We start from the raw sequence: 72,089 nt of genomic DNA, 5'->3' as shown, positions 1-72,089 counted from the left end.
CTACGCGTCTCATAATTGTGCAAATAGCCAATTGTACCGGAATGTTGGTAAAGAGGGATGTTACATCGAACGATATTAGCATTTCGTCATCTTCCACCGTCACATCTCTAAGGTTGTTCTTTAGTTGTAGAGAATTACTTATGTTTAAGGTATCACTAATTATATTTTTCATTATTATTCCTATGTGTCTTGAGAGTTTATAGCATGGCACACCTACGGAAGATGATATTGGTCTCAGAGGGTTGTTCTCTTTATGGATCTTTGGAAGTCCATATAGCCTTGCTGCAAGTGAGCTGTTTTTTAATTTTAAGAATGATATTTTTCTGTTTGTAGATGTTGTTTATTATATTATTGTTTTTCCTTAACAACTGTTGCGCTGGATCATTTGTTATTGTTTTGTATGTGTTGTCATTGAGTAATTGTTCCATTTTTTGTTCATAATCCATTTTTTACATCATTACGGTTTTGATTCCTTTGTCTGCGTTTGTAACGATTATTGTATCTTTATGTTTTTTAACAAAGTTTCTGGTGTTTTCAAATATTTTTAAAATAAATTTCTCTTTTTGATTGTTGGGTATTTTGTTTTCATATGTGTTTATTTTCGTTGCTAGATTACATCTCAGTATATCTTTTTGTCTCTCATCTTCTATTGCTTGATTGCCTTGTTCTAAGTCTGCAATCAAATGAATGGGTGAAAAGGTTTTCTTCGAAACTGGTAACGCAAATTTTTCCCCATTGATAGTAGCCAACGGTTCTCTGGTGATACTGGTATAGTACTGGTAAGTTGTATCAATAAATGCAAATTAGTACGGTTATATTATAAAGAGAAGAAATAGCAGCAAGAAATAATTAATATAAAGAAACTTAGAAATAAAGAGAATTAATACAAATATGTTAAATTAGACGGCTTAGTTTGAATTTTACAAATACCATTATCTATGCGCTCCAATAAGAGCATTAACCTCAGCTTTACTGCTTACCAGCTTTTGCTCTTCGCCTTGCTTGAGACGGACAAACACTTTACCGCGAATGGAGAAGGCTGACGCTAGCTGTTTCTTATGCCTAAAGCCCCCATTACTGATACTTAGCATAGACTTGACTTGACTTGGCGTAAACTTGGCAACTTAGCCACGATTATACTCCACTTGGCGCATAAAATCTGGCATCATAATCAGCGTTGAAATTTATTTTTAAATAAATGTCAATTTGTATGACAAAATGTCAAAATGAAATGGAAACAAACAAATGGCATCTCAAAATGTAAACGTCACTTAGAACTTAAATAGAAAATCAAAATTCAACAAACTTCTAAGTCAAGTTAAGTTTTGAGTAATCAGTAACATGCAATGTTCATTTAACAGAACTGTAAGTGACAGTTCACAAGCCAAGTCAAGTCTATGCTAAGTATCAGTAATGGAGCCTTAAGCTCTGATGCATATGTTATCACCTCTCGCAATTGTGCCGTCAGACTTTCATGTAGAAAAATGGATCCATAACCAGGCATATCAATATCTGAAAGCGCGAGTGACTTTTTTCTCGATTTGCAAAACAAAGCAACAGACTTTAATAGTTGGTTACGATCAGTTGCAGAGAACAGCTTAATAATAAAGGGACAGGCATTGTTGGGCTGCTTTTGCTTATTATTGTTTATTTTGTTCTTCACTCGAAAAGCTTCGCGCAACGGTGGTGCTTTGTGCTCAGCCGCTCTGCATATTTTATTAAAAATCTCAGGCAGGATCTCATTCGATGTGTGTGGGATGCCAGTGATAATGAGATCAGTGGCAACAGCGCTGTTTTCAAACGTATTCAGCTTGGCCTGAGCTGCAACGAGCTCATTACGTAAACTGAGCACATCAGAGCACACATTTTCAACGAAAACCACTCTCTTCTCTATTGCCGCGCTCGCAGACTTTAAGTTGGATATTTCAGCAGTCAACTCACCGATTTTCTGAATTACACGTTCTTCTAATTTACCCATTATTGCGGTCAACTGTTCAACTGTTTGCCCTCTATATTCTTCCAACTGTTTAATCATTAACTCTCTGCTCATCCAATCTCTTCAAATTTTTTTTCAAGTCTGCCTATTATAGACGCTGGTGTGAGGGGGGGAAACTGCTAATCTTGCTGGATTTCTTCGCGCCCTTGTTGTTTATATTTATATTTCAGCTAGTGTTATTATTCGTAACTTTCTTACATACAGCTGAAGCGGCTGCCGACACGAAATAAATTGATACCAAAAACAATTCGCGACACAAGCGTACACTATCAAAGCAAAAAGTTAGGAAAATTTCAACTAGTGTCCGAAGATAAACGCTATTATCTTAGAGCGCAAAAAAAACACGTCCTATTTAGTCATAGGTATGCAATTAATTAGCTGTGTTTTTTTGTACAACTATATACGTTTACGCTTAAATATTATATGGACTGCTGAACATTAAGCGTTTTTTACGCGCACACGTAAACGTATACGCCATTGTTGATGACAAATGTGAAAACTTCTGCACAAACGTCAAAATTACAATTAGATTGGATCACGCTATGCGCCGTCATATTGAACACCCTGTCAAAACGCTTAAAAGCAGCCATATTGAACATCCTGTCAGGCATTTGACGGATAAGATATCACACTTGTTTTATCCACAATGGTGTATGCGTGTAAACCACCGTGGTGGGATGGTAGCGTGCTCCGCCTACCACACCGTATGCCCTGGGTTCACACCCCGGGCAAAGCAACATCAAAATTTTAGAAATAAGGTTTTTCAATTAGAAGAAAATTTTCCTAAGCGGGGTTGCCCCTCGGCAGTGTTTGACAAGCGCTCCGGGTGTATTCCTGCCATGAAAAGCTCTCAGTGAAATCTCATCTGCCTTGCAGATGCCGTTCGGAGTCGGCATAAAATATGTAGGTCCCGTCCGGCCAATTTGTAGAGAAAATCAAGAGGAGCACGACGCAAATTGGAAGAGAAGCTCAGCCTAAAATCTCTTCGGAGGTTATCGCGCCTTACATTTATTTTATTTATTTATTAGTATTGGTTCATATTTTACCATTAAATAACACACACTTTGGCTTTGAATTAAAGTCTTTTAAGCCATTCAGGAATGAAGGTTTATAATATGCAGCCAATAAATCACAATTTTTTAAGGAATGCTGAGAGAATGCACACTCAATTAATTCAATCTTTTTAAAGCTTTGATTGTTGCGGCCATCCATCTTTACTGGATAGCAATTCCATGAACGCTTCTATGGCCAGTATGAAGCTTAGTATTCTCATGTTTAGAAAGTTACAATGTTTAGAAAGCTACAATTATGGTGTGAAATTCATTTCAGCCGTTTTCTACTTCTGGCTAGTTCCAGTACATAATAGCCGTGTTTTTTTTTTTCACGCCTTTACGTTTACGTTTGCGCGTAAAGAAAGCGCCTATCCTCGCTTAGATAATGCTCCGGAGACCCATCTAGCGGCAGTGGTTAAACAACTAGCTACAGCACAGGGTGTACCGAAAAGCGGAGACACAAACCTTTTAACAAGTGATACATAGAATTAGTGTAGAGGTGAAACAGACACATATTTCAGTTACATCTGTGTATAATGTGTATTGAAGTTTAGTAGTACTAATTTTATGCGCAGCAATTTCAAAGGTGTATTTAAAATTTGACGCTTAGCAGTACATATAAAGTTTAAGCGTAAATGTCTATAGATGTAAAAAAAACACATCTAAAAAATAATTTTGCTTTTATTTTATTTAACAGCCGATGGGAATGTGCTTTTCTGAACGGTTGAATTTATCGAACAATGACACTAGTCATGAATGAAAATTCGTTCAATCAGCTCTTTCCACAAATAAGTATCACAAGATTGCGCATTGCGCATGTAAACAAAAGATCAGGTAATTTTTATGGGCAATTTTTACGTCATTTTCCTTTAGCTCTTGTTTTTTTCTCTTTCTTTCATTCGCTCAAGCAGTGTGACGTAGATGCGCAGAATGAAGCAATTTTGAACTTGTGAATGCGCAATCTTCTGTGTATGATTTGTGTATGATTCTGTGGTCGAAACAGTCGAAGATCGAATTTGTCCCATAATTGCGGTCATCGCGACCATTGTACAGGTCTACAAGTAGGATATGTAGCAGCACGCACATACACAGCCACGCTCACCTGATAAAATGCTTGTTCTTGTTCGTTTTTTTTGTGGATGCTATTTGGCACTGTTGTACTTCTTAGGACCAAACAAAGTTTAGTAGCTGCTATCGAAAACTGCTTAAAATTTTTTTTTCTTATATTACTTTCAAACGAACACTTAATTACATCTCTCTTTAATAACCATATATTTTGGACAATTTTAATTAACAAATTGTGATACTTTTTTACGGGGACGATTGCTAAAACACGACCAAAACCGTCGGGGGAGGTATTAATAGACGCGTTTTTGCCTCGCTTCCAATAATTCGAATACTTTTTCTCTTCGGACTATTGACAACAGGACAAAACGCGTCTATTCATTTTTCTTTCCGCTTTTTTGGACGGGTTATTGCAGTCGACCTCGGTTTCAAACTGTTTTTCGCGGAGAACTTTTGAACGGGTAGAAAAACTTAACTCCCGTGTTTGTATTCTTAATACTGAAATAACTACGCGTCCTCGGATACCCCAATTAAAGACTTTTTTATAATTTTCTGAAGGACCCACATGGGTGCACTTAAAATTTCCTACTAAATTCGTTAAAAGAAATTTACCATCACAGCAACCCATATCTGATATTCCGATCCCTTTTTTGCTTCCCTGTGTCGCTTTCGACGAAGCAACCCCGGTAATTTTGACACTTCGTTCAGTGTCAAAACTCATGTTCCACGCAGGTTCCACTGGGTTCCACGCTAGTTTGACACTGACCGAAGTGTCAAACTGCCGTGTGTTAGAAAGGGAAAGAAATTGTTTCCCTCTCATACATATCATACTTGTAAACCTGTACAATGATCGCGACATCGGTCCAATGCAGTTCATGCCTTGGCCCATGCCACCTTCATAGATACTCTGCGCTTAGAAATGGCAACCGTCCGACCGGTGCATTCAATGCACCGTGCTGCCAAAACACAAGTACACAGCAAAAATCTAGTGACCAAAAATGGCGACCAATAACAAAAAATCCCCCATTGTTCCACAATTGGTAGTATGAAAAAATGAGTCGGCCTAACTGCAATGTCCCATTCATATATACTTGCCTTCAAATACGGCAAAACAATTTTCTGCGAATCCACCATTTCTAATTTAGCGTTCCATTTCGGCGGTGCAAAATTTGTGTTAACAGATATAATTTAATTTATATTGTGCGATTATGATACAATTACAAATTATTGCGCTACTAAATTGCTTGTAATGAATTCTAAAGTGGTTGGGGCATTCATTAGCTAAACTTTGAGTGTATATTGTGTACATTCCCTGGCCTTAAACTTTTTCCGCGAATTTAGCTGCAGACCTGTGATAGTTTTGGAGCATTAAATATTGTGGAATATATATATTTTTTGCAGGTAAATATAAAACGTTCATGCAAATCTGAATAGGTGTAATAATTGCACATATTTTTCGCAAATCCATTTAGAAGCCTCGAGCCAATGCGCCAACTTCCATGTATTCGCCAGCGCCTCCAGCAATGACACCGCCAGGACAATCTGTACCTGGTGGTCCCGATCAGATGACTATAAATAGCATAATTATACCTGGCTTACCTCATATGCCACCACCAAAACAAGCAGTATACGCAAACATATATTTTTAAATAATTTTCTGTCTAATAAATTTTGTTATTTTTCTAGACTGGTCCTCCTCAAACTGGTCAGCTACACCATCAACATCAATTGCAGGCGGTGTTACATCTCCATACCAGCAAACAGGTGAACAGCAAATGCCACCGCACTGGGTCCAATGACAAGAAAGTCTGGTATAATGCAGTCACAATCCGGTCCACCTCAACACCCTATGCACCAGCCACTTGGTGGCCATGAGCAACATAGTCCTCCAGGTATGTCGCCCGCATCTACTGGACCAGGTGGGGCAATGACACCACATCCACTTATGCCAAGGATATACCACAACAGCAACCGGGTTATGCAATGCCACGACAAAATATCTGGTACAAGATCAGGTAACTCCTCGCCACATTACGTTAGGTATTGATATTCGAAATTAATGTTTTGTTTGGCAATTACATTGATCTTTTTCGTTTTCAGGTCCTCTTTGTATTGCATATCTGCAACAGCTGATTTACTAAAAACAACAGCTTTTTCCCTTACACTTACCATCTCATCAATGGCACGCACGGTTGAGGGTGAATATGAGCCACCCATTGTAAATTTTGGTGAATTGGGTCCAATTAGATGTAATCGTTGCAAGGCTAATATGCAATTTGTAAATGCTAGTCGTTATTTCCAATGTCTTTTGTGTAAAATAACAACACTTTTCCACACACAATCACTTTTACTTGTGTTCATTGATCCATATTTTTTCTCAACATTGCCAACTGAATATTTCCAACATTTGGGCCACACCGGACAGCGTGTCGATAAATATGAACGTCCTGAACTTGTATTGGGTACATAAGTTTTGTGTAAAAAATTTTTGGGTTCCGATAGATCTCAAGGTAAACCTCAACTCATATCCAACATCAATGCCTCGCATTCAATTGTGGACGCTGTCCGCACTACATTGGGTCCACGCAGTATGGAAAAGCATATTGTTGATTCCAGTAGTAAGGCCACAATTTCAAATGATGGTGCAAACATTATGAAACTATCGGATATTGTGCATCCAGCCGTAAAACTCTAGTCGACATCGCCAAATCTCAAGATGCTGGGGTAAGTTTTTTGTTATATTAGAATGTGTAGAACAAAAATATTTATCTGATCAGTCGGCGATGGCATTACTTCAGTAGTACTTTAAGCAGGTGAAATCTTAAAACAAGTTAAGCCATATGCTGAGTGAGGAAGGCGTGTATGCACGTATCATCATTAAAGCTATACATAAAGTATAACAATTATGCATGACCAAAATATGACATGGAACAACAACGTGCTTTATTGGAAAAAAGCGCTGCCACAGCAATGTCCCCCAAACTTATTCATCAACAAAAAGATTTCTTTTCTAAAATGGTTGTGGACGCTGTACTTTCCTTTGATGGACCCAAAGTCATACAAAAAATATAAAATCGCATTATTAAATATAGAATTGGAATTGAAGGCTGAGCGTGTACCAGAAGAAGATTGGAACGTACAATGAAAGCTTGTTGTGGTGCTGTTATGACTACAGCTAATGATATTACTTCAAGTGTTTTGGGTCAATGTGATTACTTTGAAGAACGTCAAGTTGGTGGTGAAGGTTTCAACATTTTCCAAGGTTTGATAGTGGGTTTGATTTTCACATTGATTTTACGTGGCGGTGCCGAACAATTTTTGGAAGGAACTGATGCTATAATGATTGTGCGGCGTACAATTAAACATGATTCTGTTGTTGCTGGTAAGTCAAAATACAAATTGAAAAAAGGCCTATCTTAAATTGTTAAGTAATATTATGAAAAGATTGTGTCCAACTCCGGAAGAAAAAACTATAAAATTTGTGTCAATGAAATGATAATTATTGCTTTTGGTTGGTAGTTTTGAGGCATCGTTTTCGAGTGCCTTCTGATCGTTCATGCCGTTTCTTTTGCCAACTACCTGTAAGGCGTTAAACTGATCAGTAACATCGACGTGGACTCGTTCAGTGTAATGTAGCTCAGCCCTATCACAAAACAATCAAAACATGTTTGTACACCAAAGTACACGAGGGACTGAAGGGGTTGATAAGCGACAAAGCTCTATAGCTTCAGAGCTTCCGCAACCCAATAGTCAACCTCGTCTACGCGAGAGGAATCCTGTTACAAATATGAATGTATCACACACATATTTAGCAGGCGAGGCTCTGGCGACGCCAAGTTCCTCGTGAAACTAGGGGGTGGGGCGGGATGGGATAGATAGTTTAATGTGATCATATTAATCGTTCCGAGTTGGTCGGGCTAATACCTTAATGGTGCATTGTCACCAAAACGTATCGGATCTATATCCGGCAAAGGACCGTCACCATCGATAACACTCCCCAAAACCTTCTGAGAGTAGTATTTTGGCAGGCCTGTAGCTTCTTCCAGTGAGTAGTTTTTAGGCTTGGCGACCATATCGGGGCCGCGTAGCATACAATCGGCTTGTCAATTGCTCTATAAGTGGTTATGGGCGTTTATTTATCTTTACCCCAAGTACTGCCAGCAAGGGATTTGAGGATTTTATTACAGCTCTGGATTTTCGGTACAATTGCGGCTGCATGCTCACCAAAATATAGATCCTGATCGAACGTCACACCCAAGACAGGGGTGTAAGACAGTCGGTAGCGTAGTGCCAATGGTCGACATTTGGGACGTCCATGTTGTAAATAAGGTCGCGGAGGATTTGGTCGGTGACAATTTCAGGTTTCGCGAGGCGACAAAACCGGAGAGATCAGGGAGATAGCTGTTTATTTTATTACAAAGCTCATCGATGTAAGAAACAATAGTATAGGCGTAGGAAACAATAGTGACTCCTTCTGGCGGTGAAGATAGCTATTGATATGTAGAAGTTAAACAGAAGTAGGGATAGGACACTGGTTTGAATATGAATTTTTTTGAAGTTATTGCAAAAAAAGCGTTGAGGATTTTTAATATCTTACGAGGTACATTCGTTCATGTTTCTGAGAATGAAGAGTGAGAACTTTTCAAACTCAATTTTCACCAGGACAAGGCCGCTGAGACTTTGCTATACTTTAACATACAATACTTTACCCCTTTTTAGCATAACTATCATTTTTGATTTTATTAAATTTTATAAAATGTTTCTTCCTCTACAGTTCAGCATATCTTTTTCCAACACAGTCAATTCCCACCAATGGATTTTGCGGCGCGCGATTGACCAACAAGACGATTCCACGACATCTTTGAGTATTCTTGATCTGAAAATTAATAATGCAACGAATTTGTACAACAAACGAAAAACACACTGAAATAATCTTGATTAAAAAATATCTAAGAATCTAATAATTCTAAGCCTTTTCCCACGTTCCTATTCTCAGCTTTTTATGATCTATTTAAAAAATATTCAACAATCGCATAAAGTTTATAAAGATTTTTAAGGCAATTCAATTGCAACGAATTAGTCAATAATTTTTAAGAAAACCTTATAAACTAGATGTATAACAAAAAAATATTTTGAATATAAATATTAGCTGATGAATTTAACTAACAATACCAATACCATCAACTAAATGGCCCTTGTAAATATTGTAGTCACATAATTTAAAACAAAAATTACTATGAGTACCTACCTTTTTATTACAACAAAATCACGAAAAAAGGAAAATTGCATAAAGTACACTCAATGTAAAATTATTCCACTGAATGTATATATCGCATTCTAAAAATGTCAAATCGGAAAAAAATTGTAAATCGGTATTTAAATGTAAATCGATCCATGAAAGCATCGTGAAATAACTTATGTTTTTTTTTTGTAGTTAACGTTATCGTTTAGCCTGGTTTTGTTATGAATTTTGTGGTATAAATCAACATTCAACACAAAGTTACTCTGATTATCAGTTGCAACACATTTTGGTTTAGGTTGCGATATGTAAAATTACATATTTTTGTACACAGTTCTAAAATATATAGGAAAAAAATCTATATTTGTCTATTAATTAAATTATTGAAAAGATATTGTTATATTAATAATATAGAGAAGCGCCAACATGAATGCAAGTAGTTTCACACCACTGGCAGGCAATTCACCACTTTAACTGTCAGAAAAAATGTTAAATTGTTCATTGTATGTAAAAAAATTTTGAAAGTTGCAATTGAAGTTCTGAAATCTCGGGAATTTCAATTGAAGTTCAAAAAATTACAATTGAAGCTCAGAATTTTCAATAGAAGTTCATTAAATTATAATTGAAGCTCAGAAATTTTAACTGCAGTTAAGAAAATTACAACTGAAGTTCAGAAAATTACAATTTAATTTCAATTATAATTTTCTGAACTACAAACAGAAATTCTGAACTTCAATTTTAATTTTCTGAACTACAAATAGAAATTCTGAGCTTCAATTTAAATTTTCTGAACTTGAATTTAAATTTTTGAACTTCAATTGTAACTTTCGAACCTCAATAGCAGCTTTCTGAACTAAAATAAAAAACGGTATAGCATTAAAATTGGCAAATTACAAGTCAACTTACTCAAATTCTGAATTGCCTACTCGAGATTTGATAATTTACTGCAAACAATAGTTCTGTTAGTTCTTCTCTTTTGTTTTCTATATCATTAATTAATTTATTTAAGTTTCCCTTAACTTTGTATGCATACAATCGCATACAAAAAAATTTGTATTTATGGCTCACCAACAAGACTGAAAAAATAATCCTTTCTTATGACTTATAGTTTATAATTTACAACTATTATAAATAATCTAATATATTATAAAAATGTTGAATAAAAGAAATGTTAATGGAATTCAATTAAAGAAATCGTTTTATTTATATAGCAATTTCAGATATAATCCAAGTAAAAAAACGATCGTAATACTAGTCAAAAGGCGATCATATTAACGTAAAAATACTGCAAAAATACTCGTAAAGTTACAGGTACATAACTTAAAAAATGACTGCCATTTGACAGCTAACGTGAAGAAGAACAGCAGAGCACTATAGTTTGTGCGCATTTCGATAACCTAATACCGTATATGTGTGAGCAGTATGGACAATCACATAAATGGTACGACGGCATGGACTGGTCACAAAAGTTACCGCCGCCCTGTACTAATGCTACTGAACGATTTACGTGTTCCATTGACACAGATTTTAGTCATTTTACTAACAAACTAGAAGACCCGGCAGACGTTGTCCTGCCCTAAATTTGGCCTATCTGCATACATTTTAATAAGCTTTTTCCGTCTGACTCTGCCCTCCCCCCTCTTCATCTATCTCCATCTTCGTCTCATTCTATCTCTTTCTCAATCTCCTTCCCTCTTTTCTCTTCTCTCAATTTCTTCTCATTCTTCTGCATCCCTTATTGCCTGTCCCAGAAGGTGGTTTGTATTTTATTCCAGTCCCAGTCCCACTCTGGGTCTCAGTCCCAGTCCTAGTCCTAATCCCAGTCCCAGTCCGTCTCTGGATAATATATTACTCTGTACAAAAGCACTCATCAACAGCTTTCATTTGATATCCATATTGTATAAGCACTGTCTAGACATTCACTGGCCCACGTTTCAGTCTATATCTCGAGACCCTGTACGTCGATCGCAACCAAGCCTTGTAGTAACCACCGCGTGAGGTTTACGCAACTTGTGTGAAAGTTTGAACAAAATCGAGCGACGCATCTCTTCAAACACCGGCGACCAACTAACACACATTTAATAAATAAATAAATGTAAGGCGCGATAACCTCCGAAGAGATCTAAGGCCGAGCTTCTCTTCCAATTTGCCTCGTGCTCCTCTTGATTTTTCCCTACAAATTGGCCGGACGGGACCTACATGTTTTATGCCGACTCCGAACGGCATCTGCAAGGCAGATGAGTTTTTACTGAGAGCTTTTCATGGCAGAAATACAATCGCAGCGCTTGCCAGACACTGCCGAGGGGCGACCCCGCTTAGAAAAATTTTCTTCTAATTGAAAAATCTTATTTCTAAAATTTTGATGTTGCTTTGCCCGGGAGTTGAACCCAGGGCATACGGTGTGATAGGCGGAGCACGCTACCATCACACCACGGTGGCCGCCACACACATTTTAGCCTTACTTTTTATATATATATATTTATTTTTCACACTTCACTATAATATTAAAACGAAATGCAGATTTTCGTTGCTTTTGAAAATCAGGGTAAAAATTGCACATGGAACAACTAAAGTGTCATAGTACCTCTAAATTGCGGGCCCCCTCAGAAACCCCACCCAGCTTCCACAATTGAATGCGAGGCATTGATGTTGGATATGAGTTGAGGTTTACCTTGAGAGCTATCGGAACCCAAACATTTTTTACACAAAAAATCATGTACCCAATACAAGTTCAGGACGTTCATATTTATCGACACGCTGTCCGGTGTGACCCAAATGTTGGAAATATTCAGTTGGCAATGTTGAGAAAAAATATGGATCAATGAACACAAGTAAAAGTGATTGTGTGTGGAAAAGTGTTGCTACTTTACACATAAGACATTGGAAACGACGACTAGCATCTACACATTGCATATTAGCCTTGCAACGATTACATCTAATTGGACCCAATTCACCAAAATTCACAATGGGTGGCTCATATTCACCCTCAACCGTGCGTGCCATTGGTGAGATGGTAAGTGTAAGGGACAAAGCTGTTGTTTTTAATAAATCAGCTGTTACAGGTATGCAATACAAAGAGGACCCGAAAACGAGAAAGATCAATGTAATTGCCAAACAAAAAATTAATTTCGAATATCAATACCTAACGTAATGTGGCGAGGAGTTACCCTTATCTTGTTCTACATATTTTGTCGTGGCATTGCATAACCCGGTTGTGGTTGTGGTATATACCTTGGCATAACTGGGTGTGGTGTCATTGCCCCACCTGGCCCAGTAGATGCGGGCGACATACCTGGAGGACCATGTTGCTCATGGTCAAGAGGCAAAAAGGTTTGTTCAAGAGGCAAAACGGTTTGATGAGGTGTTCGACTGTGAGCGTGTGAGCGATGAGTTGTCATCCAAAGGCGTAGAGTGGGTTTTCAATTGTCCCCACAATCCATCAGAAGGCGGTATATGGGAATGTTGGTACGATGCGTCAAGCGAGTGTTAAGCAATACATTAAAGGAAGTTGCTCCGCGAGAGTATATGTACGTTGCAAAGCGTTATCATAGAAGCGGAAAATATTGTTAATTCGAGGCATTTCACGCATATACCAATCTAAATCGAGCAGGAGGAGCCATTAACGCCGAACCATTTTTTGTTGGGGTCAGCTAACGCGATGCAGACGCCTTGCATAGGGCAGTAGGAAGAGAGGACGTGCACTTTGCGTAAACAATGGCGAATCGCAAGGCAGTTGCGCGACAGATTCGGGAAGCGTTGGGTGATTGAGTACTTGCCTACGTTGACAAGGCGGGCTAAAAGGTGTACACCGTCGAAGGAAGTAAGTGTGGGTGATCTTGTTTTCATCTGCGATCCGAGCATGCCGAGGCGACAGTGGTACCGTGGTGTGGTTGAGCGGTGTATAGGGGTGTGGATGGCGAGATCAGAAGAGCTGATGTCAGAACCAACACAGGAGTACTTCGGCGTCTAATATCAACGCTGGCCCTTTTGAACATAGAGTTTGGTGAATCCTATGGATCCACGGGGGTGGGGATGTGACAAAACTGCCATCTCTAATCGGATCGATTCCTGTATATGTATTTGCCTCATCGTTATTTGTTACTTCCTCTTTTCCTTATTCGTTGTTCTTTAATGTCAGAACCAGGAGTGTCGTGAATAGGTAAAGAGAAAGGCGCAAAACCGCGGTGAGTATTAAAATTGTTCTTAAATTAATATATGAAATTGCAATTCAATGTTTTTAATTTTATGTACATTTTGTTTGATAGAAATAAATATTTGGTGTCCAGAATTCCTTTGAATCATCGACAATATTCTATTTCATCGCCATCTCACGACATTATAGATATTTCAAGCGTAGGATGTAAGGGATCTTCTGGAAAATATAAAGGAGAAATACGATTAATAGCAGTACCCACTGATTCATCCACAAATATCAGGTCAAGAATCTTGTTTTTACAATTTAAAACATTGTTAATCTGTAGGAGTGATGTATCTAAAATATTGTTAAAGAAATCATGCTGACAGGTGGGAGTCAAAGTGTTTGAGTAGCTCAAACTAATCCAATTTACCGAGGGCAAATTGAAATCAGCAAGAACCACCAAGCGATTTTTGTCTCGCAACTGATGATACAAGTTGCGAATAGCTAAATTATGGCAATTGTAAACATACATATCCGACCGGGGCGGAATATATGAGAAACATATGTAAGCTAAAATATCTGAAGTCTTTACTGCTATAAACTCAATATCAAATGCGTTGTCCGACAACAACAACTCGGATGAAAGGCTTGAGTCCACAGCAATGAGAACACCGCCTGCTCTAGATATACGATCACGCCAGTAAACGACATAGTTGCTTGAAAAAAGCTCAGCGTTAAAATTGTCAGGTTTTAACATGGTCTCGGTGAAAGAAACAACCTGCGCTGTAAAAGCGAAACTATTAAGAAAAAAGGTATTTAATTTAGATCGCAAACCACGAACATTTTGGTAATGAACGACTATAGAGATTAAGTAGGTGACTACTTTTTTGCTGTACCCGCGGTGGAGGTCATAGAGTTTTTTGGCACTATATTGGTGTTTTTCTTGTACAAATGCACCACAGAATGCTCCAGCCAAAAAGAATACTATCAACATAAAGGAGTTGCATAGTTATTTTGAAAGATGAAATTTCTCTTTCATATTTAAAGTTAAATTTGAAAACTTCTACACTTGAATTATTAAGATTAAGTTTAGAGCATAAATAATTTGAAATATCATCAACGGTCAATGAAGCGTCCAACCGAGAAACAAAAATTGCTCTGCGAGGCGGAACGGCAGTTACCTCCCTAGGACCAACAGGTTGCACCACAGAAACTGTCGAAGCAGAAATCGATGTTGAAGTTGATGTAGATGCAGAAGTTGTCGAAGATGCAGCTGACGAGCCCACTGTCCTCGACTTCTTACGACATTTTCTAATACCTGTAGGTTTGCCTTTATTACCCTCATCAACATACTGTGACCCAACAGCATAATTTGTGTTATTGGTCTTTGATGTTGTAGTATTGTTTGTAGTTTTGTTGTCCGTGTCATTGTTATTAACTAAACAAGAAGCATAGGTATTGGCGCCACCAACGCTTTAGACACAGACGCAGATTTTATCTCATTATTATGCTAATCGAAGGGTAGAGCGAAGGGTGTAAGGGGAAACTGTATCTGAACAACTTCTTGACTTGTGGGAGGAGAAATTAAAAAAACACGAAGAAAATATAATAAAACAACTCAACGAGCCTATGAAGAATTTAGAGGAGAGAGTGATGCAGAAAATAAGCGAGATTGCTGGTGAGTTAGCCAATACTAAAGAAAGAATAGCAAGAATTGAAGATATGGTGACAGGTGTAGAAAATCTCTATACAGAATTGGAATTATTGAAACGCAACGCGAATGATATGCGCAGTGAGATTGAGAAATACGAAGAAAGTGCGGTTTCAATTGATGTTGTTATTGTGGGAATACCCCCCGCCAGGGATGAAAACATCAGTGAAATATTTTTCATTTTTATTTCATTTCATTTTTTATTCATTTTCTTTCAAAACAGCATATATGTTACAATAGCGACTTAAATTAAATTAACCATAATTACAGAAAGAAAAGTAAGGCATTCTGTAAAAATATATGTATTTTAGTATCGAATGCCATCTCCGAATAAAATTGAATTCAAAAACGTGTAAAATAGTGCGTGGGGTGAAGTTTGATTAAAAATAATAAGTAATAAAAAATGTATTAATACAATATGTACATATCTTTTTTTAAGTGCTATGGTTCAGCAAAATTTTGATGTCTTCGTGTGATTTCTCTAGTAGAAAAGATTTAACCTTTCCCAAAAACTCATTCAGATTTCTAGTGACACGTATGCATGCAGGCAACGCATTAAAAGCTTTACAAGAAACGATAGTAAAAAAGTTGTTGAAGTTGGTTGTTCGAGAGGTCGGGACATACACAAGTCCATATGAGTTTTGCCTCAAGTTATATCTATCCGATACCAGGCTATGTAAATACTATGTAGGACTTCAAACGAGAAATATCCGTAGACCAACTCAAGTTTTGGTCAACAATAACACCAAGATATTGGAAGTCGCTTACTTTTTCAATAGTGAAGCACTTATCGGAACAATTTACTTCAGCTTTAAACGATGCACAGAACAGAAAATTATTTAGTACAAAACGTTTGCAGTCAGTAGCATGGAATACAATGGCTATGTCAGGTGAGGATTTTGGATGCAAATTGAAATACATCAACTTCGTTTTCTTGCTGACACAGAGCTTATGTGCTGCAAACCACACTCTTAGCAAATGCACATCGTTATTGATTCCTGCTACTAAATCCAGATAGGTCGATGAACCATAGGCGATAGCAAGGTCGTCAGCGAAGGCTGTTACTTTTCCATACAATGGCAGCGAGAATATTGAATTAAGGTAAATCAAAAATAGAATAGGACCTAAGACAGATCCTTGAGGTACACCTAAGCTAATTGTAACTGGGTTACTTATACTACTTCCAACTTTTACTTTTTGAATTCTTCCTGACAAATAAGATTTAAACCAATTATATATAAACCCACGGATCCCGCAAAATACAATTTGTCTAATAAAATTTGGTGATCAACCATGTCAAATGCTTTAGTGATATCAACGAAGAGTCCAGCACAGTTCTTTTTATTGTCTAGTTCCTTATATATGTGAGAACAAAAGTCCAGCAGGGCATCTTCTGTTGACCGCCCATATCTGAACCCGAATTGCATTGAGCTGAAATAGTTATTATTGTCAAGAAATGATAGGATTCGACCTTTAACCAGTTTTACAAAAATTTTTGAAATTGAAGACAGTAATGAAATAGGCCTGTAGTTATTTATATCCGTTTTGTCACCCTTTTTAAATAAAGGAATGGCAATAGCGCATTTTAAGTCTAAAGGAAATGATCCACCTAAAATACTCATATTAAACAAATGCGTTAGGATATCAACTAAATTTAGTGCCACATATTTAAGAGTCTGATTCGAAACTCCATCACAACCACATGATCTAGAGTTATTCAGAGAATTAATTGTTTTTAAAACTTCAATGCCAGTAAATGGCTCGAAAAAAAAACTATTTCCCGAATTCGAGTACTCAGGTATCAGAGCGGAGGATTCGAAAACAGGTGATTGCCCTATTGATAGAAAGTGATCATTGAAAAGGTTTGCCACTGTTAGAGGATCAGAAAAGCTCACGCTACCATCGCATAAAACAATTGATGTATTATTAGCTTTACAACTGCGATTCAGAAGACCGTTAATGATATTCCATTCCTTCTTTGGATTGCCATAGGAAGACCTAAACTCATTTCGATAGAAATTATCACGCTCCACGTGTACTTCTTTTTTGAGTTCTCTACATAATTTCATATACCTGCTGCGAAGATTTGCGTTTGATGGGTGGTTTTTACACTTTTTTCCAAGCTTGTTTTTTAGATGAATTTTTTTGAGCAACTTTTTGCTAATCCATGGTTTTAACTTATAATCAGATCTGCGAGGGATAAAAGAAAAGCTAGCAGACTTAATGTGTCTGTTAAAAATGTTCAGAAAAATATTAAATGCCTTGGATACGTCTTTTTCAGAGTAACATTCATCCCATGACTCAAATCGCAATAGTTCATTTAGAGCATCAAAATTTATTTGCGTTAAACAAGAAATAACCTTTTTATTATTGTTTTTTGCACAGGCCTTGCTTAGTAGTACACCAGTCATAGTGTGATCTGTTATTCCGACATCAAGATTTAGGCTACGCAAACTACTGAGAATATGATTACTAACACGACAGAAAACGTAATCCAAGCAGCTTCCAGACATACTACGAGTTGGTTCATTTAAATACGATGTTAGACCATGACCAGCCATTAGATTTAGGAAACTATCTATGGTAGGATTAGCGTTAAGAATATCTAAATTAAAGTCACCTAAGATGACAATATTGGCTGAATTTTCACTACGGAGAAGATTTGAGAACTCTTCCACAAATATCTGAACAGGTATCGCATGTAGCCTGTAAACACATATAAAAGTAAAGACTGCACCGGAAATACTTATTGAAACCTTTAGGATGTCAGCACTTGTGAGATTGCATTCAAAATAATCACACTCATACATATCCCGAACAAAAACTCCAACACCACCTGCAGAATAACTGTCATTGGTGTTCGCGAAAAAATTATAACCAGGTATAGTGAAATCATGAATTTCGTGGGAGTATGTCCAGATTTCAGACAAAAGTATTACGTCGGGATAGTTTTTAAACATCTCTAGATTGCATAACAATAAATCAAAATTTTGCCGAAGACTACGTATGTTTTGATGAATAGCAACAAACGAATCCGTAGAATTATACATCAAATCAAGATCATTAATAGGGCTGATTATAGCGAGGTTGTTTATATATAAAATATTTGAGAAAGCCATTTAAAATATGCAAGTATTAAATAATAATTAGAAAACTACGTTACTTTTGACAAATCGTCAAAAGTACTAAGAATAGCAACGTCGCTATTATCAGTCTTTTTCATCATTATTCTACCATGATTTATCCACAGGTACTTATAATTTTGTGCTTTTTTTGTTTTCTTCGCTACTGTAAGCAGCGCTCTGTTGTAGCTAGTGAGACTATCGTTTATGTAAATATTGGTGCTTTTCGGTCCATCACCAAAAAGCTGAGAAGTTAATTTCCCCTTTTCTCTCCGTTTTTGGGACATAACTTTACTCTTCAATTCAGTAGAGGCAAAATGAATACGGAGCACGTTTGTTTGGTTGAATTTTTTGATGTAGCACTTGCTTATCTCTTCTGGAGAAACAGATAAGTTCAAAGCAGCGCCTAAAATTTGCTTTGTGCATTCATTCGCATTATCACTTGTTAGCGCTGGTACACCAATAATATCGACTGCACTGCTTAGTAGTTGTTGTTCACGCCAATTTAATACACTTTCAAGCCTCGATACTCTCTAGCTTAGTTTGTGATTTTCCTCTTTCAGTTGTTTCACCGTGCTTAGAAACTCGGTATTCACTTTCTTTAGACTCACAATTTCGTCATAAAGCAACTGCAAAGTTATTTCCTTTGTATTTATGTCGCCATCAATATGTATTTGCTGTGACGATGGATTGATTCCGTTTCGTATGCGTTTGTGTTGTTGTTATTTACGACATTGCTTTGTTCAATTGCACTTGCACGTATATTGTCACGGTTATTGCTGGGTATCTTGTGTGTTTGCTATTTTTTGCTGCTGTTGGTGGTTATTTTTGGTTTGCTAAGTGCTGTTGTTGCCGATTTTGTGGTCGCACCGCTCGATCCGGACGCAGCAGATGCGTCCGCTATATCACCCGAACAGAGCCCAAAGGCAGCACCAGGTAATGGGTGTTGATGTAGCGATTTACGGCGCAGAACAATGCACGGCTCACATCTATGCTTTATATTGTTCAATTTCATAAAATCGAGATCAGCGGCTGTGACTTTGGCACAAGAAGCATGAAAAAAGCCACCACAATCTACACACGCGACTTTAGCCACCTTCGTGCGATCGATTTTGGTGTTACAAGCTGAACATTGCATTTTGTTAGTGTTCAATAAGAAAGTAAACGATATAAAACGTATAAACAAATGCGCGCACCCCACGACACAGTGTAAACACGTCCACTCACATCAAACGATCTTTACAAAGCTGTGTCGTGCTATTAATATTTAAACTCCCTGATATCGTCAACTTTTTCGTATGCGCGCAAAGAACAGCAACAACAACAACAGCCAACGACCTAATTCTGCTCCCATCTTAGTAAAACTAAATACGGCGCACGACAGAATTCAGCTGCTTAAAGCTATCGCTGCTTTCTGCAGATGAAAAAAGAGATCTCTAATACTCTCAGATGTTGACGAAGTTGCCTACAGCAAAATAAATGTGCATGAAAGTTTAACGTTGAGAAACAGAACAACAATGACCTACGCTACACTGCTGAGATGGCAAGGTTTGATAACATCTGCTTTTAGCGTAAGAGGAAAGGTATACGTGAGAGTGCAACGAAGCAAAAATCCGATACAGGTGAACAGCAAAAATGATGTCGATGCACTTTTCAGCGAAGCAAAGAAAGCAAAAGAAGCGCGGCAAAATCTTTATAGAGCGCAATGTTGTTACAAATTTACAACTTAATTTATATATTTCTACTTTTTATACTTACTTTATTTTTCCCTCATTCGCTACCGCACATGTATGTATGTATAAACATGTATGACTTTTTCCAACCCTTTTTATTTGTTGTTGATTTTAATAATCTTAATATTGAAAGCCAATTACACTGTGGTACTTGCGTTTATGATTATGGTTAGCTGTTATGTGTGTTTGAGTATTGACAGTGGATGTTTGAATTTTCTAGTTAATACTGTAAGCAACAGACATCCAGGTCTTCAGCTCTGTGACATCAATGCCCGTAGTTTTAATGTTCCAAAAGTTGATTATATGAACTTCATCTTGGGCAACTCAAAAATAGATATCGTATGCGTGACAGAGACCTGGTTCAAAGAAGATGCTGGAGATAATTTGTATGAATTGCATGGTTACAAGTTGACTATATTGCAAAACGAAAATTCCCCAAAAAATAATTTTTAAATGAAGTTTGAATGATCCAGTGGAGTACAATATTATGGAAGTTGGTAGTAATTATAATAAATGTTTAATCATATGTGCGTACAACCCTAGCAAATTATTTGAGATGGATGATTTGTCCTCGCAACTGGCCCAGCTTTCATGTGAATATGAGCATATTTTACTCTGCGGGGACTTAAATGTAGACATTCTTAATAACGACTCCCGATCGCTAAAATAATTAATAACTTAAAGTCAATTGGCTTAGATGTCATTTATAAATTTCCCACACGGTTTTCACCTAATTGTATACCTAGCTTGCTAGATTTAACAAGCACATCTAATAGCTCCGAGGTAGTTCATTGTGACCAATTCTCACTTGCTGGTGTATCTGATCATGATATGCCTTTCATATCGTACAACATTGACCTTAGTTGTAAAACCACAACACATTTTTATTACAGAGATTTTAAATCAGTTAATCTATCTGAGCTTTTGTATGAGGCTAGTATTTTGCATTGGAATAGTTCTTGGTTCATTTCTGATATAGATCTAAATCTTAATTTCCTAATTACACAAATTTTATACTTTTTTGATAAATATGTTCCACTCAAGGAAGTGAAAATAAATAACAAGAAACAACCATGGTTTACTAATGAAGTAATGTCGGTTATCAAAGCGCGTAATAAGTGGTACAACTGTTGGAAGCAAGATAATAGAGAGACGGTTTGGGAGTTGTATCGCCAAGCCAGAAATCATGCCACGTTATTAGTCAGAAATTCCAAGAGACGATTTTTCCAGGCTAAGCTTGATACTGGTTTGCCAGTAAAAAGTCTGTGGAAAAATCTAAACATTCTGGGCATTGGGGGAAAAATTAAATTAGAATGTGACTTGGACCCTGATAATATGAATGATTACTTCTTGCAGTCGTACAAGTTCCAGAATAATGGGGACTTTAAAATAAATGAAACATTGGTTTATAAACAAGTAAATTTATTTCAGTTTAGTGCAGTTACAGAAGACGATGTATTAAGTTCTATTAACCCTAGAACACACACCCAGAAAATACCACGTAAACACACACCCGGGATACGTTTGTACCCGGGACTTTAATTTGGGGTTTTTTAATGCTTATTCAACCGATTTCTCTGATTTTTTTTGAAAGGTATATTTTAATATATAACAAGTATTTTGTCTTTTGTTTCATTCGAATATTCCTACTGGTTCCAGAGATATGGGCAAATAAAGTCAGGACATGCAACAGTGGATTTATGTTTTTGTTTTTGTCCTGATAAATGCAAAAACAAAATAATATAATTTATAATAATACACTTGTAGAGTAACAACGAATACACATTTTGGTTTTTATTTCATTGAAATATTCTACCTATTTCAAAAGATATGTGCAAAAAGGTCGCGCAAGGTATGGGTACGTAGGTAGCAAATACACTGGTATAACTGGTTTTTGTATTTTATATGCAGCTGCAAGGGTTGTTTTCACACGAGGTGTTGTTATAAATGCTGCCTGTTGATATATTCATTATTGTTTTGGTGCTCAAAAGTGTAAGAAGTGAAAATATAAGTGAAAATAAATATAACTGAAACTATAAATAACTGGATACGAAATGACTTCAAGAAGAAACGAATATTTATCAAAAGCAGCATATAGAAGGTAAAAAATGTAAAATAAGCAACAATGTAAACATATACTAATTTTTTTTATTATGCAGACTAACTGAGGAACAGCGAGAATCATATATACAATCTTTATTTGATGAAATTTGTGACGATGACGCTCCCTATGACTTTGACTCAGTAGATGAAGAAGAAATTCAATTCAATGACATTGAAATTGCTGATGACGATGCTGAAGTGCCGCAGAAGTATTACCTGATTATGCGGACTATGAGGATGATGAAGAAGAAGTAGAAGAAAATAATTAATTATCTGCTAGTGGCGAAAAATTTGTTGCACGTGATGGTACTGAGTGGATGAAAGAACCAAATGTAAGTCGTCAGGTACTCGGACAAAATATTATAAGAGAACGTTCTGGACTAGCTAGATGCACTGAAATGTTTTCAATAGAGCAAACATTCAAATGTTTCATGAACGTTGAAATGGCTGATATTATTATGCGCCACACAAATAAGTTAGCAAAAGGAACTTATAATGCTTACAACAATGCGCACCCAAACACAACTCCTAAGTCATGGACGCCTGTGTCAATAACAGAGCTGTATGCATTTTTTGGCATACTTATTATGACTGGTGACAACCATAGCAATGGAGAACATGTTCGAGATTTATGGATCGTCAAAAACTATCCTTTATATCGCGCCACAATGGGAGTCAACCGTTTCTGTTCGATATTGCGGTTCCTAAGATTTGACGATAAAAACACTCGTGCAAGACGCTTACTATCTGATAAAGCAGCACCGATCAGTGAGTTGTGGACGATGATGAACAATAATCTTGCTGCACATTACAAGCCCAGCTCATGCTTGACGACTGATGAACAATTATTTCCTTACCGTGGACGCACACGGTTTACGCAGTACATACCGTCAAAACCTGCTAAATATGGTGTCAAGGTTTGGTGGATTTGCGATGCCACAAATGCATATCCACTGCATGGACAAATATATACTGGCCAAGCAGAAACTGGTAGGAAAACGAACCAAGGCGAACGAGTGGTGAAGGATTTGTCTACCAAATACCAAGGAAGTGGCCGAAACATTACAATGGACAATTTTTTTACGACCTTGCCAGTTGCAGAACTGCTTCTCACCTGGAAACTCACGATCGTTGGAACTTTGCGAAAAAACAAATCATATATTCCTCAAGAAATGAAGCAGAACAAAAACAGGACAATTGATTCAACGACATTTGGCTTCAAAAATAATGTGACAATGTGCTCTTATGTTCCCAAAAAAAATAAAGAAGTAATTTTGCTTTCGACCATGCATAATGATGCTGAAATAGCTGACAGTGGGAAACCTGAAATAACTGAATATTACAATCGTACCAAAGGTGGTGTTGATCGAATGGACCAAATGTTTGCGGAATATCCAACACAAAGACAACCAAAACGATGGCTACTAGCGATGTTCTTCAACATGTTGGACATTACAGCTCTTGCAGCCTACATTGTCTACGATTTGAATAACCCTATGTTGCCTTGGAGAACAAACAACAAGCGTAAGCAGATCCTGCGCAGCTTGGCTGAAGCATTGTGTATGACCATTATTGAAGCCAGAGCCATAAATCGTCAAGTGACGCGAAATTTTTCGACTAAAATTGCTATTGAAGCATATTTCCACCGACCGCTGGAATCAATGGTGTCAACAGCAGCATCAACATCTGCCGCAGCGCGTACGCCAAAACCTGTGTCCCAATCTTGCTATTTATGTTACGCACAAGAGGAAAAACGCCGTAGAAAAACCAGAAAGCTGTGCGCCAAATGTAAGAAGCCAATGTGTCTTGTACATTCGGTCACATCAACAAATTGCTCTATTTGCCATGATTTTCCTTAGATATAAGATGCATTTTTATAATTTTTATAATAAAAGTCAATAATATAATGTGTGAAATGAATATTTTTAATTCTTCAAATAAAAAATGTTTTTTTTTGATTATTATGAGGATTTTTACTATTGGGGTACAAACGTATCCCGGGTGTGTGCTTACGTATATAATGTGTTTGGAAAGCTGTAGCTCCTGAACCAATGATCCATTAATTTGAACTCAAAACTAAATAATATTCCTAGATCCGAAGTTACAATACTCTAGGTATAGCGGTTCAAAAGTTACAACACTTCAAAGTTGATACTGGATACATTTGTACCCGGGTGTGTGTTCTAGGGTTAAATCTTATGCAGTTGGAAATGATGGTATCAGTCTAAAGTAGGTGGAAGGTAGCGAAAGTCATTCCAGTTGCTAAGAAACCGTCGGCTACATTGTTGACAGATTTTCGCCCGATCAGCATATTGCCAGTATTGTCACAAATCACAGAGTACCTTAATGCCAATGGACTCCTAAGTGAAAATCAGTCTGGTTACAGAGCATTCCATAGTTGCAATACCGCCTTGCTTAAAATTATTGAAGACATTCGTCCAGCGTATGACCGAGGTGATTTAACTGTTCTGGCGCTTTTAGATTTTTCCAAAGCTTTCGATACAATGGATCATTCCATTCTTTTAATAAGACTAAGTAAATATTTCGGTTTCTCATGTAGTGCTGTGAGGTTGCTAGAAAATTATCTACGTAATCGGTGCCAGAAAGTAGTGGTCGGCAACAGTTGATCGGAAATGAAGCGTCTTGATTCGGGGGTGCCACAGGGATCAATACTTGGTCCGATCTTGTTTACGATGTTTATTAATGATATGACTTATTGCTGCAGGAGTGTATCGATACACTTATATGCTGATGACGCTCAGGTATATTTATTTCGCCCGATTGGTTTATCAGAGGAACATGTTTTACATATTTCTGGCAATTGGTTGAAACATTGCCATCACTTTCCTTTCAAGGCACGTCAATCAGTTATGAGCCTGTTGTTACTAGCCTTGGGTTTAAATTAAATTCTTATCTTGGGTGCAAGGACCATATAAACTATATTTTGAGCAAAATATACTTTATATTAAGAAAGTTGTGGTACACTGCGAACTTTATGCCTATCAATGTTAAATTAAAGCTGGTGAAAACTCTTATAGTTCCACTGATATCATTTGGGTGAGTCACAGAGAAACTTGCAACTTGCTTTAAATAACTGTGCTAGATATATTTTTTCCAAACGCAAATTTGACCATATATCGGAGTTCTCCATCAAAATCCTTAATTGCTGCCTTGTAAATTTGTTAAATTACCGCAATTTAGTCTTCTCAAATGAACTAATTCATAGAATGCAGCCTGATTATCTTTTTAGAAATCTAGGTTTCTCTCGATCAGGCAGAACTTTCAATCTTATTGTTTCATGATATAGATATCTCACATCATCTAGAATATTCTTTGTTAGTGCTGTAAAACTTTGGAAAAAAAACTTGTATAGTTAAGTAATTTATTATTGTTATTATTATTATTTTGTAATCGTGTTTTAACATATATATATACGTATTAGTTTTATTTCCAAATGTTGATGTACTTTAAGAGACAATAGTCTTACTTGTACAAATTATTAAATAAATTGAAATGAATTATTTAATGATGTACTATGAATGGTAGAAAGTGTTGATAAAGCGCCATGGATATGAGTGTCAGACAAAGAGCGAAAACGAAAGCTGGCCAAAGGCATTGGCTGTTTAACATGAAACTTCGCGAAATCTTCTCTCAAAACTTTCACGTCATCAGCTGTTAAAAGGTTACCGATACGGTTACCGATAAAGCACCAATGTCTTCAGCTTAAGGTCGTAACCGTATCGTAGCCAACCAATTGGTTTTTGGTTTACCGTCGTAACGATAAACAGCTGATTACGTTAGGGATACGACTACAGCGATACGACAAACGGCACCAATGACTCCGCTTTAAAACACTATTTGCCAAACGTTTTGTGATTTGCGTCCACTAAAGTTACGTTCCAATGACGTGTGAACCAGATACGGATAGAAATTTAAAATGCAAATGCAACAACGTCGTTGTGCTCCTGATATTTATCTGGTTCAATTTCTGATCCGCATAGCAGGTTCGTTTCGTTTTCTGTAGTAGATTTTTTGCAGCTAACCACTTTTGAGTTGGTAGCACTCATGTATCATCCATATCATATATAATCAAATATGAATACTTTTGATGATCAAAAACTGAAAAGCATTTTTCAATCACTTTTTGGAATCATTTTTGAAGTCCTTTAATGATTAAATTTTAATAACTCATAAAATCCAACAAAATGAATAATCAAATATGCTTACACTTGATGATCAAAAACTGAATATAGTTTTTCATTCACATTTGGAATCATACTTGACTCAGATATGTTTACTTTAGGTGATGCAAAATTTATAATCATTTTTAATTCAGCTTTCTGAATTTTTTCTGACTATATTTGTTGACTGAAGAATGAATTATATACTTGTTAAAATTTTACTTTTCATTGAAAATCTTATTTTTTTCACATACACATATTTTTTCAATCATGAAGTTCAGAAAAAATCTATAAATCTTATAAGAAGTCGCTAAATGTCATTGTACGCACATCACTTCACAGAGATCATCACTTCAAACCGGTTTTTTGCATTTGAAAGCTTAGCTAAGTGAGATTGATATTTTCAATATAATTTGAAGGTATATTTTATAGGGGCGTGGCAAATTTCCAAAATGTAGTAAAAAATCATAAAAGTTTTGTTTACACAGCTAAACTCATAAACGAATGGATGGATTTGAAAAATTCCACTTTGAAGTAAAACTTTGAAAAGTTTCATTGTGCATCAAAATACTTGATCCCTTACTTATATCAGCCAAATTTTTTAAACAAAAGTAACATTTTTACTAAAAAAATGCGTGCGTGTGGTTGTTCGCTGTCAACTGTGCGCGAAAATTGGTTATGAGTGAGACATGAGGCGTCACATATGTACATACATAGCATTCGCTGCGTTATTTTACTTCGGACGTAGGTTTATAGGTATGTATGGATGTATGTATTTTCATTTCCTATCAGCTTGACATATGTATGTTTGTACATATTTATGCGTGTTGCCAAGTTAACGCAACATAAATGGTTAGGAATGCATACATCTCTTGAAAAATATTCATTCATTGAAAATATTGAACATATCCTTAAAATTCTTAAACAAAAGTTTTTTTTTGGTATGTTTGCATGTATATGCTAATATTTGTGCACTAGAGAGATTTAATTCTTCAATATATTTTCTATGCTAATTTGTATGCTGATCGTAAAGACAAATTAAATGAGTATCCATTATTAATACTTTTTATGGTAGCCCTAAAGGAATTATTATAGGGCGGCCACCGTGGTGTGATGGTAGCGTGCTCCGCCTATCACACCGTATGCCCTGGGTTCAACTCCTGAGCAGAGCAACATCAAAAATTTTAGAAATAAGATTTTTCAATTAGAAGAAAATTTTTCTAAGCGGGGTCGCCCCTCGGCAGAGTTTGGCAAGCACTCCGGGTGTATTTCTGCCATGAAAAGCTCTCAGTGAAAACTCATCTGCTTTGCAGATGCCGTTCGGAGTCGGCATAAAATATGTAGGTCCCGTCCGGCAAATTTGTAGGGAAAATCAAGAGGAGCACGACGCAAATTGGAAGAGAAGCTCGGCCTTAGATCTCTTCGGAGGTTATCGCGCCTTACATTTATTTATTTTTTTTAAAGGAATTATTTTAGAGAGAACAGTTAGTTTTCATTAATTTTCTTATTAGAATTTCTACGGAAGTTGTTTAAGCTGTGCTAATAAATTATTTTATTTTATTTAAAATCAATATTATTGCAAAGGTAAGTGCAATACAGTGCGATTTTCTATATTATTGAGTATAATTTTTCGAAAGGATAAATAAAAGAAAAGAAAGGGAAGTATAGGAGAGGAATGGAACGAAAAGGAAAGGCAAAGAAAGGAAATAAAAGAAGAGGACATTAAAGAAAAGGAAAGGAAACGAAAGAAAAGAAAAAGAAAGAATAGGAGAAAAGAGGACAAGGATACGAAAGGAAAGCATAGGAAAGGAAATGAAAAGAAAGGAAGGAAGGAAAGGAAGGGAAGGGAAGGAAAAGGAAGGTAAGGGAAAGAACTTGAAAATAAAGGAAGAAAGGGAAAGAGAAAGCAAATTAAATGAAAAAAGGGGAGGAAATTAAAACATTTAATTAAGATAATTTTTCCTTAACTTTCATCCATGCAGTTTAATATTTTATTAATAATCTATTGTTACGATTTAAGTAAGTTTTTAAGCCGAGCTTTTCATAATAAGGAAAGAAAAGGAGAGGAAATTACATGGGAGGGGGGAGCCGAAGGAAGAGAGAAGGCAGAACCGGACAGCGAACGAAAGGACAGGAAATGAAAGAAAAGGAAAGGAAACGAAATGATAGGAGAAAAGCGGACAAGAAACGATAAGAAAGGAAAGCATAGGAAAGGAACTGAAAAGATAGGAAAGAAGGAAAGGAAGGGAACGGAAAGAAAAGGCAATGAAAGGAAAAAAGAAAGGGAAAAGAAAGAAAAGTAAAGGAAAGGAAAGGAAAGGAGAGGAAATGAAAACAATTAATTAAGATAATTTGCCCTAACCTTTAATCCACGAAGTTTAATATTTTAATAATAATTTTTTGTTGCTATTTAAATAAGTTTTTGAGCCGAGCTTTACATAATAAGCAAATAAAAAGAGAGAAAATTACGGGGTAGGAAAGGAAGGCAGAGGACAGGACCGGACAGCGAACGAAAGGACAGGAAATGAAAGAAAATTAAAGGAAACGAAAGAAAAGGAAAGGATAAGTTAAAAGAGGACAAGAAGGGAGGAGAATTAAAAGGTTAGGAAAGGAAATCAAAAGAAAGGAAGGGAAAGAAGGATAGAAAAGAAAAGGAAAGGAAAGGAAAGGAAAGGAAAGGAAGGGAAAGGAAAAAAGAAAAAGAGAAAAGGAAAAGAAAGAAAAGGATATGAATTATCTTTATTTTTTAATTGAACCATTAAATCAAAATGCAACAACTAATTATCATTTTTAAACATTGCAACCTGTGTGAAATATGGTGCGGGTTGCTCGTATGTATATAAATATTTTATTATTAAGATATTCTTCAAGACAGTATAATGCAAGTACTGCTCGTGACCGAAGATTTTCCCAACCATTTATCCACCTTCGGTTTCCCAGAAAATACATAATAGTTGGACAATACAAAGGTTGTGAGCTATTTGAACCCCAGGTAAGTGAAATTCTCGGCGGCCACAGTGGTGTGATGGTAGCGTGCTCCACCTATCAAACCGTATGCCCTGGGTTCGCACCCCGGGCAAAGCAACTTCAAAATTTTGGGAATAAGGGTTTTCAATTAGAAGAAAATTTTTCTAAGTGGGGTCGCCCCTCGGCAGTGTTTGACAAGCGCTCCTGGTGTATTTCTGCCATGAAAAGCTCTCAGTGGAAACTCATCTGCTTGCAGATGCCGTTCGTAGTCGGCATAAAACATGTAGGTCCCGTCCGGCTAATTTGTAGGGAAAATCAAGAGGAGCACGACGCAAATTGGAAGAGAAGCTCGGCCTTAGATATCTTCGGAGGTTATCGCGCCTTACATTTATTTTTTTTAAGTGAAATTCTCTTGACATATGTACCTGGATATGTCTTCAACATCCCGTACCGTATCGTATTTTAAGATATTGACGATCATAGCTGATGCTGGATGTTTTAGAAGTATATCGGTCAAGTTTGTTTGCGAGTGATGTGTGGTTCAAATAGCTCACTTCCGCATGCTTTCTTCCCTGATGAAATAAGATTATATAAGACAATATGTTCACGAACATGAGCAGAAAATGTCTGCGAAAAGCAGTTAAATATTACTCTAAAAAATTAAAGCTCAATTTTACAATAATATCAAATATGAATAAAAAGCGCTTCGATATAGGAATCATAAATGATTATTCTAGAATAATCACATTTAAGTAACATTTTTCTCCCGACGATACATTAATTTTCGAACAGAAAATGCTTTTAAATTTGAATGTTTTTAATCATCTTGGGGTATGATATTTAAATATTGTTTGATCAAAATTTTCAAAAAATGCTGGCTGGGGAATGAAATGAAAACAAAAAACTTAGCAGCTTTTGTGTGTAGTAAGAAAATGTTGTCAATGCTTGAGTTTGCCATCTCCTTATGACAATCCCTACTCCAGTGAAATGAAAAAAATAAAATCAGCAGATGAGATGAGCCAACCATATAGTTGAGCCATGGTAGCACTAAAATAAATATGTGTACATATGTGTATTAGACTGAGCCGATTTATTAACCCATATCGCGCCATCGATTTTTCGATAGGATTTGGGCTCAGGAAAAAAAGTTCCACTACGCATATCCAAAAAAATAATTTTTGAGCTTGCAAAATTTCAACGATTTTTTCGATTTTTTATGCATTTTTTCATTTTCAAGGCTCCAAATAATTTTTTAAGTATTTTTTTTCGTGTCAATTGGCAAATGCAAAATTGGTAAATGCAGTTGTTCCAGCATGACCTGACGTACTAATGGGTTTCATAACTAAAATAATTTTCAAATTCATTCTGTATTAATAGTCATAACCACCACTGTAAAAATGTTTCAGTATATACCTATATACATAATTCTACTTATTGGTTCTCTTGCATTCTACTTTGAAATTTGTACATGAATATATATATGACCATCATCTGCACATACCTACGTTTATTATAGATATTGCTATTTACATATGTACCTATTTTTAAACGTTTTATTTTTTATTATATTTTGGGATCACATCACCTGATATTACGGTTACTCCCTTTTGAAGCAAGAGTTATAAATAGGCAAGTGAATCAAAAAATAGTTTAGTTGTTTTGTATATGAATAAATCGGCAGATGCCTGCTTAAAAAATCAACTAATAAAAGTTTTGTGTAAAACATTTTTTGGCGCCCGTGCAGGGACTTTGTAAAGTTCGCGTAATATTAAATTAATAAATTATCGTGTAACGTAGCGTTACAATAACATCACCCCCCTGTATTTCCTTATTCACTTAAACCTGAACCCCCTTTACTTATTTTTTCTATAGCATAGCCAACAACCACTATGGTAAATAACGACACGCTACCAACGACTGATAGCAAACCAATGGCCAATGGTGTGCAAAAGCAATTCCCAGGTACAGGGAACAAACCGTAGCCATAAAACACACAAAAATAAACGCGCAAGGTCAACAAGAGCACACCAAAAGCAAAAAGGCGAAGATCACTGACTTCAACCTGCCACAACCTACCGCACCAGGCACCAAAGCATAAAAACAGGTACATACAAAGCAATCCTAATGTAGGTATAACCACACAGGAACGCTACACAAAACAACCCCATTTAGTAGCATCTACGCCAATACCTGAATGTAATATAAATACTGCACAACTGATAACAAATCAGAACGATCAACGACACTTAAGATGGCAGCAAAACAATCATCAACTATTCACCCTGTCGGAAAATCAACAACACAAAGCAGTTTAGTTATAACCGTACCAAGAACGGAGTTTTTGACATTTGGGTTCAATATTCGAAGGAAACCAGATATAAAGAATTATTGAGTTTTGTTGTACGTAAGTACGATTTAAGCGAAGCAGCCGAGTATTCGATAAAAAGTTTAAGCTTACAAATATCGGCATGTTCGTCGAAGCTGGATCAAAAGTGGAACACTTCTGGAAGACATAAGGAGCGATTTTTGAATAAAAACTCGGAGTGGCTTTCGGGTCCAGACTTCACATTTACAATAACGGTGGATTCAAAGTTGCCATCAGACCAACCAACCACTTCTTCAGGTAACCCCGGCCCGTAAGACGAAAGAAGGACTTTGTTAGCTGCAGTAAAAAACCAAACAGCGTCGAGTGGATGACCTCTTGCAATCTAGAAGTCCTGGTGAGTTACTTTATGCGGCAGAAGTATCAACGCATATGTCCGGCAGCAGAAATGTAAAAAAATTACAGGAAACCACTCAAATATCCGGCAAAAAGATGACATGTGAGCCAGATGCAAGATGCTTGAGCAATGTAGAAGCTTTAGCATACTACGTAGATAGCAAGTCGACGACTCATGGGTACAAAACGACTCGGAAGTGGAGCATCAAGGCAGGCCATAAGGTTTATCCATCATTTTATAGTCTAAGAAAAGCTAAGGCAAAATGCTATCCAAATAAAAGTGATTATAGCGAATAATAACATAATTATAAAAGATACCTACCCTATAACTTTTTGTTGGATCAGGTTTTATTTAATTTAAATCTATTGTCTTTTCTACTTTGTATGATACTTTACTTTTAAGTTTTTGTAATAAGTAATCTTCACATAATTAATTTAATTATTTACATTGTTATTATTATTATTGTAATTCACTTTTACATTCCTGACTGGTACTGTAAAATAATTTTGTAAAAATTGTAGTGCCAGGATAAATACTCAAATAAATACAAAATATGTATGTACATATGTACAGTCACCCACATAAGTAAATAGACACCCCTTTTTGTACAATACTTACAATTTTCGCTTTCGCAAATTTATTTTAACTAATTTCCCATAAGAAAATTTGTCACGATCTATAACAAAAACTAAATTATATTTAAAAAATGTTTGAAAAATTCGACGAATTTTCATACAAAATTTTAATTTGTTTTCCGAATTTTTTGAATTTTTTAGAGCATTGAGATTTGTAGTCCAATCAATTTAAGTACAATAAAGTAATATTCTTAAGTCCTTTAAATTTTTTTGGATCTATGTCACTTATTCACATGAGTTACTGTATATGAAATAAGCAAATGTATGCATATGTAGTAAAATTTTGGAAAATAATAAAAAAAAAAGAACATATGGCTGAAAAAAATGATGTAGTTGTAATAAGTGACTGCATATGAAACGGAAAAACTCATAAAATAATTTTATCCAGCTATCTTGTTCTACACGACACACTGTGCAATGGTATGTTCCGTCAACACAAGAAAATCACAATAATGGTGCATTAGTTTCTCAACCAGTTTGCGGCACCACCCATATAAACAGCGAATTTGCATTTTTGCAATTCAGTCCTCACAGGTGATGCGGCAGTTACTCACGAACGCACGTACCAAAAACGTGTCAGCTGACACGACCTATCTTATGAGTGTGCATTGTAAACGAAAACTCACCGACGTGCAACGCCCGTACGTACGTAGCCCGGAACGTAGAAATCAAAACAATTTTGATTTTTTCCGTAAGAACGTGTCAGCTGATCGCTCTCTCACTAGACAGAGTTGCCTAGTAAACTTTTGTGCGCTAATATTTGACCGTTTGCAGTTTTATGCAAAAACACGCTGTTGCCCGCATAACATCTCCAGCCGTGTGTGCGTGTGTTCGTAACACATACAAATTTTGTATTTATTCAGTAGGAGTTTGTGGGACCTTTACTCGACTCTGGATTGACTGAGCGTTACCCCAGCCTTAGACAAAACCCACCTCATAAATGGCGCCCGAGCAGGGACCCTCCTCCGCAGATTACCGTGGAAAACAAATACAACAACCACCAACACTGTCCGGGCGGGTTCCGAAGTTACGATGCTGAATACCGACTCGCTCAATTGGATATACTTACTGAAACGGGAAAGGCTGATAGAGGAGTGCAAGAAGCATACGATTCACGTGGAGGGCCAAACCGTAGCCGATCTGCGCCGCGCACTGAGCACGTACGTACAAACAAAACGCACGAGGAAATCATACGAAGACCTACTGAAGGAGTTGGAGAAGGAAGTAGAAGAAGACGAAGGAAAACCATTTAAACTAGAAACATCGACATTAAACATCTCCCCCACACCACCGACCAAGTCAATCCCCACCATCCCGATTCACAGTCCCCAACCGCATGCGCATGAGAAAGAACGCGCACCACCGAAACGAGACGAAATGAGCACCGGTGTGCTAATGAATACCGTCCGCCACTGGGATCTGCATTTTTCAGGAGAGGAGTCGCTTCGCGAATTTCTGGAGAGGATAGAGGAGCTCGCCGAATGTTATCGCATCCCCGTCGACCGGCTCCCCCTAACGCTGCAGAACTGCTACGTGGCAAAGCACTCCAATGGTACCGCACTCGTAAACAACAAATCAACGACTGGAGCTCTTTTCGAAGGGAGGTAAAAAAATTTTTTCCTGCCTAAGCGTCATCTTCAAAATATAGAAGAGGCCATCCAAAAACGCAGGCAACAAGGCCGAGAAAAAGCCAAGGACCACGTCCTCGCATTGGAAACGCTGGTTCACCAGCATCCGACAATGTGCAAGGAGCTAATATACGATGGCCTACGCGTGGCGGCCACCGTGGTGTGATGGTAGCGTGCTCCGCCTATCACACCGTATGCCCTGGGTTCAACTCCCGGGCAAAGCAACATCAAAATTTTATAAATAAGATTTTTCAATTAGAAGAAAATTTTTCTAAGCGGGGTCGCCCCTCGGCAGTGTTTGGCAAGCACTCCGGGTGTATTTCTGCCATGAAAAGCTCTCAGTGAAAACTCATCTGCTTTGCAGATGCCGTTCGGAGTCGGCATAAAACATGTAGGTCCCGTCCGGCCAATTTGTAGGGAAAATCAAGAGGAGCACGACGCAAATTGGAAGAGAAGCTCGGCCTTAGATCTCTTCGGAGGTTATCGCGCCTTACATTTATTTTTTTTTTATTCTACGCGTTGAATACCGCCTCTTCGTCAAGCGCAGCGAGTTAAGATGATCGATGAGCTCCTGGAAATAACAGAGGAATATAAGCTGTTAAAAGCGAAACAGGGCAAAGTGGCGATCCACAGCCTGTATCATCTCCAAACGGAGTATGATAGCAAGGAGTGCTGCTGGCGCTGCAAAGAACGCGGACATACCGCTTCCAATGCAGGGGCCGCTGGAGAATGTTCTGCTCCAGGTGTGGACAAGGCAACACCCTCTCCAGGGACTGCCTATGCTCTTCGACCAACCAATCCACCGGCAACAACAAATCCAGGATGCCGTCAAACTATGTGAGAGGAAGCCACCAAGCATTATTTGTTCGGCCACAGAAGTCAATGGAACCACCAAGCTGCGAGCCCGCTACCGAAATGCAAGTAAATGACCGTTTCTATATACCGATAACCATCGAGGGCACGAGCGTGCGCGCGCTAGTGGACACCGGCGTCACCCTATCGTACGTCGATGAATCAATACGAAGCCACCTGGAGAGGAACAACATCAAACCACATCTTCGAAGGCGGAGCGTCCAATTGGCAGACCAGACGTGTGTCTATAGTTCGACTTCCTACCCAGCAAAGATTACGTACCAAGGACGAACGACTAACGCAATGATGTCCGTCATCCCGAACCTGGCAGAACGGATGATCTTAGGAATGGACTTTTCACGGGAAAGGGGAATCACCCTCACGCTAGATGGCCAGCCATTAGAAGTCACCTTGACCAGGAGATCGGCCGAGCTAGACACACTATGTGCAATGACCTACCGGGAACACGTGAACAATGGTCAAAATCCGGAGCACCACCGGAAGCGATTGAGCAAAACCGTTAGCCCAATTACCGCAGCCGAACATTCGATCATCCGTAAACAAAACCGACCGCTGAAGCAACGCTTCTACCTCCGTTACCCGACTATACAAAAACACATCTTCAATAAAGAGTACCGAAAAAGAGCACCGAGCGCGATATGCAATGCGCTCTCCCGCCACCTGTTACAAAACACAGAACCAGACATATTTTACACAATAAAAAACGACAGAGAAGAGCCCGGTGAGATTATTGGCAACCATGCAATATCCGCAGCCATGGGAAATAGTAACCGCAGACTTCGTGCCACCACTACCAATTCCAAGCAAAGGAGCACTTACCTCCTCGCCATGATCTACAAATTCTACAAGTGGGTGGAGTTAATCCCGGCGCGCCAAGCAAAAACGGCAAGTGTGCTCAAAGCGCTACAAGAAAAGGTCATATACCGACTTGGCTGTCCGAAAACCTTCCTCACCGACAATGGGAAGCAGTTCGGCGGAAAAGCGTTAGCATCGTTCCTGAGCGACCACCGCGCATGGGATTAGGAGATTCCACAAATGGCACTTGCAGTAAATATAGTCAGCAAAGAGTGTACAGGAGCGTCTGCAGCAGACATAAACTTCGGCGAAATAAAACGACGTCGGAGCGGGTGCACACGGAGGGAGCAGTACCAGTGGCCAGCCAACCGAGCAAAAATGCAAACGGGACCAATTTTTTTTCGGGCCACATTTTTTTTAGTTTTAAGAACAATGAAATGTAATTATTCTTACGTTATACAAATGAATTAAAAACATAAACTCTGTTAGATATAAGTGGAATGGCGCCGTATATTTTTGAGAGAAAAGAAAAAAAATAAATTAATAAAGTGCTTCGCCCACATGCACACCGGCATAAGACCTAGGCCATGCCTGGAGATCCATCTTTCCCCACCGCAGCTTTCCGTCAACCGAAGTGGGATGGGGACTGTAACGTAGCGTTACAATAACATCACCCCCCTGTATTTCCTTATTAACTTAAACCTGAACCTCCCTGTACTTATTTTTTCTATATCATAGCCAACAACCACTATGGTAAATAACCACACGCTACCAACGACTGACAGCAAACCAATGGTGTGTTCCGTCAACACAAGAAAATCACAATAATTGTGTATTGGTTTCTCAACCATTTTGCGGCACCACCCATATAAACAGCGAATTTGCATTTTTGCAATTCAGTCCTCACAGGAGAGCCAGCGGGAGTGGTTGTCTTTTTAAAGACATACTTTTCCCTCCTGCTAGCTAGCTGAGTGGAAGGGGCGCTGTCATGGCACGGGTCACCCTTCACCCAGGTATGGACCAGCGGGTCGGATGCCTTTGTGCTATTGCCACCCATCGCTCCCTGAGTGTTGAACGGCCCGACGCCTTAATGACTATATCACCCCTCCCTCTCAGCTCTGGCTTCGGCTAGTTGAGTGGAAGGGGCGCCGTCATGGCACGGGTCATCCTTCACCCAGGTAAGGACGAGCGGGGCGGATGCCTTTGTGCTATTGCCACCCGTCGCACCCCTGGGTGTTGAGCGGCCCGACACCTTAATGGCTATATCACCCCTCCCCCTCAGATCTGGCTTCGGCTAGTTGAGTGGAAGGGGCGCCTTCATGGCACGGGTCACCCTTCACCCAGGTAAGGACGAGCGGGGCGGATGCCTTTGTGCTATTGTCACCCGTCGCCCCTCTGGGTGTTGAGCGGCCCGATGCCTTAATGACTATATCACCCCTTCCCTCAGCTCTGGCTTCGGCCGTGGACCGATGCGTGCGCATAAGGGGCTACCGCTGTGCTGTTAAGGTGCACTTCCCCTCCGCTCACGGATCGATCCGCGGTGTCCCAGCTGGTACAGCCCCGCCCCCCTTAAGCACCTTCTATCTAGCGTGCAAGTAGGGCGGCGGGGGTGTCCAGCGGTGAAGCCGGCACTAACGAGTCCTCACAGTCTCTTCTCCAGGTGAGCTACCCCGCGGACTACCGATCCGGCCGAAAAATACCGATCAATCCGTTGTCCGTCCGCAATACTACCGCCGTGCCCATCCCGCCTTGCTGGTGCCACCGCTGCCATACCAGCCACTGCCGTTCGCCGTCCTATCGCCATTCAGCCGCCGCTGCTACGACGACCGTTGGCCGTCCGCCATCGTACAGCCGCTAAGGCGCTGCTACGACCACCGTTGGCCGCTTGCCATCCTACCACCGTTAAACCGCTGCGTACGTCACGCCGCTGCTACGACGACCATTGGCCGCTTACCATCCTACCACCGTTAAGCCACTGCGTCCATCACGCCGCTGTTACGACGACCGTTGGCCGTCTACCATCCTACCGCCGCTAAGCCACTCCTACGACGACCGCAGGTCGCTTGCCATTCTAAACCGCTGCGTCCGTGACGCCGCTGCTACGACGACCGTTGGCAGTCTGCCATCCTACCACCGTTAAGCCGCTGCTACGACGACCGCTGGCCGCTTGCCATCCTACCACCGTTAAGCCACTGCGTCCATCACGCCGCTGTTACGACGACCGTTGGCCGTCTACCATCCTACCGCCGCTAAGCCACTCCTACGACGACCGCAGGTCGCTTGCCATTCTAAACCGCTGCGTCCGTGACGCCGCTGCTACGACGATCGTTGGCAGTCTGCCATCCTACCGCCGTTAAGCCGCTGCTACGACGACCGCTGACCGCTGGCCGCTTGCCATCCTACCACCGTTAAGCCGCTGCATCCGTCACCCGCTGCTACGACGACCCTTGGCCGTCTACATTCCTACCGCCGTTAAGCCGCTGCTTCTTTCCCGCCGCTGCTTCCGTACCGCCGTACCAATCCGCCCGTTCAACTGTCCTACCGAACCTCCTCTACCCCAGCGACCGTTAGTCGCCGCTCCGCCCCCTCGCCATCTTGCGACGGAAAGCTGCCTCCCGCATAATATCTCCAGCCGTGTGTGAGTGTGTTCGTAACACATAAATATTGTGTATTTATTCAGTAGGGGTTTGTGGGACCTTTACTCGACTCTGGATTGACTGAGCGTTACCCCAGCCTTAGACAGAACCCACCTCATAATCGAAAATCGTTGTAAAGTTCGCGTAATATTAAATTAATAAATTATCGCACATTTTTGTAAAGTTCGCGTACTATTAAAACAATAAGTTATTGCAAATTAACCATGGCGGAAGCTTTGAACGACGTACTGAGACTGGTGCCGGAGCAGCAGGAGCTTCAGCTACAGCTTGAAAAATTTGTGAGTAAAGCGGAGAATTCAAGTGTGCTACAGCTGACAAATGGGTATGTTACAGTGCTGTTGGAAAAGGCTGAAGGTATGTACTCCACCTTTTTGGCAAACCATACCAACATTTATAAGTGCATTAAAGACAATAATTTAACGTGCAATGAAATCGAGTATTGTACTGATGATCACTGTTCTTTGTTTGAGGACAAATATCTGACATACAAAGCATTTCTCTACGATTCCATGCCAGCTAGTAGCATGTCACCAAGTGTGTTTCAAAGCACATTCGCCCGCACTCAACGACAAGACATCACAACCAAAAGTGATTTCAAGTTGCCAAAAATTTCCATACCAAACTTTTCTGGTCAATATCTTGAATGGGTTCCCTTTCGAGATTTATATTTATCACTTGTACATCAAAGCACGCCGTATACCAAAATACAAAAAATGTGCTATCCCTAATACCCTGTTAAAGGCGAGGCTGAACGTTTGAATAAACATATTTCTCCAACTGAAGCTAATTACGATCTCGCATGGAAAACATTAGAAAATAGGTATCACAATAAACGTGCTATAGTTGATGTAATTTTGCGAAAACCTTGCGCAATTCCCAAATGCACAAAAGCATCTTCTTCTGCGATCAGAGGAATTCTCGACACAACAAAAGAATGTATCTCTTCCTTAACTAATCTAGAGGTACAAACTGAGAACTGGGATCCCATAATTCTCCATATTACGACTAACAAACTGGATTCCGAAACACGAAAAGATTGGGAACATACGCTTAAAGCCACAAGGGAGATTCCTAAACTATCCGATCTTTTCATATTTCTAGAAACCGCATTCCGTACACTGGAAACTCTTGGCGACCATGTCGCAGTGAAACTGAAACCACAAACGGTTCAACATCGTCCAGGGCTGAAAGCTTTCAATATTAGTAAAGCAAACACCTGCCCTTGTTGCAAGAAAAATCACATTCTCTTTAAGTGCTGGGTTTTCCGTGCATATACACTTGGAGAGCGGAAAAAATTTGTCGAGCGTAATGCTATTTGCGAAAATTGCTTCACTGGTGGCCATACACCCAAGGATTGTAAATCACAATATACTTGTCACCTTTGCAAACAAAAGCACCACACTCTTATGCACGACGCCTTAAGCCGGAGTCATTGGTGCCGTATTTCGTATCGCTGTATCCGTATCCCTAACTTAATCAGCTGTTTATCGTTACGACGGTAACCAAAACCCAATTGGTTGGCTACGATACGGTTACGACCTTAGCGGCACCAATAATCGATTGCATTGATTCTCATAAGGTTGGTCGAATCAGCTGTTATAAGGTTACCGATACGGTTACCGATAAAGCACCAATGTCTCCAGTTTTATGTAGCACAAAATCTACTAGTGTAAAGCCAATCGAACATAATTAAATTTCGAGCCATCATATATCGGCGCCTTTGCCAAAATCTGTTCTTCTCGCCATATTACTTTTGTATATCGATACACCAAATGGCAAGGTGACAGCAAGGGCATTGCTTGACCAGGGCTCTTTTGTAACAGAGCGTTTCATACAACTTTACCGAGTAATCTGCCACCCCACCCATATTCAAATTCATGGAATTACTCCAAATCAATTTAACTGTGCTAAGAAATTTACCTTCTTACAATTGAGTTCCCGTAATTACTCAGATTTTTCTATTACCATAGAAGCATTTGTATTGCCCAATTTATCTACTTGCTTACCACAGTCGTGTGAAACTCCACAGCAATTACCATCAGGTGCACGTTTTACCCTAGCTTATCCAGACTATTACAAATCACGACCTATTGATTTAATACAGGGTGCTGACGTATACGGCTCAATTTTAAAGAAGGGTCAGCATACGACAAACTTCGGGCTGTTGTTACAAGATACGTACTTCGGTTGGGTAATCTCTGGGCCGCTATCAAGTTCTAATGAGGTCGCATCAATATACACGCACTTTTGCCATATTGACGATAGGCTTAAACTTTTTTGGGAGCAAGAAGAGATAAGCAAAAAACCTATATGGCCTCTGGAAGATGCTAAATGCGAAAGTCATTTCGCCGCCACACATCAAAGACTCGAAAACGGTCGGTATTGTGTATTTCTGCCATTTAAAGCAGAATTGCATGGTAAGCCTATTCCATTATTCGAAAATACGCATCTAGGAGCTATGACAAGGTTACGCAATATGGAAGGATTCTTCGAAAAGAAGCCAAAATCCTATGAAGAATATTCAAAATTCATGGAGGAATATATAGAGCTCGGTCATATGTGTGAAGTTGGGGAATATCCACATAACCCTGAACCCTATTCTTATTTTCTGCCACAACATGGCGTAGAGAAACTAAGCAGTACAACAACAAAACTACTTGTTGTTTTCGAAGGCTCGTCCAAATACCGCAATCATCGTTTATTTAATGAAGAGATGACTACAGGGTTATTACTACAAAATGATTTATCACAAATTATTTTGGAGTGGCGCACTCACTACATTGCGCTGTGCTCTGACATCGAGAAAATGTTTAGACAAATTATTGTCAGTGCAGAACACCAAAATTGTCAACAGATTTTATGGAGGAAATCTCCATCTGACCCAGTAAAAATTTATAAACTTTTAACCGTAACTTATGGTACAGCTCCTGCACCTTATTTGTCAGTACGAACGTTGCAGCAACTCGCTAGAAATTAATCAAATTCCTGCCCTATCGCATCTAATATAATTCTTCACGATATTTATGTGGATGATATACTCACTGGAGCTGATGATATAGCAGAAGGCTTATATATACAAAATCAGCCTTGCGCATTATTACAATCTGGTGGATTCAAGTTGCTAAAATGGTCGTCTAATTCTTCCGAATTATTAAAATCTATCCCAACAGAGCTGCAGGAATTATCAAGCAGAATTGAGTTGAGCACTAATAATTACATAAAGGCATCGGGATTACATTGGAAACCTTTCTCCGATTGTTTCTCGTTCTTAGTTGCTTTCGATTCACATACAAATTTAACCAAACGACATTTGCTTTCTGACGCATCCAAGCTTTTTGATCCACAGGGATGGCTGGCACCTACAACAATAATTGCTAAGATCTTATTTCAACAATTGTGGCTTGCAGGCATCGATTGGGGTGATCAGCTGCCTGACTACATATCCAAAGAATGGATAGAATATCGAGATACGCTAAAATGTCTTAAATCAATCAAAATAGAAAGATTTATTGGAACATCGAAGGCTCGTAAATGTGACCTGCATGGATTTTGTGATGCATCACAGGTTGGTTTCGCTGCCGTGGTATATTCCAGGCCCGTGTTGGATAATGCTGAAATTATAATAAGAAATATACAGGCGAAAACAAAAGTTGCACCACTGAAAACTATATCTATTCCGAAACTTGAGCTATGTGATGCACAACTACTGGCCGAACTAATGAACAATGTGAAGAAAAATTTGAAGAAATGTGTGCAGCAAGCATTTTACTGGTGTGATAGTTCCACTCTTTTGGCTTGGATCCGTGCCCAACCTATAAAATGGACCGTATATGTGGCGAATCGTGTTGCGGAAATACAAGGCTTGTCAGCGGTAAGTCAGTGGAGGTATGTGCCTACACTGGAAAATCCGGCAGATTGTGCATCAAAAGGTGTAATGCCCCGAAATTTACCTGATCATGCTCTTTAGTGGTGCGGACCATCTTGGCATAAACATAGCTCAAACATTATATTATAGCTGCGTCTACCAGCGAAGGAAGCATATATCAATACGCTTTCTTATCCTGAATTCGTAGGAAAATAATCCAGTTTAAAATAAACGATAAACGTGACTGCGTATATACTTCGTTTTTTACACAACCGTACTCACAAAGAAGCTCGCCGGTCTGGGTACCTAACCAATCATGTGTTACAACTAGCATGAAAACGACTGATTCTTGCATCCCAAACCGTCGATTTCAGCGATGAATTAAAGAAACTTTCAAGGGGAATACCAATTGAAGACCGTTCTGTTAAAATGCTAACTCCATTCATAGATGGTGACGGGTGCTTACGCGTAGGTGGACGCCTGCATTTTGCAAATATATCATCTTATATGAAACATCCTATTTTGTTATCGAGAAAAAATCCACTAACATTTCTTATACTTTCAGTGGAGTTGCGCTTATGCTAAACTAAATCCGCAGAAAATATTGGGTACCTGGCGCTGGTAGACTTGCTCAAACCATCATAAGACGCTGTCTAACTTGCTGTAAATACCTCGCCAAATCAGCGGAGCAATTGATGGGCAACTTACGTCCGGTGAGACTTACACCCGCTCGACCTTTCCTTCATAGTGGTATTGACTATGCTGGGCCTATCGATATACGTCAGTCATCCCTAAGAAATGCAAAAATCATGAAGGACTATATATGCATATTTGTGTGTATGGTAACTAAAGCCATACATCTGGAGGCCGTCACCAATCTCACTTCCGATGCACTTATTGCGGCTTTCCGTCGGTTTACTTCTAGAAGAGGAAGGTGTACGCAGATTTACTCAGATCATGGCACAAACTTTGTTGGTACAAACAAAGTCTTGCAAGTCATGCACCAGCGTAGCATTTCATCGTTGCCAGAAGACCTTAAAGAAATTCTTGCTAGCGAAGGCACTACTTGGAACCTCATTCCACCTTCATCTCCACACCTCGGTGGATTGTGGGAAGCTGGAGTCAAGTCAACTAAGCACCACTTTAAGCGAATTGCACAGGTCGCGCTTTAAACTTCGGGGAGCTCTGCACACTGCTTTATCAGATTGTGGCATGTTTGAGCTCACGGCTATTGTGCCCACTAAATGAAGACGTCGAAAGTTACGATGCCCTAACACCCGCACATTTTTTGATTGGGGAACCAACGATCAATATTCCGGATGAAGATCTACTCGAATTTAAAACGGTTGGAGTTAATCGCTGGCGTATGGTGGAACAGATGAAGCAAAATTTTTGGCGTCGATGGTATTCCGAATACCTTAGTAGACTCCAAAGTCGCCCTAAGTGGATGACGGTACGCGCCAATGTCAAAGTGGGCGATCGTGTACTGCTGTACGATGAAAGGACGCCTCCTGGTAAATGGCCAATGGCACGCATCACGGGCGTACACGCTGGTCGAGACGGGTTAATTCGTGTCGTTAGTGGAGCCCCGCGAGCATTTTCCATATTCGGATATAGCAGATACTTCCAACTCAGACATTGAGGCTGCGAGTCGAGGCGCAGCCATTCAACATGGCGATAAAACAATTACCTCCAACGATGGCTCGAGCTAAAGCTATTCTGAACCTCTAAGATAATTGAACAACTATCGTCCTTGGGGCCGGGTATGTTCCAGCATGACCTGACGTACTAATGGGTTTCATCACTAAAATAATTTTCAAATTCATTCTATATTAATAGTCATAACCACCACTGTAAAAAATGTTTCAGTATATACCTATATACATAATTTTACTTATTGGTTCTCTTGCATTCTACTTTGAAATTTGTACATGAATAGATATATGCACATCATCTGCACATACCTACGTTTATTATAGACATTGCTATTTACATCTGTACCTATTTTTTTTAACGGTTTTATTTTTTATTATATTTTGGGATCACATCTCCTGATATTACGGTTACTCCCTTTTGGAGCAAGAGTTATAAATCGGCAGATACCTGCTTAAAAAATCAACTAATAAAAGTTTTGTCCAAAACAGCAGTTTTTGAAAAACAAAAATTTCTTTTATGGAGATTTAGAAGAATTTTGGTCGAAAAATCGATTTTTTTGCAGGCTCAAAAATTATTTTTTTGGGTATGCGTAGTGGAACTTTTTTTCCTGAGCCCAAATCCTATCGAAAAATCGATGGCGCGATATAGGTTAACTTTCGTCCATACAAATCGACCCAGGTTAATGTGTATACATAAAAGACTTCGCCATATTTAAGGGCGAATTAATGGTGACTTATAACCATAAAGCCATAACCAGATAAAACAGCTGATCGAACCTGCCTTAAGGAAATCAATGTAAGCGAGTTAGCGTTATGGTATGGCACCATTAATCGATTACATTGATTTCCATAAGGCAGGTTCGATCAGCTGTTTTATCTGGTTATGGCTTTATGGTTATAAGTCACCATTAATTCGCCCTTTAAAAGAAAAAACACGGAAAGAGTAAACAACTTGAAGAAAATGTAAGGAAAATAAATAGTTTGTTTACGTGCGAAACTATTTAAATGTTAATAATTCGGCAAAAGTCTAGTTGAGGGGTCGACTGGTACTACGCTACCAAAAATATCGAGAGGTGCCAAACGATGCATCTTGACATCAGTATTAATAATCCGAAGGCGGAGAATAAAAATTTTAACTCGTTCAAAAGATGTTAACGAAAAAACGAAAAATAACCCGCGGGTCCCTCCGAAACCAGGGATGGTATCCAAAGCATTTTTGCGCAGAACACCTTTCTGCGTTGGAGGCCTTGTTGTTGTTGTTGTAGCAATGCTTCGCCCCACCTAACAGCTGCGACCGATCACAAATTGTCATCAATATCCTCTAACGGGAGTCCGAGGAAACTTGCTGTTTCAACAGGGGTGGACCATAATGAAAGGGGTGTTAGAGGCGTTGGTTCCACATTACAATTAAAGAGATGGTTGGTGTCATGTGGGGACAAATTGCAAGCGGGGCATACATTTTGTATGTCGGGGTTGATTCTGGATAGGTAAGAGTTTAACCTGTTACAGTATCCAGAACGAAGTTGAGCTAGAGTGACTCGCGTTTCCCTGGGGAGTATGCGTTCCTCTTCCGCAAGTTTTGGGTACTGTTCTTTGAGCACTGGATTCACCGGGAAATTACTGGCATAAAGGTCTAACGCCTGTTTGTGGAGTTCACCAAAGACCTGCTTGTGTTTTTTGCTTCATACGGCTGTTCTCAGGTGCCGTATTTCCTCAAAATGCTTACGGAGATGACTCCTTAAGCCCCTAGGCGGTGTTGGCTCATAAATCAGATGTCTGTTGGTATGCTCAGGTTTCTGGGTATTCTACAGAAACTGTTTGGTTAGCATCCCATTTCTCTCCCTAATGGGGAGTATTCTCGCCTCATTATGTAGATGGTGTTCTGGGGACATAAGAAGACAGCCCGTGGTGATTCTGAGAGCAGTATTTTGGCAGACCTCTAGCTTCTTCCAGTGGGTAATTTTTAGGCTGGGCGACCATATAGGGGACGCGTAGCACGCAATCGGCTGTCCAATTGCTTTGTATGTGGTAATGAGCGTTCCTTTGCCTTTTCCCCAAGTACTGCCAGCAAGGGATTTGAGGATTTTATTACGGCTCACACCCAAGATTTTGGGGTGTAGGACAGTCGGTAGCGTAGTGCCATCGACGTGGATGTTCAAAATGGTCGACATTTGGGACGTCCATGTTGTAAATAAGGTCGCGGAAGATTTAGTCGGTGATAATGCCAGGTTTCGCGAGGCGAAAAAACTGGAGAGATCGGGGAGGTAGCCGTTTATTCTGTTGCAAAGCTCATCGATCTGTGGGCCTTGGCCTGTGGCCATTATTGTGCAGTAATCTGCGTAGGAAACGATAGTAACTACTTCTGGTGGCAAAGGTAGCTTAGATATGTAGAAATTAAACAAAAGTGGGGATAGGATACCACCCTATGGCACCCCTTGTTTAATTCTGCTTGGTTTTGATGTTTCATTTCTAAATTGCACCGATGCCTGCCGACCACCCAGGTAATTTGGGGTCCACCTTTTAAGACATGGGGGAAGGGTAGACCCTTCCAAGTCTTGCAGTAACGTGCCATGGTTGACCGTATCAAAAGCTTTTGATAGGTCTAGCGCAACGAGTACTGCTCTATGGTCGGGGTTTTGATTTAAACCTCAATTTATCTGGGTGCTGATGGCATTTAGCGCGGTGTTGGTGCTATGGATTTCTCTAAAGCCATGCTGATTACAGGCTAGCTGCAAATTTGCTTTGAAGTAGGGAAGCAAAATGGCTTCAAGCGTCTTTGCTACTGGCGATAGGAGAGATATCGGGCGATACGACTCTCCTATGTTAGCTGGTTTCCCAGGCTTTAGTACCGGGACCACCTTGGCCATTTTCCATTTTTCGGGTATGACAAAGGTGGAAAGAGCCAGGTTGAAGACATGTGCTAAATATTTGAAACCCTCTTTCCCTAGGCTTTTAAGCATCGGCATGCCTATGCCGTCTGGCCCACTGATTTGGATGGTTTAGTATGACCGATGGCATCCTCAACCTCTTTGGCGGTGATGGTAATTGGTGACGCGCTGAATTTATGTTTGTGTGCGTGTCTGCTGGCCCTCCGTCTATCTTTTTCGACCGTAGAATGCATTATATATTGTCGGCAGAAGGCGCTCGCGCATTTTTTCGCACCCGACAGCACTTTATCGCCAAAGGCGATGGAAACTTTGTCATTGTGCCTAGACGGATTCGATAGGGACTTTACGGTGGACCACAGTTTACCTACACCGGCAGAGAGGTTACAACCGCATAGGTGCTCCTCACATTTCGCCCGCTTGTGTTCATCCACAAGCAATCTGATGCGTTGGTTTATATCCCTTATTTGGGGGTCGCCGGAATCGAGCTGTCTTATAAGGTCACGTTCTCTCGCTAAATTTGCGGCCCCCGCCGGGAAGTGGGGCCGAATTTCGGGAATTCTACCGGTGGGAATGAAACGTGCCGAGGCGGATTCAATGACCTTGCGGAAAGCAGGCTCCCCTTGGCTGGAATCAATCGGGATAGGGAGGGCAGCAAAGCGATTGTCTGTAAAGGATTTGTATTCGTCCCACTTTCCTTTTTTGAAGTTTATGAAAGTGCGTTTTTCTGTGACGATGAAGTCGGCGGTATGCTCGAGCGAAATAAGTATGGGCAGGGGGTCGGATGCCAATGTTACCATCGGCTGTCAGTTGACGCTGTTTACGAGTTCTGCGTTCACGATTGAAATATCCGGCGTACTGTGACAGCTTCCTACCATACGTGTGGGGGCGTCTCCGTTTATTGTGCAGAACGCCGTTTCTTCTATTTGATCCGCCAACTTCTCACCCCTGCTGTCCGCCCGCAAGTTTGAATGCCATAGATCGTGATGGGCATTGAAATCGCCTAAGATAATGCGATTATTGCCAGTGAGTAAGGCGCTGGGGCAACAGGTAGCAGGAGGGATGTAGATGCTTATGATTTCTAGGTTTGAATCGCCTGACCGGACAGATAAGCCTTGACGTTGTAAGACACTGTCCCTGCGGTCGATGCCGGGATCAAATACATATATGATATTACACAGAGTGGTGTATGATAAACGCGAGGCCGCCTCCATTTCCGCTCTCGCGATCTTTTCTGTGGACAATATACCCACAACAGGTCTGCAGTGCAGATCTTGTTGTCAGTTTAGTCTCTTGAATCACAGCAATGCGGATGTTGTGCCGCTTCATGAAATCGACTATCTCCGCGATCTTCCCAGTTAATCCATTACAGTTTACCTGCAGAATTCTGAAGTGCATAGGGGGAGACGTGGCCACTCTGGGAGTAAGTGACGGGTGACTACGCCTGGGTTGTTGAAGGCTAGGACGTAACTGCTGTTGTGGTCCTGGGACTGAACGTCCTTGGGTAAGCATTGGGGTACCCGGTGTATTTGGGTATGCGGCTGGCAACATGGCGCAATGAACCCCGTCGAGGGGTTGCCGTCACGGAGACCAGAACATCTAGGAAAGTGGCACCGTCCATGGCAGGAGCTGCATTGGGCGGATGTCGCAAACATATATATTCTGTGCTGGCAAACGGTGCAAAGGGAGGTAGGGACTAAGAGTATATTTCCCTGACCTACACAATTGCTGGTGGAAAAGACGGAGGGGGGGGGGGGGGGGGGGGGGGGGGGGGGGGGGGAAGACGGGGGCAGGGGCTGATGCTCGGCATTGTTCCCGACTCTGCTACGGAGATTGTAAGTATGAGTGGGAGCAGCCGTAAGAGTTGGTGGCGCCTTGGGGCGCGAGCAGCAGCGGGTAGTTGTTGTGGCTTGCTGAGCAGCGGGGCTGCTGGAAGGTAGTGGGGGCGTTAAGGCACAGACTACGGGACGTCCTAGGGCGTGAACAGCAAGGAGCCACAATAGATTTACAGAAGTTACGTGGACGTCTGGTTTTGGGATCTAGCCCAGAACAACCTGTCCGATGCAACCATCCCTTACACGAGACACACTGACAAGAGTATGACCGTCCTAAGAGGATTCTTTTCCGGCAGATGCAGCAAAACTATTTCTCAGGACCTGGGTCAGGAGACGGACCCGGATTAGGTTCGATACCTTCCCGGAGCAAGAGAATATGGAGCATTCCCGCTGCAAGGAGCTGCTGGGAGGATGAAAATTTGTGGGAGGGACGCAAAAATTAAATGGGGTTACACGAAAATGGCAGTCCTTGGTCGGGAAAAATCCCGAGGCGCTCCGATACATAGAACCGACGGCCTTGGGAAGCAGTTGAAGGCCTTCGGCCGCGTTTATAAAAAATTACCCTGGGTGGGTCCAACACTGGTTTGGACCCCAAAACTATATCCGCGCAAAACACTTATGTTCACAATTTTTTTGTGGGTACAACAACATTACAACAACCACATGAAAATCGCCAAATTTAACTGCAAATATATCCGGACAGAGATAAAATTTTTCTTTTCCGCCTTCGAGTTATTGCTCTCGAGGTCAATACGCGTCTTTTGACACCTCTCTCAAGCGTATTAGCAGTCGACCCTTCAACTAGACTTTTACCAATAATTCTATCAGTATTTTCAATTATTGTGTAGGTTTCTTCTTCTTATTTTCAACAAAGCAGATGTTTTATATTAGTACTACCAGGGGCCCTATTTGCTAACTGTGAGCTTTAAAGTGTACACAAGGAATTGTGTAAACTTTGAAATTCTGATTCTGTAAAGCAAAACACTTAAAAAACTTCGCGAGTTTCCTTGACAGGCAGTGTACACTATTGTGACAGTCAAAACTCATACGCACTGTTGCAGAATGACTTTTTTGTTTTCATGGCGTTTGATAAATATTTTCTCACTGACATAAGACTTTTACATTCAGCGCTCATTCAGCAAAACAATGTCCACAATACTTTAAGGAATCGCATGAAAATTTAAAGTGTAAATTGTGTGTGCAAATGAGCATTGTACAGGTCTACAAGTAGGATATGTAGCAGCACGCACATACACAGCCACGCTCACCTGATAAAATGCTTGTTCTTGTTCGTTTTTTTTGTACTGTTGTACTTCTTAGGGCCAAACAAAGTTTAGTAGCTGCTATCGAAAACTGCTTAAAATTTTTTTTCTTATATTACAAAGAAATATACTTATTTACTTTCAAACGAGCACTTAATTACATCTGTCTTTAATAACCATATATTTTGGACAATTTTAATTAACAAATTGTGATACTTTTTTACGGGGACGATTGCTAAAACACGACCAAAACCGTCGGGGGAGGTACTAATAGACGCGTTTTTGCCTCGCTTCCAATAATTCGAATACTTTTTCTCTTCGGACTATTGACAACAGGACAAAACGCGTCTATTCATTTTTCTTTCCGCTTTTTTGGACGGGTTATTGCAGTCGACCTCGGTTTCAAACTGTTTTTCGCGGAGAACTTTTGAACGGGTAGAACAACTTAACTCCCGTGTTTGTATTCTTAATACTGAAATAACTACGCGTCCTCAGATACCCCAATTGAAGACTTTTTTATAATTTTCTGAAGGACCCACATGGGTGCACTTAAAATTTCCTACTAAATTCGTTAAAAGAAATTTACCATCACAGCAACCCATATCTGATATTTCGATCCCTTTTTTGTTTCCCTGTGTCGCTTTCGACGAAGCAACCCCGGTAATTTTGACACTTCGTTCAGTGTCAAAACTCATGTTCCACGCAGGTTCCACTGGGTTCCACGCTAGTTTGACACTGACCGAAGTGTCAAACTGCCGTGTGTTAGAAAGGGAAAGAAATTGTTTCCCTCTCATACATATCATACTTGTAAACCTATACAATGCAAATGAGTTTTCAATAACGCAAGGTGCACATGAGGTTACGCGTTGTTGCTGTAATGGTGCTTCGCCCCATCCAATAGGTGCGACCAAGGACGCAACAAATTATATGGGGCTACACTGGAAAAATCCCGAGTCGCTCCGGTACATAGAACCGGCTGCCTTGGGAACGCGTATTAGACGTTGCAGGCGAAATCTGTACGTTTTGATGTCGAACACATGTACTTGAATGGGGAGCTGCACACGAGGCGGAAGCTGCATGAAAGCGACAAAGCATGAAAGTTTCATGTAGCTAAGCGTACAGCAATGTTGGTCGCTGAGCGTACGTACGCTTGAAAAAAAGGAAGAACAAGATGTTTGTTTACATTTTTTTGAATGCAAATTTGTGTAATAAGTTAAAAAATGTTATTTTAGTTAATAAAAGTGCGTGAAAGGTATATTACCAAAGCGAAAATGAGTATTCAACACCACAAAAGCTTGGTTATACATTGTTGGAGCGATTAAAAGGCTAAAAAGTTTTGGAAACTAGAAATCACTTTTTTTTCTAGTCCGCGGTGGTGTAAAGCTGCCTTTCGTAATTAACAAAGGCACGGGGATGCAAACAACTTTTAATACCTATTTTCCTTTGGTTTCGGGGACGGATATACCTGAAGAAATTTAATTTCTTATTTTTTTCAATAGTTGTTTGCTTTTTGTAGCGACGCTCGAAAGTAGCTTCGTGTATAGATCTTGAGGCGTAGAGAAATCGTAGCTACGTGTCATATCTTGTACGCGTCCTAACGGAACCCTATACGATACATTGTTATCGATTAATGGTGCCTTAACCTAAAAATCGTGAAAATATCATAAAAATGAAAACGCAAAAAATTACAAACATATTCCACAAAAAATTAGCCTCCTAGTCATAACGTATCCAAAACAATGAATAAAATCTACAAAAAGTTATTAAATTCACCAACTGAAGTAAAGATTGCCCATAAAAACAGCTGAACTTTTGTTTACATGCGCAATGGGCAATCGTGTGTGTGTGATTTGTTAGGTTAGTCGAATCAGCTGATATAAGGTTACCGATACGCATGATGGAATTATCGAAGGTGGCGCATTGCGCATGAAAACATTAGTTCAGCTGTTTTTTATGCGCAATTATTACGTCATTTTCCTTTAGCTCTTGTTTTTTATCTCCTTATTTCGCTATAGCAGTCAAGTGTGGCGTAGTTGCGCAGAACGAAGCAATTTTGAACTCGTGAATGCGCAATCTGGGTAGTTGATTTGTTGTGACCGATACGGTTACCGATAACGCACCAATGTCTACAGCTTTAGAGAATTGACCCCCAGCTCTCATTTCTCGTTAAATGAACCAGATACGAAGAGAGGTTTATGCCTCATTCTGTTTGACGATATTCTCCAAAACGATCATTGTTCGTATGTTCGTATTTTGAATTTCAATGCGATCGACAAACCGATAACAGCTGACTATTAGGCAAGGTGCACACGAGGCTACGCGTGATAGACGCTGCAGGCGAAATTTGTACGCTTTGATGCCGAACACATGTATTTGAATGGAGAGCTGCATACGAGGCGACAGCTGCATGAAAGCGACAAAGCATGAAATTTTCGTGTAGCTAAGCGTAAAGCAATGTTGGTCGCTGAGCGTACGTACGCTTGAAGAAAAGGAAGAACAAGATGCTTGTTTACATTTTTGTGTATGCAAATTTGTTTAATTTGTCAGGGGTGGGTGTTCCCCGCGTTGGGCTGATGTCACCTTTTTTTTTTTGTCCAACCAATTATTTGGACCGCTCGAATATGTGTGTCCAAATAAGGTCGCAAAGATGGGTTTAGGCGCAAACATTAGCGTGCTGTGGCTGGCTATCACGTATAAACAGGCCACCTGGAATAACGGCCAGGAAGGCATAGGGCATCGAGTGGTTGGATCTGAAGGAGAAAATATCAGTGGTCCATCCACATGTAGCATAATAATACAAACCTCATACATGCCTGCAATTCGCCATCCATAGCTGCACGCTAATGTGTATATCGACCACGCTCGAACACAAAGGCATCCAACAAAGTGCTATAGGCCACAGAACTAACAAATAGTAATCAAACGGCCTAATATTGGTGCGACGAGCACCAAAATATGCACAATTATATTCAATTTCATTTTTTTGTATTTATTTTTTGATACCGGCTTTGTTTTGATCTGCGTTTGCTTTCATGGTGATCTGTCACAAATGTCAAAACTCGAGTGACATCAAAACGAACAGAACTCAACGAAAGGAAGAGCTTTTGGTAGAAGGTTGCCGTATGCCAATTCTTATATAGTAATGCCGGGATTACAGCAACAATAAATATGCTAGGTCATAATCCGCAGGCGATTAGCGGATAGAGAGTAATAACGATTAACGTTATACGAATAGGAAGAGATAAAAGGGCTGAACATAGGGGCAGAGGATATTAGTATCAAAGTAATCGTCACGGCATAAGACCGCGCCGTAGTTGTGAAAAGTTTTATTTTAATTGTGTTGTCTGTGACCTAATTTTTTAAATTTTTTCGCACACACTGGTTCGCACAAAGTGTTAGCCTGCAGCAAAAGAGTGGTGCTACCGTGGGAGCAGAAGGTTGCTGAAGGAAGGTGAGCAGGGATTTTTCTAGGGATAGATAGTTAGACATACGTGTGAATATATGTACATATATACGTATGTAGGATCATAGGAGTAAATGTATTGCTAATGTTATCCGAGCTTTGTTCATAATTAAAATTTTGAAAAAGTTAAAATTTTAATATTAGCGTTTTGAAAAAAATAATTTTGTTTATATATGTTTTGATCAGACTACAATCTAATTGGTAATATTGAGTTTCCTTTTTAAATCATAGTGTTTGACGATATAACCTTTATTAAATAAAAGTTATTTTTTCGAGTTAAATATAAAATATATGTAATATATGTACATGTGGGCGAACGTATGTACATATCTGTCTGTAGGAATGAAATAAAGTAGTCCGAAAGCGTAATTATAATATTTTGTGTCGTAGGGAGTACAGATACGTTTAATTCTGGCCTACCTACAAGTAAAGGGAAGTGGCTAAAATTTGATTTTTATATATTGATAGCTACGGCGAAGTGTAAGTCCGAAAATCGCATATTTTTTTGTTAATAGATTCTGATAAAAAAATCATTATAGTATGTCCCGGATCTTTTCAGCGCGAGAGGCGTAGATGGCACAACTCGCTGTAAGTCTTAATTTTTAAGCTATTATCGTTTACATATATGTACAGATATCCTTATACCGATGCGGTTAATTTTAAACGGCGACACGATAAAAAGCATATTTTCAACATTTTTATACATATATATTCATACGAAGTACGGAAGTTAGAATTTTCATACATATAAAGTCGGCCAGTAACCCAGAAAAACCCCGTTGTGAATGCCGTTATTTTTTTCTACATATGCCTTTTTGCGACGTAGCCCGAACACCGCTACCAAACAAACATAAATCTGGTTTTATTCAACGCCCTCAGGACTTATACCCAAGGATTACAACTTTAATTAACTTTTGCGTAGTGAGGTTTAATTTATTTCTTTAAGCCGTTATTATGTTGGTGTAAATCGTTTTTTTGTAAGATTAACATATGCGCACACGCGAACCATCCTTTAAATGCATATAATCAAAGTTTGAGCATTTAAAGTTTTTTTTTGATAGCAAGTAAAATAATTTTGTTTTAGAACACCCTATTGTACTCGATAGAGGAGAAGCAAACGCTTTGTGACGAAGCTTTATATTTATAGCGCCCAGGTTGTGGGACATGCTAAATTTATAATTTTATAACTTTTCGCGTGTGAGCATGATGATAATGCAGTCACAGTAGAGTGGTTCAAATTAAATTTTTTTTTTGTTTGATTGAGCCATATGACCGATTTTTTTGTGGTATATGGAATTTTATGTCAGGTCAAATTTTTATACATGTTTTGATTTTTTTGTGGCTTCTTTACAAAGCGAGTCTGCCCAAAGCAATTATTTGAATGTTCGCATATATTTTGTGAGGTACCTATATATAAATACTTAGATACATACATACATACATTGGTAGGGATACAACCACCTTATAGAGCTCTAGTAGGTAGGATCCCCTAACCTTATTGAATTTTTTTTTGCATTTTTGGTTTATACATATAGGCTTAACGGCAGGGCGGTTTGTCTAAATCCGTGAATACACAAAATTATTTATATGTAAGAGACGTTAGTGTGTAAAATGTTTTATTGTATAAATTTTTATTATTTGAATAATATTTTAATGTCATTAGTCCCGAAATGATGAGTTAAATGCCTTTTTTGGGCGGGTTGTGAGGATGGCAGGATGAAGAGGTAAGTGGAGGGGATGGAGCGTGGCAAGAAGGAGCCTGCTAGAGTTAGGGTACCTGAAGCGAGCGGTCCAAGGCAGGACGGGCTTCTTAGGGTTTGAGGGTGTGTGGGAAAAGAAAGGTGAACGAAGAGGAGATATGAGTATGTGTCCGTCCGGCTCTTTCTAAAAGGCTAAGTGCTACTCAGCAGTACACTAGCGAAGTTTTCGTTTTAGTTTGGGCACCATATAAATATTGTCACGTACACCTACTTTTGGCTCTTTGGGTTACCCTTGACTAGCTCAGTATAACAATGGGTAGTGGTTCTTAACCCTACCCCAAAGAGCCGGACGGACACATACTCATATCTCCTCTTCGTTCACCTTTTTTTCCCCCACACACCTTCAAACCCCAAGAAGCCCGCCCTGCCTTGGACCGCTCGCTTCAGGTACCATAACTCTAGCAGTCTCCCCCTTTCCACGCTCCATCTCCTCCACTTACCTCTTCCTGACATCCTCACAACAACAAAAGTTATTTATCTCATCATTTCTGGTCTAATGACATCAAAATATATTCATATAATAAAAATTTATACAATAAAACATCTTACGCACTAACGTCTCTTACATATAAATAATTTTGTATATTCACGGATTTAGACAAACCGCCCTGCCGCTAAGCCTATATGTATTGGTATTTGTATTTTAATTGTTTTATATTGCTAGTCGGTAAAAGGCATAAAATAGGAACAATTTAAACTTGAAACTTAAAGCTAAGGACTATGGCTAAGACAAGGTTACAATAAATAATATATTTAATAAATAAATAAATAAACGAATGATAAAGTACATTTGCTTAGAAGAAATCAGTATTTTAATTGTCTAGTTTATTATAGAAACTTGTCAATTCTTTATTGAAGAGCAGAGCATTGCTTATAAGCCTAAGTCTAGAAGAGAGCGAGTTCCAAAGACGTATGGAAGTAATGAAGAATTGGCGATCAGATATTAGCATACGATGTCTGAGGTGGGTAAGGAGAACAGATCTAGACGACTGGAGAAAATTTAGCCTCCGATACAGGTAGTCAGGTTCCTCCCTATATATTAATTTATGTAGCGTAGTGAGCGTTTTAAGTTTAATAAGGTTATCGAAAGAAATGTTTAGCAACCTGTAAGCATGATGAGAGACGTGGTCAAGTCTTTTCAACCCATAGACGTATCTAGCAATGTTGTTATAAACAACATTAAGTTTCCTATTACATACATAGTCACAATTAAAGTAAATCTCACAACCATAAAGGAGCGTTGCTGTTAAGTACGCTTTTGTTATTAGTAGATGAATATGTAACGGAGTAAAATATTTTGTAAGCCAGAGTGTACGAAGCATCCCATACACTTTTCCCACTGTGCGGAACATGTGATCTTTCCATGTCAAGGTTTTGTTAAAAACTACACCTAGATTTTTTGCCGTGTCAACGTATTCTATAATAGTGTTGTCTAAAATTAAATTTTCCATTCCACTTTTATCTAGTGACCTTTTATGAATGACTATACATTTCGACTTCTTAGGGTTAAGACATAAGCCGTGCATAGAAGCCCACGTACCAATTTGACACAAATCGTAATTTGAGTTATTAATACACGAACTGGTACGATCACTAGGACAGCATATATACAATTGTACGTCGTCAGCATAAATGTGAATATTACAATACTTGAGAATACCAGGCAAATCGTTTATATACAAAACATATAGCAGGGGACCAAGGATTGAGCCTTCTGGGACGCCTCTTAAAACACTGACGAAGTCAGACTTTCTCCTACCAACACTTACTGCCTGAGTTCGGTCGGCCAAATATGATCCGATTAGGACTGTTGCACAGTTGGAGAAATTAAATAGGTTGTCCAGCTTCGTGCAGAGAACGGTGTGATCGACCGAGTCAAACGCTTTTGAATGGTCGAGAAGAGTTAGGAAAGCAGTAAAATTTTTGTCAAATTGTTCTCGAATATCCTCTATCACCGATAGGAGTGCCGTTTTACAGCTAAGATTTGACCTTAATCCAGACTGGGAATCTGTGAGAAGGTTATTATCGTGCACATAAGTATTTATGTGGCAATGCAAAATTCGTTCGACGACCTTGGAAAGGAAAGGCAGAATAGCTATAGGTCTAGATTCCTTGTTTTGCTTGGTGATTGGGATTACCTTAGCAACTTTCCAACATTTGGGAAATACACAGGACGTCAGCACAGAGTTAACCAAGTAGGTTAATTGGGGAAGGATTTTAGGAAGAATTATTTTTAAAAATTTCGGACATATACCATCGAACCCCATATCATTATACTTTACTGAAAGAATGGCTTGAACGACATTACAATAATCGACACTAGCAAACTCAAGAGGACAAAAATCAACATTAGCGCGAATACAATAATTGTCAGCACATATATTGTCAGTTGAGATTGGCAGATTTAAAAAATTTATATTTATCTCGTTAATGTCTACATCAGGGAGGACAGAAATATCACATTTGGATTTTCCGATACCAATATCTTTAATCGACTTCCAGGTTTCCTTCGAACTCAAAGCAGCACTAAACTTGTCATTATAAAATTTCTGCTTAGCTGACCTAATGGCTTTGTTTGCAGCGATCCTAGCTGCTTTGAAGCAGTTGTGAGCCTCCAGGGTTTTGTATCTTTTCCATCGTGAGTAAGCAAGATTACGCTGGTGAATTAAGTGTTTTAGATTGGCACTAAACCAAGGGGTATTATTGTGTGTAGCAGCTTTGAGTTTCACTGGCACATGGTTGACGAAAAGCCTTATAATATGGTTCTTTAGGAATGATGCCTGATCATCGACCGATGTCAGCGTACGAATCAAGCTCCATTCGACCGACTCCACCGGTGCATTAAGGGAACTGTAATCTATGCTTCAAAAATCACGATACGTAAAGGAACATTGGATGTGTGACGTTTGAAAGTTGTAACTAAGAAATATCAGATCGTGTTTTGAAAAGCAAGATGCAGACAATTGATCCTAGTGGAGCAATTTCAGGGGATCATTCACAAATAAAAAAATAAGTTAAGTTAAATTTAAGGGAAAAATTCCAAGACTCCATACTTAGCTTTAGAGTTGAGTCGAGGAGAAGGTTGGAGTTGAAATCCCCAGCGATGATTATATTATCATAGCTTATAAGTAGAGGCTCGAGAAATTCAATAAAGCCAGAGAAGTCAACTCCACGATTAGGTCTGTATGCACAGCCGATAAGAAGCCTTTTATTATTTACATAGAACACGTCTACGAACACATATTCGACAGAATCACTTGGACTAGCATTGCAAAAAGTTTACAGGATAAACTTCTTTTAGCATATATAGCAACACCACCACCATGACCACGTCCATCAGCCCTGAAAAGTTGATATCCATTTAGTTGCACCAAATCATTTTTGTGACATGAAGAAAACCAGGTTTCGGAAACCTCAGATATGAATCTCAATTCATCCAGCTTTTTATATAGGCTTTGCGCATTGAGATGGATGACTTTGAGCCCTTTAGTACGTTTGCTGAATACGCGCAACAGTGTATGTAAGCAGTCTTTGGAACTAGTCAACCTATAGTCTAGGACCATCACTATCTATGGGATATAAAGAATGCTCTGCGATGCGTAACAATAAAGACAACATAAATGAATGTTTACAAGTATGATAGGGAGAGATAAAGACGGAAACGAAGAGACGCAAAAACTTAAGTAATATACCATACATAGAAATTAATTTATTGATCATTATTCGTTGGCGCCTCATCGTCGCGAAAGGAACTAGCGCTTTCTTCGCCGGTATTCTCAAGACGCTCTAGAAAATCCAAGCTATGTATTGCTTCAGGGCTGGCGTTGGCTGTTCGTCCGATATGTACCAGACCCTTCTTAGAAAAAACCGCTACTACCTTCCTTTTCTTCTTTAGACGGCTCGCTGCCTTGAAGATCGCATAGTTTTGCGTGGACAGCGAAGCATTTACATAAATCGGAGCATTTGAATTTATGCCCACATGAACTAATTGCAGACCCTTGATGTTTGGATTGTTTTGGCGCCTAAAGGTGCCTATACTTTTTAGCAATTTGTTTCTGTCTGTCGGCGACTGAAATTTGATTATTACGGCCGGATATGTTATGCTGTTGTCTAGTTTCATTATAGGAATTGGTTGCAATCTAAGAGTGGAACAGAGGTGATGAAAGAGACTTGTTAAGTTTTCTCCTTCCTTAAAGGGAATTCCGTGTACACGGACTTCACTTGCGGCAATATGGCTCTCTTGCTTTGACGCATTGTTTTTGAGTGTTTTTACTTCCTCTTCGAGATAACCAACGCACTCGAACACGCTCTCCAGCTGAGTAACTCTTGCATTAAGCTCACTGACCTCATTCTTCAGCACCACAAATTTGTCTTTTAGTTTTTTGCATACGAATTCAATGAGCCTTTTTTCCGAGTCCAAAATTTGCTTAGCAATCAAATCATTGAACTCAGAAAATCGCTGATCCATGCTTTGCATTAAACTAGGAGATAAGCCGCTGATCCGTTGCACCTTTTTGGCGCTATCAACCTCGTTATTAAGGTCGTCACCTCGACGCTTACCATTGACTGGATCCATGGTGTTCGAAAAAAACGGGCCAAAAATAATGCTCGAAGAAACTGGGTGGCAGCTCTAACGCAGCTTAGATTATTATGACGCAAACCACAAAATAAAGCTTGAAGCACAAACAAACTTCAGTGACTATAAAACTTTTGGCGGGAAGATACACAGTTGATGAAGGTGGCAAAATAAATCAAGTCGACTGACAACAACAAAGCAGGAGCACCAATCGCAATATGCTGCCAAGTTAGTAAAGTTGAATTGGAGATCACCTGCACAGATGATCATATTTTCCACAGATAAATGTCAAGTTTGTTAATTTTTAGAAGAAGGTTGTAAGAATTAAGACTCACAATAAACAATAAATTTGAAAATTTAAAGAAAAGCAAAAATTACTTTAGCTTTCACACACCAGGGTTGCCACGATCGACCAAACCAAAAATGCAAAAAAAAATCTCAATAAGGTTAGGGAATCCTACCTACTAGAGCTCTATAAGGTGGTTGTATCCCTACCAATGTTATGTATGTATGTATCTAAGTATTTATATATACGTATCTCACAACGAAAATTCAAATAATTGCTTTGGGCAGACCCGCTTTGTACAGAAGCCACAAAAAAATTAAAACATGTATAAAAATTTGACCTGACATAAAATCGGTCATATGGCTCAATCAAAAAAAAAAAAAAAAAAAAATAACTTAAAATTGAACCAGTCTACTGTGACTGCATTATCATCATGCTCCCACGCGAAAAGTTATAAAATTATAAATTTAGCATATCCCACACACTACCTAACCCAGGAACGTTAACCTATGCTCCAAACCCTCTGTTTGCAAAACCTTTCGGGTGTCATGCTATCCGAACTCCCGCAAATTAGCACATCGTTATAGATATGAATTTATGATAAAGATTAGTCCTATTTATATTTGAAATTTTTTTTGAAAATATTTGAGAATAATTCGTGCCGTTTAGCACTCATAGTACGGCCATAGATGTTCTACTTTTTTTTATACGAATTTTAATCTAACTACAGGGTTCCAGATAGTCAGTAAATTTTCTATTATTCTGTTTTGGGATACACTACAAATAATTTCTTTTATATGAACAATACACCACCTGCACATAACACTCGAGCTAAACCAAAGATTGCAGCCGTGGCATCTAATGACCCAAACGTGAAGAGGATGCCTCATTCCTAGATTTCGCAGGGGCGAAGAGTAGTGCGGATTAAACGGGACAAAGATGGAACCAAAAGCGTGACACCTACGACAGGCAGTAAAACCGGGACGATGCCCAAGCAGAACACCGGAGCACAGGTAACTCAATCCGTGCTCGTACGTCCACCCTTATTATCTTTCCCGCGCCCGCCACCTTTCCATAATTTTTCGAATCATGCCACAGCCCAGCGACCTAAAACCCAGCACATACGTGACGAAGTTGCACCTATGATTAAAGAAATAATGGGTGAAGCGAAAGAGGCCCTTTTAGGGGAAATGAGAATCAACATGCAGGAGATAATGAATAGTTTGCGAAACTCAAACGGTGAGATGGGAGCTATTGGTGGAGGAAATAGAGCGCGTGTTCCATACAAGCGAAGGAGGCACAACATTAGCAGTGAGTCCATGGAGTCGAGGCGGTCGATTCCTCAAAATGGAATTGTCGATGAAAATGTCGATAGCAATGGCAATAGAGATAATAGAGATACCCTTACCCATGTAAGGCCTGCGGTGGGTCCCTTGCCGGCGTTCACAGCACAAATACATCATCGTCAGATCCAAGCAGAACAACCAGCTAGGTATAATTCGTTCTCGGAAAGCGTCCCAATCTAAAATCAAGTTAGAACCCTACATCGACGTATATTTTTCTTCAAATGTGGAAAGTCGGATGTTATAACACCTAAATGTCCCGTATGTAACGTGACGGGAAACGCGAAACGGAACGCGATGACGGCGCGGGTGTCGCGCTCCACACAATCCCCGCAAGAATAGATGCGTCAACCAACACACCCACAGATTTTGAAGATACCATAGGTGAAAATGAACAGGTCGCAGAAAAATTTAAAGTTAATCAAAACCCTGATGGACAGAAAAATGGAAACAGCAAAAATACCCTTAACCGTCCAGTTACGCTTTCGCTTGAGGAGCATTTGCGAAGGTATCGAGAAGCTCGCGAACGAATTTTTGCCGACAGTGTGCTGCTGGGTCGACGGATGGTATCGCGCAGGATACAAAAGGCCCGAGAACGATTTCAACGAAGAAATCTTGTGCGTCGGGAAGTTGTGGCCACGGTTAAGAGAGAAGGGCGAAATGACCCGCGAGTATACGCAGATATAGAGGTAAAGGGGATGAAATTGCGCGGATTGTTGGATACGGGGCCATCGGTTAGTATTCTAGGACGGGGATGTCGCGAGCTAGTTAACAATGTAGGGGTATCTATTGAAAGGTTTATTTCAAGTGTCACGACGGCAGGAGGTGCCGCACATACGGTACTGGGAAAGTTGACCGTACCTGTAAAATACAATAATTTGGAAAATAACATTACATTCTATCTATGTCCATACCTTGAGCAAAATATATATCTGTGGATTGACTTTTGGCGGGTATTTCAGCTAGCTCGGAGCATAATAGGGGTCGATGAGATTGATTTTTCGCGATTAGAGCAACAGATGGTGACAGTGGAAGATATATGCGAGCGTCGCATATTGCATGACTTAACCGCGGAACAACAAAAACGGTTGCAAGACGTCAAAGATAGTTTTAAAATATTTGAACAGGATGGACTTGGTCGCACGCCGCTCGAAAAACATTCCATCAAGTTAGTTGATGAAGCCGTGCCTGTGAAAGATCGGCATTATCCATTGTCCCCGGCAATGCAATCCATTGTTTATGCTGAAATAGACAAAATGTTAGATCTAGGAGTAATCGAAGAAAGCGAAAGCCCCTAGAGTAACAGAACTACTGTTGTTCGAAAACCTGGAAAAACCCGATTTTGTTTAGACGCGCGGAAATTGAATGCCTTAACCGTTAAAGACGCCTACCCGTTACAGAACATAGAAGGAATAATCAGTCACACCGCTGATACGCACTACATCAACAGCGTAGACCTAAAGTTCGCCTTTTGGCAAATAGTATTAGAGGATAAATGCAAACCATACACTGCTTTCACCGTCCCGGTACGTCCCCTGAACCAATTTGTAGTTATGCCATTCGGCTTATGCAATGCGGCGCAGCGGTTGTGCCGATTGATGGACCGCGTCATACCGCAGAGGTTAAAGTCAAATGTTTTTATATATCTGGATGATTTGCTCATCATTGCTCCATATTTCGACACACATTTGAAAACTTTGGAAGAAGTGGCTGGTTGTCTAAAAGGAGCAGGGTTAATTATCGGATTAGAAAAGTCAATGTTTTGTTTCAAAGAATTGCCATATTTAGGTTATATTGTAGGCGGAGTTATGTTAAAGACGGATCCCGAAAAGGTGAAGGCTATCCTAAATATTTCCTTACCGAAGACAGTGAAACAAGTTAGAAGTTTTCTGGGAACAGCTGGGTGGTACCGTCGTTTTATAAAGGATTTTGCAACGCTGGCTTCACCACTGACCGATACCTTAAAAAAATCTAACAAGTTCCAAATGACATCGCAAGCCATAGAGGCCTTTAATAATTTGAAAAAAGCGTTAACGAGCGCACCTGTACTACAGCACCCGGATTTTACAAAACGGTTTTGGGTCCAATGTGACGCCTCTGACTATGGCGTTGGCGCGGTGCTTTATCAAAAGACGGATGATAATGCTGAAAATTCCATCGCGTACTTCTCTCAGAAGTTAAACGAGTGTCAACGGAAATATAGCACAACCGAAACGGAATGTCTCGCGGCGGGGATGGCAGTGCAAAGATTTCGACCATACATTTAACTTATGCCATTTACCGTAGTGACTGACCATGCCAGTCTAAGTGGCTCATGTTACTTAAAGATCTGAGCGGAAGATTAGTGAGGTGGTCCCTGCATCTTCAAGCATTTAACTACAAAATCGAACATTGAAAAGGGTCGGAAAATGTAGTTGCTGACACTTTATCTCGCTGTATAGAAGATATATCACAACCGTTAATAGCAGGCATGGATACGATAGAATTCGAATCTGAGGAATACTTAGGGTTAATAGGTACGATTGAGAAAAATGCTGAGCGATTCCCCGATCTAAAAGTAGAGGACGGTTTTATTTTTAAGAAAATGCTAGCTAGGGATATCGAGTTGGAAGAAAGCCAGTGGAAGCTATGGGTACCGGCGGCATTAACATCGACGCGAATTGTGTTGAAACAGCCGCACATGGGGGAATTACCAAAACCTTGCATCGTTTGAAGCGCATGTACTATTGGCCTAACATGGTCGTACAAGTCCGGAATTTCGTCTGTGACTGCCAGGTCTGCAAGGAAAGTAAGCCTTGTAATGTAACTTTGAAGCCGGGTATAGAGTCAGAGGTAACCACGAAACGACCTTTCCAAAAAATTTATGTAGATTTTTTAGGCAAATACCCCAGATCTAAGAGTGGGAATACGTATATTTTTATAGTTGTGGATGTACCGAAATATTGACAAATTAAAAAAACCAATGAAATTTTAAACATTGTGTTTTATTTAACCACGGCCTTTAAGCTCATTATTATTAACATAACGTAAACGCATAAGGCTATAAAAATTACCAAAAATGTGGATAATTTCTCTAAGTTTACCTTTTTAAAGGCAGCAACGGCGACCAACGTCGTGAAATTCCTGACCGAAGAAATCTTTTACAAGTTCGGGGTACCGAAAACAATACATTCCGACAATGGGAAGCAGTTCACTTCAAAGCAATTTGCCCAAATGATAGAGACGTATCGCATCAAACATCTAAAAACCACCTTTTATTCGCCTCAGTCTAATGCAGCGGAGAGGGTCAACCAATCGGTTTTGGCCGCAATCCGCGCATACTTAAAAACAGACGACCGAGATTGGGATGTGTACCTACCGGAAATTGAATGCGCAGTGCACTCTGCCACGGGTGTATCGCCCTACTTTGCCCTATTTGGAATGCACATGTTCACCAGTGGTGCCGATTATGCTTTGGCCCGAAAACTTAGTTCACTTGATGACCTCGAATTGCTATCGCTGAACAATACTGATCGATTTCGGATTATGCGGGATAAAATTGAGGATAATTTACATGAGGCATATAAAACAAATGCGACCCGGTATAATAAAAGGATTCACGAAGTGCGTTTCGTACCCGGGCAGGAAGTATACAAACGGAATTTTGTGCTAAGCGACTTCAAAAATAATATTAACGCGAAATTTTGTAAAAAAAATTACGAAATGCAGGATAACTAAAGCACTTGGGAAGAACATGTACCTGTTAGAAACACTTTCTGGGCGTAGTTTCGGCGCCTGGCACGCCAAAGACTTAAAACAAGAGGGTCCTTTCCATTTTGATGTATCTCAGGCGATTAGGGTCAAGTCGTCCGGAGTTCAGCTAAAAGTACATCGTCGTGTTAGCTAACCTGCGAAACAATAGAAAGTAACCACAAAGTAAAGTCCTTTTATGGAAATTTCGTAGCTGTTGCGATACGTATCAAAACCGTTTAAGTTCTTTATAAGACAACTTCGGGAAAATTTAAGTTAGCTGTTTTTCTTTTGATAACCATTTAGAATAGCTCTTACAAATACTTACAGTTGTCTCTAATAGACAAATTTTAAGCGTTTTTCAAACTAAAATTTGTGAAATATTAAGCTACATTTTGAATAAGACAGTTTTTGTGTTGGACTTAATCATGTTTGGAAAAAAAAATCATATGGATATCATATGGAATTAGTCGATTTAAAAATGTATCCACTTTTTCAACAAAAACTAGCCTTATTTGACGTTTCCCTTTTGCAAATTTTTATAATACGATGTAGCAGAGTTCAATTCAGTTCAATATATATCACTTGAATGGGCCTAAGCAATTTTTGACTTACATTCACAATAGGACTCAATCGAATTTGAAAGAAAATCACGATTATTAAATCCATTTTGTTGATATTATAGACAATAATTGGGTGCATTTTTGTATATACTATGGACTGAAGCAACTTTGTTACGTGTCGACTAAATTTTATACTTCCCGTAAATATCCATTCGCCATATCGATGGCGTCATCATTCTGCCTGTTACTTCATATGCCCGGCATAGCTCCCGAAGCAGGAGACTGTGTCAAGGGTGGGTGTTCCCCGCGTTGGGCTGATGTCAACTATTTTTTTTTTTTTGTCCAACCAATCATGGTCGCAAACATGGGTTTAGGCGCAAACATTAGGGTGATGTGGCTGGCTATTACGTATAAACAAGGTGGCCGCCAGCAGGAAGTATCGAGTGGTTGGATCTGAAGGAGAAAATACCAGTGGTCCATCCACATGTAGCATAATAATACAAACCTCATACATATCTGCAATTCGCCATCCATAGCTGCACGCTAATGTGTATATCAACCACGCTCGAACACAAAGGCATCCAACAAAGTGCTATAGGCCACAGAACTAACAAATAGTACCCAAACGGTCTAATATTGGTGCGTCGAGCACCAAAATATGCACAATTATATTCAATTTCATTTGTTTGTATTTATTTTTTGATACCGGCTTTGTTTTGATCTGCGTTTGCTTTCATGGTGATCTGTCACAAATGTCAAAACTCGAGTGACATCGAAACGAACAGAACTCAACGAAAGGTAGAGCTTTTGGTAGAAGGTTGCCGTATGCCAATTCTTATATTGTAAAGCCGGGATTACAGCAACAATAAATATGCTAGGTCTTAATCCACAGGCGATTAGCGGATAGAGAGTAATAACGATTAACGTTATACGAATAGGAAGAGATAAAAGGGCTGAACATAGGGGCAGAGGATATTAGTATCAAAGTAATCGTCACGGCATAAGACCGCGCCAAAGTGGTGAAAAGTTTTATTTTAATTGTGTAGTCTGTGACTTAGGATAGGTAGGATGGGTTAGGTGGTAGCTACCCTGATAAGGATAGCTCACTTGGACAACACGAAGGTCCGTTGTGATACCACATACACCAAAAGTAACGGTGACTTAGATCTAGCTACTTAGAGAATCGTTGGGTAGCAACGATAAAGCTCCGAATGATACCGATCTCAACTTTGGATATATCCTCGGGAGATCCAAGTGAGTCGCAACCGAAGTACTTTCGCCTAGTTCTGGCAAAAGCTGGACAATCAAGCATAAAGTGATTTGGTGATTCCACCTCATTATCCTCCATACAGCTGCAGCAGGATGGAGTTTCCAGTATGTTGAGACGTACCGCATGGATACCCATGGGACAGTGCCCTGTCAAAACCCCAATGACCATTGATAGGTGAGCCTTAGTGAACCCAATTATTTCAGCAGACCTCCTGCCATCCACTTTTGGCCAGGAAGATCTTGCTACCCTGCAACACGTGGCATCCGCCCAACGTTTGTTGAGCTGATTCGGGCCCAGCTATGGAGGAGAAATCCACAGGCGGCCAGCAGGATCCCGAAATCCTTACAGCCATCTTCATCTGGTTCAGTTGTACCGATGCGGGCTAAGAGATCCGCTTGACAGTTACCCGGGATATCCCTATGGCCCGGGACCCAGATAATCTTAACTGTAAAATAATTCGATGCAATCGCAAGCGAGGTCAGGCACTCCCAGACCGCCCTCGATCGCACTGTAGTTAAGCTCAAGGCCTTGATAGCCGCTTGGCTATCAGAGTAGATGTTAAATTCCCTAACCGTAGTAGCGCTGGATAGCATTCCATCCACCGCATCCTTAATCGCAGCAATTCCCGCTGGGAATACACTGCAGTGATCAGCCAACTTAAACTTGCGGCTTAAATTTAACTCTTGACAAAAGACCCCCCCACCAACCTTTCCATCCAGCTTCAACCCATCCGTGAACAAGTTAACCGGTCCCATGCCCTAGATAATTCCTCTTCCCCACTCATCTCTCTCTGGAATAACTGGTATGAAGGTTGTATAGGGAGCAGTTATCGGCATACAGTAGTCCGTTCTGTCCGGGATGAAGTCGAAACTGGTAAGAAGGCTAGAGTGTCCGCGGTCAGAAAGTCCATATCCCATATCACGAAGCCTGACAAACGCCCTTGCCGCGGCCGCCTTTCCCGCAATATATACTGGGTATATGTTCAGCATGACGTGCAGTGCCAAGGTAGGTGTTGTTCTGAGAGCGCAACTGATACCGATCAGCGCCGTCCGTTGCACTGACACTAACATTTTTGAGGTGCTCGCTGTGTCCAGTGCTTTCCACCAGACCACCATCTCATAAAGCCAGTGTACTACTCCTGGCGAGAGTTCCCATCTCTTTCCGATAGCCCCTCTGCAGCAGTACAAGGCAATGGCGGCCTTCCTGGCGCGATCTTCCACATTGGGTCTCCAGGACAGTTTCTTGTCCAAAACAATCCCCAAATATTTAACCCTATCAGAAAGTACCAACGGTATCCCTCCAATCGAGGGAGTTCTGAAATCGGGAATCTTATATCTCCTTGTAAAAAGGACCAATTCCGTTTTTCCCGGGTTGATCTCCAATCCACATGATTCAGCCCACCTAGCCACAGTAACCAGGTAGCCCTGCAGAACATCGCGCACGGTGCCCAGAAATTTGCCTCTGACTAGGATAGCGAGGTCATCTGCATAGGCAACCACCCGACAACCATTGGCTTGCAGCTCCACAAGAAGCTCGTTGACTACCACAACCCGGAGGAGAGGAGATAGGACACCCCCCTGTGGCGTACCTCTGCACACCTTCATCTTAATTATGGCCCCTCCCCACTCCGCTGCGACAATTCTGCCGCATAAAACGTTTGGTAATAAATTCAACCAGACCCGCCTCGACTCCTAAACCCATCAGAGCTCTTTCGATTGCCCCCGGTAAGACATTGTTAAAAGCCCCCTCGATGTCTAGAAAGGCACCCAGAGTATACTCTTTGTGTTCTAGGGAGCCCTCTATTTGCTTTACAATCGAATGGAGAGCCGTTTCCGTCGATCTGCCCTTGCAGTACGCATGCTGTGAAGCCGACAGTAACCCCCGAGGTATACTTTCCCGTAGGCACAGGTCAATCAACCGCTCAAACGTCTTAAGAAGAAACGACGAGAGACTGATTGGCCTGAAATCCTTAGGTGATACATGAGAGCTTCTGCCGGCCTTCGGAATGAAAATAACCCTAATCGTGTGCCAAGACTTCGGGATATAGTTAAGCCTGATGCAGTTAGTATTGATGATGGCCAACCAGCGGCAGGAAATCCCCAAAGACTTTTGAAGTTGCGCAGGAATGATTCCATCCGGGCCCGGATACTTATAGGGCTTGAACGACCCTATAGCCCAGGTTATTTGACTTTCCCGTATTGGAATGGCAGACACTTCTGCATGGCCAACGACCGCCGACCATGCAGGCAAAGATTCCTGCACAACTGGGACATCGGGAAAATTATTGTCCAGTAAAGGCTTTAGGGACTCCTCGCTACTCATCGATCAGTCTCCACCATCCTCTCTCAGATACCCCAGAGGAGCGGGATTCCTAGAGAGTATTTTTCTAAGCGTCGCGGATTCATTGCAGCCTTCTACGTTTTCGCAGAAGCTTCGCCATGCATCTCGCCTGGCTATCCTTATTTCGTATTTATAAATCCCCAGACTCATCTTATAGAGCTCCCAGTCCGAGGGTAATTTGCTCCTCCTGGCTCTATTGAAGAGCCGCCGACTGGACGCTCTTAGGTCGTCAAGAGAATCCGACCACCAGGGCGGCTTGCCCTTCCCCCTGTAAGTTTTCAATGGGCAGGACAGCTAAAAGGTGCTATTGCTTGCCGAAGTGAAGTTTTCCACATGAACGTCTATCTCAGATTCGGACAGGTTCGAACTAACGGTAGGCGCCGCAGGCAATAGCTCTCCCAGCTTCCTACAATACAAGTCCCAGTTAGTACTTTTAGGGTTCCTAAAAGATATTTTACCGGGACGTTCTTCGTTTACCGAGAACTAAATATATCGTCCCAGTTAGTACTTTTAGGTTTCCTAAAAGATATTTTACCGGGACGTTCTTCGTTTACCGAGAACTAAATATATCGGTGATCAGAGAAGGAGTGCTCGTTCAGAACCCTCCAGCCAGATATCCGACCTTCCAGTTCTCTACTAACCACGGTGAGGTCCAGGACCTCCTCCCTTACCGAAGTAATAAAAGTCGGGTCATTCCCCCTATTGCATATACAAAGTCCCTCATCTACAACAAAAGTAAATAAAGACTCACCTCTAGTGTTGGTATCCGAGCTTCCCAAAATGCTATGATGGGCATTAGCATCGGCACCGATAATCAAGCCAGCACCTCTCCGCCTTGCTTCAGCGGTGATTTCGCCCAGTATCGCAGGTGGTGGTCCCGCTACATCCCCGTGGCGCATGTACGCTGAGACCACCCACATTTCATTACTTCCTCGCTCGAGGCAGACCGTGGTTACCTCAGCATTGCTAAAATTAGGGAGAATAAAAGCTTTAATCTCTTTTTTAACAAGCACACAGGATCTAGGCCTACTTGCATCCCCATGCACCAAGGTGTTCAATTTTCCATGTCCTTAATCCAGAAATATTACTGCCGTTACTACTCAGCCACGGCTACTGGACAAGGACTATATCCACTCCGCCTTTTTCAAGGCAGAGCAACAAATTTGCGGAAGCCGCCTTAGAGTGCTGAAGATTGATTTGACGGATTTCCATCAAAACCGCTCTTCTTCCGCACCCCATCTTTGGCGGAGTCGTGTCCATTCTAAAAAGTCCCCCCTCAAGGCCGTTATCCGGAGCCGATTGTGTAGTCGCCCTTCAACGGTCCCGTGGTTATCTATGATATGTAGGGAGGCCACGCGAGGGTTGACGCATTACCTTATGAGTAATGCGTTCATAGCCAGACTGGACGCGAAGCAGGAAAATTTTCAACCGCACCTACACCACCAACTTAACGGCGACGGAACCGGAACGTACCTTGAGGCCCGCCACGGTTTTAACGGGACGTGGGCTGGTGAAGCATTAGCCTACCAGCCATTTCGGTGGGGTTTCACCCCGACCTACTAAGGTGGCAGAATACCGCACCTAGCAGCCCAAAGTCATCAAGTCAAAATTGAATGTCAATAATCAAAAGCCCTAAACAATCCAGTTCGTCACCGTTGTGTACCGATCTTGACTCTTAAAGAGTCCTCCCTCCCCTGAGCTCGGCACAATGACTCAGGGGTGCGGGTTTTATCGAGTTGTCCTCTCTAGATCCGCCATTATCAGTAGAAGCAGTGGCACCTCGTGGAGGACGTGACATTCGTCACTATGGCCGGTCTAAGACTGATAACAGTCCCTGATCCAGAGCCTGGAACCACTTATGATGTCCAAGCCAAGTATCTTAGCCCCCAGTCTGTGACTTAATTTTTTAAATTTTTTCGCACACAGTAGTGCTTAAAAGTGTTAGCCTGCAATAAAAGAATGGTGCTACCGTGGGAGCAGAAGGTTGCTGAAGGAAGGTGAGCAGGGATTTTTCTAGGAATAGATAGTTAGACATACGTGCGAATATATGTACATATATACGTATGTAGGACCATAGGAGTAAAAGTATTGCTAATGTTATCCGAGCTTTGTTCATAATTAAAATTTTGAAAATGTCAAAATTTTAATATTGGCTTTTTGAAAAAAAGAATTTTGTTTATATTTTTTTTTTTTCAGACTGCAATCTAATTGGTAATATTGAGATTAATAATATTCCTTTTTAAATCATAGTGTTTGACGATATAACCTTTATTAAATGAAAGTGATTTTTTCGAGTTAAATATAAAATATATGTAATATATGTACATGTGGGCGCACGTATGCACATATCTGTCTGTAGGAATGAAATTGTTATTTATGTAGGGTTAAGTAATTATAACATCTCGGTAACTCTGTTACCCAACTTTATTATCGATAAATCTATATCATATCTAGTAGTCACATTATATAATTCTTACAATAAAGACTTCTAGAATATAACAGTGGTGTCAGAAGTGGGCACTATGAGCGTCGACAACCAGCAACTAACCACAATTATGAATGCGCTGACGGCAGCGATTCGTGGAGCGGTGGAACAAGCTTCTCAACAGGCTGGAGCAGCTGCTGCAACAAATTCTTCATCC

The sequence above is a fragment of the Eurosta solidaginis genome, chromosome 1 (genome assembly GCF_040869045.1).
Source record: "Eurosta solidaginis isolate ZX-2024a chromosome 1, ASM4086904v1, whole genome shotgun sequence".
NCBI lineage: Eukaryota > Metazoa > Arthropoda > Insecta > Diptera > Tephritidae > Eurosta > Eurosta solidaginis.
This window is presented reverse-complemented; position numbering follows the sequence as displayed.